Source organism: Corythoichthys intestinalis, chromosome 14, assembly GCF_030265065.1.
Source record: "Corythoichthys intestinalis isolate RoL2023-P3 chromosome 14, ASM3026506v1, whole genome shotgun sequence".
Lineage (NCBI taxonomy): Eukaryota > Metazoa > Chordata > Actinopteri > Syngnathiformes > Syngnathidae > Corythoichthys > Corythoichthys intestinalis.
In genome coordinates this window covers 47,681,528-47,753,616 of record NC_080408.1, presented here as the reverse complement: position 1 = coordinate 47,753,616, position 72,089 = coordinate 47,681,528, and the positions used below count along the sequence as shown (strand labels likewise).

The window sequence follows — 72,089 nt, the reverse complement described above, 5'->3', positions numbered from 1 at the left end:
TAATTGGAATAAAAAATGTCCAAATCCAAATAACAAATATTCTGCTATATTTCTTATTTATTTACAGTGGTATAAAAAGTATCTGAACCTTTTTGAATTTCTCACGTTTCTGCATAAAATCACCATCAAATGTGATCTGATGTTTTTCAAAATCACACAGATAAAAAAAAAAAAAAACAGTGTCTGCTTTAACTAAAACCACCCAAACATTTACAGGTTTTCATATTTTAATGAGGATAGTATGCGAACAATGACAGAAGGGGGAAAAATAAGTAAGTGAAGCATCACATTTAATATGTTGTGGCCCCCTCTTTGGCTGCAAAGAGGAACAAACTTGGAAAACATTGGAACAAACTTCAACCAGACGCTTCCTGTAGCTGCAGATCAGTCTGGCACATGGATCAGGACTAATCTTGGCCCATTCTTCTTGAAAAAACTGCTGTAGTTCAGTCAGATTCCTGAGATGTCTGGCATGAATCGCTGTCTTTAAGTCAGCGGTCTCAAACCGACTCCACAAAGGGCCGCAGTGGGTCCTGGTTTTTGTTCCAACAGATCCAGCACAAACAGTTCAACCAATGAGGTTTCTATTAACATAAGCAGCACCTGATTGCAATCAACTGATTACACTTGTAAGAAACCAGATTGGTGAAAAGGTATTTGTCTCGTTTGGTTGGAATGAAATCCAGTACCCCCTGCGGCCCTTTGAGGACCGGTTTGAGACCACTGCTTTAAGTCATGCCGCAGCATCTCAATGGGGTTCAAGTCTGGACTTTGACTTGGCCACTCCTTTTGTTCTTCTAAAACCATTATGAAGTTGATTTACTTCTGTGTTTTGGATCATTGTCTTGTTGCAGCATCCGTCCTCTTTTAACTTCAACTGCCTGACAGACGGCCTCAGGTTTTCCTGCAAAACATTCTGATAAACTTTTGACTTAATTCTTCCATTAATGATTTTAAGTTGTCCACGCCCTGAGGCAGCCAAACAACCCCAAATCATGATGCTCCCTCCACCATGCTTCACGGTGGGGATGAGGTGTTGATGCTGGTGAGCTGTTCCATTTTTCCTACACACATGACGTTGTGTGCCAGTCCACAAAATACTTTGCCGAAACTTTTTTGGAGTGTCCAAGTGCTTTTTACGAACATTAAACGAGCAACAATCTTTTTTTTTTTTAGACAGAAGTGGCATCCTCCGCGTAGTCCTCCCATGAACACCGTTCTTGGCCATAGTTTTACATATAGTTGATGTGTGTTAGAGATATTAGACTGTACCAGTGATTTCTGTAAGTCTTTAGCAGACACTCTAGGATAGGGAGTATTATGCGCTGAACTCTTGTCGTCATCTATGGTGGACGGCCACACTTTGGGAGAGAATAAACAGTGCCAAAATATCTCCATTTGTAGACAACTTCTTTGACTGTCAATTGATGAACATCCAGATTTTTAGAGATGGTTTTATATCCTTTTCCAGCTTTATACAAATCAACAATCCTTGATCGCAGGTCTTCAGACAGCTGTTTTGACCGAGCCATGATGCATATACGACAATGCTTCTCAAGACATTTCTCACCAGGTGAGTGTTTTATAGTGGGCATGTGGCCTCGGGGAACATACTTTTTTGCCGTACTAGAATAGAGTATGATTGCACATCCACTAAGTGGGTGGCAGTGGTGCTCTCATTTTCAGAGTGTGCGTAGTATTTTTTAACCAAACAAGAGTAAAGAGTACTGGGAATGAAATATGATGAAGGGTATGTCGCATTTGGCTTTTGGATTTGACTTTTAAAACAGTGGGAGACGAGGAAAGAAAAGTCTGTTTACTGTTTCTTAAAATGTTTGCAGCGGACAGCAGGAAGCCAAATCAATTAAGACGTCACTTAAAGACATTAGACCCCTATCACATTGATAAGCCGCTTGATTTTTTTTTTTTTTTTGTCAGCGAAAACGTGCTGAATATCTCCAACAATCGTCCCGCTTTGTTAGTGTTACATCAGTAAACCAGCGAGCACTGTTAGCATCTTATAAGGTGGCATACCAGGTTGCTCAGTGCGAAATAACCTCACACCATAGCTAAGGAACTGATACTGCCTGCAGTAAAATTAAAAACTGTCCCTCTGTCCAATGACTGTCGTTCTTGTTCAATTAATTTTTGTTTTTTCGGCCAAATTGTTTGGTATAATGTCCTCATGAGTTAATGTTGCTAATCACTTTGAATTTATTGTTATTTATTGATTTTATTAAATTTTATTTATCGGTATAAATTGGTCAAACAATGTACCTTAAGTGTAATTTACAGTTTGGATGTGACTTTTTTTATTTATTTTTCTTTTTTTAATTTAGGCAAATTGATGTGTTTAAAGTATTTTCTGTTACAAATAAATCAATATTAGTCAGGTTATACTTTATTGTAAGTTGATCTACAGTATATTACTTTTTTCTTTAATATTAAAAAGAACACAATGTTATGCAAAACTGTAGTTATAATAATGTCATTTTTTATAAATGATACTATTTACAGTGCCTTGCAAAAGTATTCGGCCCCCTTGAACCTTGCAACCTTTCGCCACATTTCAGGCTTCAAACATAAAGACATAAAATTTTAATTTTTTGTCAAGAATCAACAACAAGTGGGACACAAACGTGAAGTGGAACAAAATTTATTGGATAATTCAAACTTTTTTAACAAATAAAAAACTGAAAAGTGGGGCGTGCAATATTATTCGGCCCCCTTGCGTTAATACTTTGTAGCGCCACCTTTTGCTCCAATTACATATGCAAGTCGCTTGGGGTATGTTTCTATCAGTTTTGCACATCGAGAGACTGACATTCTTGCCCATTCTTCCTTGCAAAACAGCTCAAGCTCAGTGAGGTTGGATGGAGAGTGTTTGTGAACAGCAGTCTTCAGCTCTTTCCACAGATTCTCGATTGGATTCAGGTCTGGACTTTGACTTGGCCATTCTAACACCTGGATATGTTTATTTTTGAACCATTCCATTGTAGATTTGGCTTTATGTTTTAAATCATTGTCCTGTTGGAAGATAATTCTCCGTCCCAGTCTCAGGTCTTGTGCAGATACCAACAGGTTTTCTTCCAGAATGTTCCTGTATTTGGCTGCATCCATCTTCCTGTCAATTTTAACCATCTTCCCTGTCCCTGCTGAAGAAAAGCAGGCCCAAACCATGATGCTGCCACCACCATGTTTGACAGCGGGGATGGTGTGTTCAGGGTGATGAGCTGTGTTGCTTTTACGCCAAACATATCGTTTTGCATTGTGGCCAAAAAGTTCAATTTTGGTTTCATCTGACCAGAGCACCTTCTTCCACATGTTTGGTGTGTCTCCCAGGTGGCTTGTGGCAAACTTTAAACGAGACTTTTTATGGATATCTTTGAGAAATGGCTTTCTTCTTGCCACTCTTCCATAAAGGCCAGATTTGTGCAGTGTACGACTGATTGTTGTCCTATGGACAGACTCTCCCGCCTCAGCTGTAGATCTCTGCAGTTCATTCAGAGTGATCATGGGCCTCTTGGCTGCATCTCTGATCAGTTTTCTCCTTGTTTGAGAAGAAAGTTTGGAAGGACGGCCGGGTCTTGGTAGATTTGCAGTGGTCTGATGCTCCTTCCATTTCAATATGATGGCTTGCACAGTGCTTCTTGAGATGTTTAAAGCTTGGGAAATCTTTTTGTATCCAAATCCGGCTTTAAACTTCTCCACAACAGTATCTCGGACCTGCCTGGTGTGTTCCTTGGTTTTCATAATGCTCTCTGCACTTTAAACAGAACCCTGAGACTATCACAGAGCAGGTGCATTTATACGGAGACTTGATTACACACAGGTGGATTCTATTTATCATCATCGGTCATTTAGGACAACATTGGATCATTCAGAGATCCTCACTGAACTTCTGGAGTGAGTTTGCTGCACTGAAAGTAAAGGGGCCGAATAATATTGCACGCCCCACTTTTCAGTTTTTTATTTGTTAAAAAAGTTTCAATTATCCAATAAATGTTGTTCCACTTCACAATTGTGTCCCACTTGTTGTTGATTCTTGACAAAAAAATTAAATGTCATATCTTTATGTTTGAAGCCTGAAATGTGGCGAAAGGTTGCAAGATTCAAGGGGGCCGAATACTTTTGCAAGGCCCTGTACAATGGCGGCAGAGAGTTTGGATGGTGCAGTGTTGTTTTTGGCAGCCCTTTTAATTTTAGTCTTTTGGACAATAATACATACTAGTATTAGTAATATTTTAGTCATTTCAAAATGTCAAGTTTTTGTTGACGAAAACTTGGACCAATTTTGTCTCGTTTTAGTCGATGTTTACACAAAATGTTTTCGCCTGTAAAATTCAAATGTTTTTTCTCCCAAAATGAATAAGAGTTTCCAACAATTTCAAAATAAAGGTTTCCAACAACTTTGAATAAACATTGACAGATAAGTACATATTGCAGCATCTACAAGGACAACACCAAATTGGTGATAATACACACTCAGAAGGAAAACAGTACATTACTTTCAATTAATTATGCCCACCGAAAATGAATGAATTGAATGTAAAAAAGTTGTCCGAGAGTTTAAGAAAACTCTCGCTGTTAGCATTAGCCTAATGCTAACGCGAACGTAAATGCTATGCTAACGCTACAAGTTACATTTTGTGTGTGATGATTACTCAGCACAGACCTTGAAAGGCTAAATCAACATGGCATAGTCTTTCTTGCCAAGATAAGAAAATAAATCTTACCGCGTGTGTTTCAAAACAAGCAAGCCTGGAGAGGACGCTAGTGAGTTGGGGGGATAGCAGCACGTCACATGAGTGACACAACTAGACACTGCTACGATATGGGCTAACACTAAGTACACATAAAAATATCGTACATTGTGAACATGTGACGGAAACTATGGCGCATTTTCGTCTCGTTCTCGTGTCGTCAGATGAAAACTGGCATTCGTTTCGGTATTTTTTAGCTCGTTATCGTCTCGTTATCATCATGAAAAATGTGTTCGTTGACGAAATATTTTCGTTATAGTCCTCGTTGACGGAAACAACACTGGGGGGGGGCGGGAAACGTTTATGTCTTCCTGGGGGGAACGTAACAGAAAATAATTGACAAGCACTACTCTGCGATCAAAGGCACAAATGTGTTAATCATTGTCTAATAAATCTTCTAGGCTGTTCCCGGCAGCGTTAGCGTCAAAGCGTGAGTGAACTTGAAAGGACTCTCAAATGAATAATATGAATGTTATAGAGTGGATATAATTATGGTGTTAAAAGTGATGCAATGAAAAATATTGGTGAGCCTACATTTTGTGCTGGTGCACCTTAAGAAAAAAGTTAGGTGCACCAGTGCAACCAATGAAAAACTAAGTGTGGATCCTTGGCAATACTTATCGCAATGTTGTTATAATTCTTTCCAATATAATTCAGGCCTAATTTATATATATATATATATATATATATATATATATATATATATATATATATATATATATATACATATATATATATATATATATATATATATATATATATATATATATATATATATATATATATATATATATATATATATATATATTTTTTTTTTTTTTTTTTTTTTTAAGGTCTAAAAAGTAACAAAATTATCCAGAAATACAATAGCCTTGCCAAAAGATAAATATACTGTACATATATATATATATATATATATATATATATATATATATATATACAGTGCCTTGCAAAAGTATTCGGCCCCTTTGAATCTTGCAACCTTTCGCCACATTTCAGGCTTCAACATAAAGATATGAAATTTAATTTTTTTGTCAAGAATCAACAACAAGTGGGACACAATCGTGAAGTGGAACAACATTTATTGGATAATTTAAACTTTTTTAACAAATAAAAAACTGAAAAGTGGGGCGTGCAATATTATTCGGCCCCTTTACTTTCAGTGCAGCAAACTCACTCCAGAAGTTCAGTGAGGATCTCTGAATGATCCAATGTTGTCCCAAATGACCGATGATGATAAATAGAATCCACCTGTGTGTAATCAAGTCTCCGTATAAATGCACCTGCTCTGTGATAGTCTCAGGGTTCTGTTTAAAGTGCAGAGAGCATTATGAAAACCAAGGAACACACCAGGCAGGTCCGAGATACTGTTGTGGAGAAGTTTAAAGCCGGATTTGGATACAAAAAGATTTCCCAAGCTTTATACATCTCAAGGAGTACTGTGCAAGCCATCATATTGAAATGGAAGGAGCATCAGACCACTGCAAATCTACCAAGACCCGGCCGTCCTTCCAAACTTTCTTCTCAAACAAGGAGAAAACTGATCAGAGATGCAGCCAAGAGGCCGATGATCACTCTGGATGAACTGCAGATATCTACAGCTGAGGTGGGAGAGTCTGTCAATAGGACAACAATCAGTCGTACACTGCACCAATCTGGCCTTTATGGAAGAGTGGCAAGAAGAAAGCCATTTCTCAAAGATATCCATAAAAAGTCTCGTTTAAAGTTTGCCACAAGCCACCTGGGAGACACACCAAACATGTGGAAGAAGGTGCTCTGGTCAGATGAAACCAAAATTGAACTTTTTGGCCACAATGCAAAACGATATGTTTGGCGTAAAAGCAACACAGCTCATCACCCTGAACACACCATCCCCACTGTCAAACATGGTGGTGGCAGCATCATGGTTTGGGCCTGCTTTTCTTCAGCAGGGACAGGGAAGATGGTTAAAATTGACGGGAAGATGGATGCAGCCAAATACAGGAACATTCTGGAAGAAAACCTGTTGGTATCTGCACAAGACCTGAGACTGGGACGGAGATTTATCTTCCAACAGGACAATGATCCAAAACATAAAGCTAAATCTACAATGGAATGGTTCAAAAATAAACAAATCCAGGTGTTAGAATGGCCAAGTCAAAATCCAGACCTGAATCCAATCGAGAATCTGTGGAAAGAGCTGAAGACTGCTGTTCACAAACACTCTCCATCCAACCTCACTGAGCTCGAGCTGTTTTGCAAGGAAGAATGGGCAAGAATGTCAGTCTCTCAATGTGCAAAACTGATAGAAACGTACCCCAAGCGACTTGCAGCTGTAATTGGAGCAAAAGGTGGCGCTACAAAGTATTAACGCAAGGGGGCCGAATAATATTGCACGCCCCACTTTTCAGTTTTTTATTTGTTAAAAAAGTTTAAATTATCCAATAAATTTTGTTCCACTTCACGATTGTGTCCCACTTGTTGTTGATTCTTGACAAAAAATTAAAATTTTATATCTTTATGTATGAAGCCTGAAATGTGGCGAAAGGTTGCAAGGTTCAAGAGGGCCGAATACTTTTGCAAGGCATTGTATATAATATATCATATAATACCGTATAATCCAGGCTAAGGGGGTTTATTTGTGCATGATGAAGATCGGTGTTTATAAAAGGGATCCAGGAAGCCACGTCTCTGCACAATTTCTTCTTTTATAAATAAAAAAACAAAAAAAAAAACAATTACACATCCTACGATTGTGTCCCACTTGTTGTTGATTCTTGACAAAAAATTAAAATTTTATATCTTTATGTATGAAGCCTGAAATGTGGCGAAAGGTTGCAAGGTTCAAGGGGGCCGAATACTTTTGCAAGGCACTGTATATATATATATATATATATATATATATATATATATGTTCTACACTCTGCAACACTCCCGAAAAAAGCGGGAAGAGGAAGTACTGTCAAAAGCACAGTACGACAACATGTTTGGAATTTTTCTTCGAATGAAAACAAACCTAAAAAACTTTTTGTTTTTCAGTATCGGATCGGGACTATGTATCGACATATTCTCAAAATTAGGTGACTAGGACTCAGGTGCAAAAATATACGATGTGGACATCCCTAGTTTAAAATGCACAACATGTAATTCTTTTAAAACAAGATTCTTACTCATGTTGTTAAAACCCCTCTCCACCATGCATAATTTCCATAAGTTCCAACACGTTCCAGTCCCAGAATGACAAAGTGATTCTGATCCATCCACAAAATATGGCTGCCATTGATCATAAAAAATCACCGTGGGAGGGGCTTGTCGAGCAATCGACCATAAATCAGGGAGTGTATGAGCAATTCTGATTAATTTCATTGGTGACACTTGCACCGTATAAGCTTTGAGCACATAGCAATACGTTTCAGCCATTCCCCCCACTTATATTCATATTCTCATCATTTATCATGCGAATATGTATAAGCATTCAGTTAAACGTCATTTACTTGTATTACATATTTGCAAAGCTTCACATGAGACAAAATTAATACTAAACTGCTTTTAGAAATAACAGTATTATCACAGTAAGTATAATTTGTAATTGTACTCATTATACGGACTCCTTTTTCTAAGTGCATGCTGAACAGTAGTAGAAAACCAATTTCATTGCAGGGATCAATAAGATCTGATTTATGGAAGTGCAGTAATAAATCCCAGAGTGAGGCACTTTTCCGTTTGACAAGAGTAATAAATGAAGTTTCGAATAATGATTATTATCATTATTGCTATCTTTGTCACAGTTATTAATCATGGCATTTATATTCTTAGACGTCACAATGGATTAGATTCTACTTCGGCCCTTTGGCAGGATAGGATTTGATAGGAATATAAAGCTAAGAGTCAGAGCTGTCTTTTTTTCCCTTTGCCATCACAAAGGTCAAAACAGAAGCTATAACCAACATTTCGGGTCATGGCATAGAGTCTTCATTGAGCTATTTGATTCATCTTTGTCATGGACCACATCGTAGTCATGGTTTGCTTCGGATGGTCTGTGTGTCTGTCTTGCGGAAAAACAATGAAATTGCGACGCTATCATAAATCGTCTTATTTAGAGCATGTCGTCATATGTCGAGACAAATAACGAGACACATTTTACGTCGGATGTCGAAATGATCGAATGTCGATGCAATCGTATGTCGAGGTACCACTGTATATATTTATATACAGTATACACTGCTGGCCAAAAGTATTGGCACCCCTGCAATTCTGTCAGATAATGCTCAATTTCTCCCAGAAAATGATTGCAATTACAAATGGTTTGGTCGTAATGTCTTCATTTATTTTGCTTGCAATGAAAAAACACAAAAGAGAATGAAAAAAATTTAAAAATTAAATCATTATCATTTTACACAAAACTCCAAAAATGGGCCAGACAAAAGTATTGGCACACTCAGCCTAATACTTGGTAGCACAACCTTTAGACAAAATAACTGCTAACAACCGCTTCTGGTATCCATCAATAAGTTTCTTACAATGCTCTGCTGCAATTTTAGACTATTCTTCCTTGGTAAACTGCTCCAGGTTTTTGAGATTTGAAGGGTGCCTTCTCCAAACAGCCATTTTCAGATCTGTCCACAGGTGTTCTATGGGATTCAGGTCTGGACTCATTGCTGGCCACTTTAGAAATCTCCAGTGCTTTCTCTCAAAACATTTTCTAGTGCTTTTTGAAGTGTGTTTTGGGTCATTGTCCTGCTGGAAGACCCATGATCTCTGAATGTGACCAAAGAACATTCTTCCAAAACGTTGTTGGTTTTCTCAGGTAAGTTGAGATTTGAAGGGTGCCTTCTCCAAACAGCCATTTTCAGATCTCTCCACAGGTGTTCTATGGGATTCAGGTCTGGACTCATTGCTGGCCACTTTAGAAATCTCCAGTGCCCTCTCTCAAAAAATTTTCTAGTGCTTTTTGAAGTGTGTTTTGAGTCATTGTCCTGCTGGAAGACCCATGATCTCTGAGTGTGACCAGAGAACATTCTTCCAAAACATTTTTGGCTTTCTCAGGTAAGTTTTGCCAAACTCCTGCTGGCTTTTTTATGTCTCTGGGTTCCAAGTGGGGTCTTTCTGAATATCCTACCATAGAGTCCCTTTTCATTCAGACTCTACGGATACTACGGGTCTCACTGTTGTACACTCGGACTGCAGGACAGCTTAAACTTGTCTGGATGTTAGTCGAGGTTCTTTATCCACCATCCGCACATTCTTTTGTTGAAGTCTCTCGTCAGTTTTTCTTATACATCTGCATCGAGAGAGATTTGCCACAGTGCCATGGGCTTTACACTTATTGATGACATTGAGCACTTTAGACACAGGCACATTCAGGTCCTTAGAGAGGGACTTGTAGCCTTGAGATTGCTCATACTTCCTCACAATTTTGCTTCTTAAGTTCTCAGACAGTTCTTTGGTCTTCTTTCTTTTCTCCGTGCTCAATGTGGTACACACAAGGACACAGGACAGAAATTGAGTCAACTTTAATCCATTTTAACTGTCTGCAAGTGTGATTTAGTTATTGCCACCACCTCTTAAGTGCCATAGGTAAGTAACAGGGGCTGTTAATTACACAAATTAGAGAAGCATCACATGATTTTTTAAAGGGTGCCAATCCTTTTGTCCGGCCCAGTTTTGTGTAAAATGATAATGATTTAGTTTTTTTGCCCATTCTCTTATGTGTTTTATCATTGCAAGAAAATAAATGAAGATATTACTACCAAAGCATTTGTAATTGCAATCATTTTCTGGGAGAAATTGAGCATTATCTGACAGAATAGCAGAGTTGCCAATACTTTTGGTCAGCAGTGTATGTCTACTATCTCGATGGTCCTCTTCTGACATCCATTAGCCAGTCTTTCTAAATTAAAGTGAAAATTATTTTTATTGTAACATAAGCAAGGAAGTCGCCAGCTTCGTCAGGTTTTTATTCATTCATTTCAGAACTTGTCCAACACAATACAGCTTTTTCCGCCGTAGTCGATGCCAACAACATGAAAAGAGAAATTAAAAATTCGTCCGCAACTCTGTCGTCAGTCAATGTGTTAAGAAAAAGCATGCAAAACACAACCACCACGTTAGAACCCGATTCGTTACATAATAATAATAATTATTATTATTATTATGATTATTATTCCGATTTGTGTTTATAGTTTATTTGGTTTGCTATATGTATTTGTTATTTTTAATTGTACCAGCAGTAGTCATTAAGGATTTAGCCTCAAGTTTTGGGCTGTGGAACGACTTAATCGAATTATAATGTATTCCTATGGGAAAATCCAGCGTGACATACGACCATTTCGACTTACAAACCAGGTCTGTTCCTGGAACGAATTAAAATGTGTATGCAGAGGTATCACTGTATATATTTTGATTAAAAACTTATTATTTTCCTTCTTTCATATTTTTGTTCCCGAGAAACATAAAGTTAAAGCACATGATTTACATTTGCAGGTTTCACAAAATGACGTGGTGGGCTAGATCTGGCCCCTGGGCCTTGAGTTTGACACCATGGTATAAGCGCAACATACTGTACTACCTGAAAAAATATAATATCAGTTGAAAGTTGTTTGATTTTGACATTTTAACATAAAACATTAATCCAACATATTTTATTGCGCCATTTCACGCAAAATGTGGAAGATCTGACAGAATATTCTAATTTTCTGAGTACTGTATGTAATGTGGCATCTTCACATTGGAGAGCATAGGAGGAAATCTTAATTATTTGAAGACCAGATGACGTTTTCTCTTCAGTCATGAAAAGCAGAATCATTTCAGCCATAGCCTCACGGCTCCAAGGGTTATATTTTCACCACTCTGAAGCATTTAGCTAAATTTGAATGGCTCTCTCACTGAGCCTGACAAGCTGGGACTGTAGAGGAAGCTCGTCATCTAGTGGCCAGATGTAGAAGTCCAGAAAGTACCTGTTGTGTGCAGCATTGACATATTCAATAAAACGTCATGAGCAGCATCAAACACAAAATGATTACATCGCAAATTGTGATGATGGGCGTTACAGATAACCTCACTGTGCCTTAGTCCTCACAAATTCTAGTGGTAATTCCATTGGTCATGCACAGTGGCACCTTGAGATATGAGTTTGGTTTATTTCTTTTAACTAAAAAAAAAAAAAGAGAGAGAGATTTCACCCCCACTGAAATGAATAAAAATGCCATTAATCTAGCCTTCCCTAAGAAATGTAATGTGTTTTTTAATAAGAAAAATGCCACCATGGTATTGAACATTAATAACAAAGTTGTGTTTAATTATAATCTAAAGAACTAAACAGTGTTTGTTGGATAAAATAGGTCTGGGCAATGGTTAAGAATTTTGATCTCCATTATCATTAGTATTAAGCACACTTTTATTTTTAATGTACAGTACTGCCATGTTGATGAAATAATAACCGGATTTAAATTCGCTGTCAACCCTCCCACTTCAAATGAATTGGATGTCTATTAGTGACATAATAGAAATCATTCAGTGGGAGACAATGAGTATATCTGTAGTTAAAATAATTAAGTAAGAGACTAATTGCAATTAATTACATAGCAGGGGTCCTCAAATACAAATCTTGAAGGTCCACAATTTTTTGTTTTTCATACAAGCATGGGTCCATTTATTAGGTTAAGTACAAGGCTGGTCGAAGGTGGTAAAGGCGGTTTTCTTTTGACCAAAAAAAAAATACATTGCACATTCTGATTAAATAAAAATAAATTGGCAAAACATTTTCTTGACTTAAAATAAAAATACAAAAAAACATGCAAGTACAATGTTTACAGATGTACACTAAATAATTGATCCGTCATTTAGGTGCAAACAATAACTGTAGAACAACATTTTGTAACTGTAAAACACTGCTTGACAAAAAAAAAATATGTGCAATTAATACAGTACATGTTCACATGTACAGAACATAAATGACAAGCTCTGTCATTAAGGTGCAAACAAAATAATTATTGACAATAACTTTAACTGTAAATCACTGCTCAATTAGAGAAATGGCATTTGGGAGTCACAAAGCTGTTTACTCACATCATCAGCCAGTACTTCGGTGCATCTTGTGGTTGATGAATCTGGGAGTGAGATTTGTTTGATTTTTGTTGTCATTTCCTCCTTTTCTTTTCCTTTCAACTTTGCTGCCATCATTTCAGTCATACAGTCTTTTATTATTTCTCCATCAGAGAACGGCTTCTTATGTTTGGTCAACACCCACGACACTCTGAGCGAGCACGACGTTGCAATTTGTTGTTATGTCATAGATTTAACAATAACCTTCCTTGACTCTTGATATAACTGCTTTAACCTGTTAATTTTTTTGCCTTCTCAATTCTGATTTAGGAGGAAACTTCTCTTCAAAAGAGCTGTGCTCTTTAACATAATGACGTTTCACATTTTCACTTTAAACAGCGCGATTGTCTTTAAGCATATTAAACACATGGGTTTGGTACTTGCAGTTGGCAAAATGGACACATATTTGTCAGTCCATACCTCATTGAAACAGCGATTTTCATTGTTCACTTTTCTTCTGTTGGTCAACCTTGAGCATGACATTTTTTTAGATTCGGTCTTCCACTGGTGGCATGTAAACAAACAGATTGCAAAGTGCCGGTTGTGAGTCGTGTGTCACACTGCTGCGGTCGGTCAACTCTACAGTGTATCACAAAAGTGAGTACACCCCTCGCATTTCTGCAGATATTTAAGTATATCTTTTCATGGGAAAACACTGACAATATGACACTTTGACACAATGAAAAGTAGTCTGTGTGCAGCTCACATAATAGAGTTAACTTATTTTCCCCTCAAAATACCTCAATATATAGCCATTGATATCAAAACCCCTGGCAAGAAAAGTGAGTGGCTCTCTCAGCCAATCGGTGCATCGTTGTCATCGAGATGACAACAGAAGTGGGAACATGGAAGATATTTGACTAAAAATGAGACAGAATTTAACGATAGAATAGTAGCACATAGCGATAGATGGGCGATTCAAATAATATATGTTAAAAAAAAGTTTGTTTTTTTCTTTTTCTTTTTTTTTTTTTTTTTTTTGAAAAATGCCATTTGCTCTGGGTCTGCAGATAGGCGTGCCGTGGTCCGGTCGTGGACTGCGGTCCGCTAATTGAGGACCCCGGCTGTATTGTAATGTAAGCAAAAGTAGTATTTACCACACTGCACAGGAATGCCATATTATTGAAATATTCGTCTAAATTACGTCACAATGAGATAATGACTTATTGTGCAGTTTAAGTAATTAACTGTTAATTGATATGGGTGTTCACCCTTAATGTCTGAAAGTGTTCAAATAGGTTTTTTTTCTGTTTTTGACATTAATCGCCGTTTCATACTAGTCAAGTGTGAAGGATTCAGCGGCAACCCATTCATTGTGTATGTGGGAGGGGACTTCTCAGCGAAAGTGAGCGGCGGCAATCGTTTTGGACGTAGCAGGATGTCTTGAGTGAATTTTCGAAGAAGCGCGGGGTCCAAAATAAAGACTTGTTCTATTTTCACAGCACCGCCGTACTGCATTAGCAGAGGGCCAGGCTTACTTATATCTGTGCTATCGGCTGTTTTGGCAGACGGATAAATGCAAATCACAACCTTGATAAAACCGTTTTTTTTTCTCTGGGACACTCGAAAAATGACTCTAATACGTCTCCTTGCTAAGCTACATAGTACCTTGATGTGGGGAAATGTTGTTAACGAACAACAACAACAAGAAAAATACTAGGGATGGAGTTACACTTGTACAGCGCCTTTCCACCTTAAAGGCCCTCAAAGTGCTTAACACCATATCCTCATCTATCTATTGGTGACGCAGCACCAGGAGGAACGTGGGGTTAGGAGTCTTACTCAAGACGAGTTCATGAGGGCGGAAAATCGAACCCCCAACTTTTGAGTTGGTGAACGACTACACTACCACTGAGCCACGAATGTACACAAAGCAAAATTCCTGGCAGAAACCGAAAACCGAAAGCCAGAATAATAAACATGTATACAATTCATTTTTTGTTTCATTGAAAATATATATACAGTGCCTTGCAAAAGTATTCGGCCCCCTTGAACCGTGCAACCTTTCGCCACATTTCAGGCTTCAAACATAAAGATATAAAATGTTAATTTTTTGTCAAGAATCAACAACAAGTGGGACACAATCGTGAAGTGGAACAAAATTTATTGGATAATTTACACTTTTTTAACAAATAAAAAACTGAAAAGTGAGGCGTGCAATATTATTCGGCCCCCTTGCGTTAATACTTTGTAGCGCCACCTTTTGCTCCAATTACAGCTGCAAGTCGCTTGGGGTATGTTTCTATCAGTTTTGCACATCGAGAGACTGACATTCTTGCCCATTCTTCCTTGCAAAACAGCTCGAGCTCAGTGAGGTTGGATGGAGAGTGTTTGTGAACAGCAGTCTTCAGCTCTTTCCACAGATTCTCGATTGGATTCAGGTCTGGACTTTGACTTGGCCATTCTAGCACCTGGATACGTTTATTTTTTAACCATTCCAATGTAGATTTGGCTTTATGTTTTGGATTATTGTCCTGTTGGAAGATAAATCTCCTTCCCAGTCTCAGGTCTTGTGCAGATACCAACAGGTTTTCTTCCACAATGTTCCTGTATTTGGCTGCATCCATCTTCCTGTCAATTTTAACCATCTTCCCTGTCCCTGCTGAAGAAAAGCAGGCCCAAACCATGATGCTGCCACCAACATGTTTGACAGTGGGGATGGTGTGTTCAGGGTGATGAGCTGTGTTGCTTTTACGCCAAACATATCGTTTTGCATTGTGGCCAAAAAGTTCAATTTTGGTTTCATCTGACCAGAGCACCTTCTTCCACATGTTTGGTGTGTCTCCCAGGTGGCTTGTGGCAAACTTTAAACGAGACTTTTTATGGATATATTTGAGAAATGGCTTTCTTCTTGCCGCTCTTCCATAAAGGCCAGATTGGTGCAGTGTACGACTGACTGTTGTCCTATGCACAGACTCTCCCACCTCAGCTGTAGATCTCTGCAGTTCATCCAGAGTGATAATGGGCCTCTTGGCTGCATCTCTGATCAGTTTTCTCCTTGTTTGAGAAGAAAGTTTGGAAGGACGGCCGGGTCTTGGTAGATTTGCAGTGGTCTGATGCTCCTTCCATTTCAATATGATGGCTTGCACAGTGCTCCTTGAGATGTTTAAAGCTTGGGAAATCTTTTTGTATCCAAATCCGGCTTTAAACTTCTCCACAACAGTATCTCGGACCTGCCTGGTGTGTTCCTTGGTTTTCATAATGCTCTCTGCACTTTAAACGGAACCCTGAGACTATCACAGAGCAGGTGCATTTATACGGAGACTTGATTACCTACAGGTGGATTCTATTTATCATCATCGGTCATTTAGGACAACATTGGATCATTCAGAGATCCTCACTGAACTTCTGGAGTGAGTTTGCTGCACTGAAAGTAAAGGGGCCGAATAATATTGCACGCCCCACTTTTCAGTTTTTTATTTGTTAAAAAAGTTTAAATTATCCAATAAATGTTGTTCCACTTCACGATTGTGTCCCACTTGTTGTTGATTCTTGACAAAAAAATTAAATTTCATATCTTTATGTTTGAAGCCTGAAATGTGGCGAAAGGTTGCAAGACTCAAGGGGGCCGAATACTTTTGCAAGGCACTGTATACAAGTTTCCAAAGTACTTCCCCTTTCCTTATGTTTGCCTGCAACTTCCGTTTTTAATTTTTTTACCATTGATTTCAATGGCGCTGGAGTGGCATCACTCACTAAAAACCCTGAAAAAACACGATTTGGAAATACCACATCCTTCTGCCATCTCGATATGGATGGCAGAAGTTCCAGCATCATCACCTTGTCAAGAATCAAGAAATTGCATTGGACAAGGTGTCAAGAATCAAGAATCTGCATCTGAAGAAAACATCCAAATTCCCTCAGTCCTCGATGATATGGGGCTGCACTTGATCTATAAAAGTAACATTGACTGACCACCACAATGTTTTTATTCATTTCTTTTAGTGTTTCTGAATGCGAAAGAGTTGCACTTTTGAACTAAGTCATTATTTTTTTCAAGCTTGTTATCTGAGTTTGTTCTACATGACAAAATGTCTGAGTGAGTGCTCGTCCAAGATTGGTGATTCCATACTTTTTGCTAGGGGTTGTAATATCTACTAGTATGTTGTATTGACTCTATGGCAATGGATGTAAACGCCATCGGGAAGCTCTCAGAGGCTGGGACTGGAGGTGGTGGCTCGCCTCAAAGCGGACTCGCAGGAGTAATTCATGTTTTTTTTTTTCTTCTGAACCGGAAGTTCGAGGCAGACATTGTCCAATATGGCGCCGCCCATATTTCGCTCAGGAAACTTGTCTATATTTTATTTAATTATTTTCTGATTAATGGCCTTTTTTAAGGTTGGAATGAAATATGATCGTTTCTCACAAGTACGCAAACATCTTTTACGACCCCCGAGGCTTGAGAAATTTTGTTTGCAACCCCTCGGGAGGGTGCGTTCCTGGTGGCAGTGAGCATTTTGTGTGTGTGGGCGCGCCTTATTCAGATTGATCCAGTAGCAAGCAAGGTGTCAGGTGGTGACCATGTTAACAAAAAAAACTTTTTCAACATATATATTTAACCCCCAAAATTAAATTCTCTATTTTTTTAATGTTTTATTCATTTATTTTTAAAAACAACAAAAAACAGCCAAAACACTTTTTTTTTCTCCCAAACACCAGGGGGTGCTGCAGCACCCTCAGCACCCAACTTCCTGCCTCACTGGAAGCCGTCCCCAGCCGGATTAAATGGACACTGGCAGAGGGCGTATGTTAGTCGCGGAAAAAAATGGGACCAAAAAAGGAAGTGGTCGTATATATATACTAGTTTATTTGTAAACTGCTCGCTTGATTAAACCCCAAACTACTCACACACAGGCGCAAAAGCATTGCACTCGATGTGACGGAGGACAAGAAGTAACATTGCTTCTCGCCGTGTTTTGATTGCGTCATCACAAGAGGACTACGGTTTTTGACAGTATTTCTAATAAACTTTCGGTCTTTTAACTAAAAACCGAAAATGCAATTTTAGCTATTTTCAGTTGAAAGTTTTTGTCATATCGCTATAAAAAAACTATTCACCTTCTCACAGAAATGAGTAAAACTGTTTACATTGCTATAACAATGCTCTCTACTCCTGGAAATAGGAAAGCTAGTCACTGTTTTCTTGTGAAACAGTCACGACGGGGCACACACGGCTGAACTCAAATGCACGAGAAGAGAGGATTGCAATGTCCAAAAAATATTTAATTCACAAAAGAAAATGTAAAAACAGGCTCCAAAGTTCAACACAAAACAGGCAATGGCAAAAACGTATCTTGAATGATGGTGGTGACGTGATGGCCTACTGATCTCCAAAACATTGAAAACGCACTGGCAAAGGGCAACAAACAAGAGGAGTATTTAAGGAGTACAGCTAACGGAGAACAGGTGTCGGCACTCAGGTGATTAGGGGAGGAAGACAAAGCTGACTTAAGTGAACACAAGGTAACCTACCAAAATAAAACAGGATGTGGAAAGTTGTAACAGTACCCCCCCACTAGGTCCGGCTCCTGACGGACCATGCCGAGAAGAGGCAGCACGGTCAAAATCCTTGATGAGGGTCTTGTCCACGATGTAGCTGGTCGGTACCCACGATCTCTCCTCAGGCCCATATCCCTCCCAGTCCACCAAGAACTGACGGCCCCTGCCGCGGTTGCGGGCAGCCAAGAGCTTTCGGACGGTGTAGACCAGGCCGCCGTCCACCATCCTCGGCGGTGGAGGGGGCGCGACAGGCGGCACCAAGGAGCTCTCACACACGGGCTTGAGTCGGCTAACGTGGAAAGTTGGGTGAACGCGGAGAGACCTGGGCAGGCAAAGGCGGACAGAGACAGGGTTAATGACCTTTGAAATGGGGAAGGGTCCCACAAACCTCGGCGCAAGCTTTTACGAATCTACTCGCAAAGGTAGATCCTTGGTGGAGAGCCATACACGCTGCCCTGGTTTGTATCCTGGTGGCAGACGCCGCCGCCGATCCGCTGCAGCCTTCATGCGGGCGACCCCCCGCATCAAGACCTTGGAAGCAGCCACCCACACCCGCCGGCATCTCCTGACCATAGCATGCACAGATGGCACCCTCTTCTCCCTCTCGCAGCTGGGGAACGTGGGAGGCTGGAAGCCCAGGACGCAGTGGAAAGGGGAAAGACCAGTGGCAGCTGTAGGCAGAGAATTGTGGGCGTACTCCACCCACAACAAGTGTTCACTCCAGGAGGTGGGGTTCTGTGACACCAGGCAGCGGAGGCCGGTTTCCAGGTCCTGGTTGATACGTTCTGTCTGACCGTTCGACTCCGGGTGGTAGCCAGATGTTAGACTGACCGAGGCCCCTGACCGAACAGATCTCCTTCCAGAACTTGGATGTGAACTGGGGGCCTCTGTCCGAGACGATGTCCATTGGTATTCCATGGATCCGCACCACATGACTGAGAACCACCTGAGCTGTCTCTTTGGCCGAAGGTAACTTAGACAGGGGGACAAAATGGACCATTTTTGAAAACCGGTCTACGACAGTCATGATTACTGTATTCCTCTTGGAAGGGGGCAAACCTGTGACAAAGTCAACAGAGATGTGTGACCATGGCCTGCTGGGAACTGGAAGAGGTTGGAGTAGTCTGTAGGCTCGCTTTGTCGACGTCTTGTTGCGAGCACACACTGTGCAGGCTGCAACATACTCCTTGACATCACGCTGCAGGCCAGGCCACCAAAAACGCTGCTCCAGAAAATAAGCAGTTCTTTGGGAACCAGGATGACAAGTAAGCAGCGAGGTGTGAGCCCAATGAATGACCTGCAACCTCATACCATTGGGTACATACAGTCGTCCAGGGGGGGCAACCCCTGGGTACCGGGCTCGCACCGAGTTCGCGTTTTACCTGGTCTTCTATAGGCCAAGACACCGCTCCGACCACACAGGAAGGTGGAAGGATGGGTTCGGGGTCTTTGGCCATAGGTGTCGAGTCATGGAGGCGTGAGAGGGCATCCGGCTTCCCATTCTTAGAGCCGGGCCTGTAAGACAGAACAAAGTTGAAACGACTAAAAAACAATGACCACCTGGCCTGCCTGGGATTGAGTCTTTTGGCTGTACGGATGTACTCCAGGTTCTTGTGGTCAGTCCACACGATGAAGGGAACAGGAGCCCCCTCCACCCAGTGCCTCCATTCCTCCAGTGCCACTTTGACCACAAGCAACTCCTTGTCACCGACATTGTAGTTTTGCTCAGCTGGTGTCATTTTCCGAGATAGGAAGGCACACGGGTGGAGGCGGTTGTGCTTCCCGGATCGCTGCGAGAGGATTGCACCAAGACCCACGTTTGAGGCATCAACCTCCACCACGAATTGTCGCTGCGGGTCTGGTATAGTGAGCACTGACGCTGAGACGAATGCCTCTTTCAGACGGCGGAAGGCTTCGGTGGCCGGGGGCATCCATCTGAATGGCATAGTTAGTGGCGTGAGAGCATGCAGTGGGGCTTCTATGGTGCTGAGATTACGGATAAACTTTCCATAAAAATTAGCAAAACCCAGGAATTGCTGCACCTTCCTCCTATTGGTGGGCACGGGCCAATCCTGAACTGCGCTTACTTTAGTGGGGTCCATTTCCATTTTGCCAGGTGAAATTATGTGACCAAGAAAGCTGACTGTGTGCACATGGAACTTGCTCTTTTCTACCTTCACATACAGCTAGTTTTCTAACAGGGTTCGGAGAACTTGCGTGACATGGTGAATGTGTTCGTCGAGAGACTGGGAATATATCAAGATGTCATCCAAATATACGAAAACAAAGCGGTTTAGGTAATCTCGTAATACAGTGTTAATCATGTTCTGAAAAACCGCTGGAGCATTAGAAAGCCCGAATGGCATTACAAGGTATTCGAAATGACCGGATGGTGTGTTGAACCCTGTCTTCCACTCGTCACCCTCTCTGATTCTGACCAGATGGTATGCGTTTCCCAGGTCGAGCTTGTGAAAATTTGCGCCCCCTGAAGGTGTTCAAACGCCGTTGACATTAAAGGGAGAGGGTAGCGGTTCTTAATTGTTATAGCATTCAGTGGACTGTAGTCGATACATGGACGCAGAGAACCATCTTTCTTGTCAACAAGAAAAACCCCGCACCTGCTGGCAAAGATGACGGCCTAATTATCCCGGATTTTAATGAATCTTTAATGTAAGTGTCCATGCCTGTTGTTTCTTTGTGGGGAAGTGAATACATACGCCCCCTTGGTATGGGTGACCGAGGAACAAGGTCAATCGGGCAGTCGAACTCACGGTGAGGCGGAAGCGACATAGCTTTAGCCTTACTAAACACTTCACGCAGGTGATGGTAGCACGAGGGAACATTGTGCAAGCTTTCACATTTACTTCGGCCGTCCAGTGTCTCAGAACTGGATTCAAGACGAACCGCATTGATCAGAAACCCCTTATTACACTCCCTTCCCCATGCAGTAACCTGCCCCGTAGACCAGTTCACAGTTGGGCTGTGTTTTCTTAGCTAGGGGAAGCCGAGGACTAATGGGTGCATTGGTGAACTGATTACATGAAATGCCAATCTTTCCACATGGCTGCCTATGATCATGGTTATGGTCTCTGTTCTAAGGGTGAATCGTACCAGGTCCCTCCCTGTCAGGGCCCGCGTCATGACTGGGGTGGCAAGGGGGACCGTTGTCAGGTGTAAGGTGTTGACTAGTGAACGGTCTATCAAGTTCTCATCTGCTCCCGAATCTATGAGTGCGTTGAATTCGTGTCTGTATGCTCGAAACTTTAATGTGATGACTGTGGGGGTTCGCCGTGGATAATTAGTTGTGTTGTGGGTTAGGACTCTGATTGGAGGAGACCTAAACAAACGTGACATTATTACCGGGCATGACGGACGCTGATGTCCCTCCTGTCCACAATAGAAACAAAGCCTTGCTCGCAGGCGCCGCTGTCTCTCCTCCTGGGTGAGTCTGGTGCGGCCAATCTGCATGGGCTCCTCGGCTGCAGTAGAGGGTGGTTTGGCCTCTAGCGTTTGGGGGCGAGGGTCCTGGCGTGTAAGCGTGGTGTGACGCCTCTCCTTCTCTTGTTCTCGAAGACGAAAGTCCATTCTTGAGGCCAAATCCACCATGGAATTTAGGTATGCTGGGTTCTCATACGGTGCCAGATGGTCCTTTATGGTCTCAGAAAGGCCTCGATGGAACGAATCACGCAACGCTGCGTCGTTCCAATCACTCCCTGCCACGGCAGCCCGAAACTTGATGGCGTAATCAACCACACTGAGCCTACCCTGCCGCAGATTCTCCAGAGCCCACACTGCCTCCCTTGTTGGGGCTGCCCGATCGAACACTCTTCGGAGTGCCAAAGTGAAGTCCTCTACTAAGGAGCATGCTGGTGAATGTCTGTCCCACTCCGTGGTCGCCCATTCGGCTGCTCGGCCCGATAGATGAGAGAACATAAAAGCTAACTTGGCAGCGTCAGTTTCATAAACATGAGGCATGAGTCTAAAGTGAAGGTCACATTGAAAAAGAAAGGTGCGGCAGTCACCCTTTTCCCCCGAGAACTTGTCAGGAGCTGCTAGGTGGGGGAGCGAAGCGTGACTGTTCCCAGGATCCAGCGAAGGATGTACAGGAGGGGCAGGGGGTGAAGCAGCGGCAGATGTGGTGTTGGCCGATGCTGGTTCAAGGCGACTCAGTGTCAGCTGCAGGGATTGAGCCAGCTGCTGGATCTGAAGAGCCACGTTTTCTTGCCCTCCGCACTGTTCCCGGGAAAGCTGCTCAACCGCCTGACTGAGTGCATGAAGGTGTTCCTCTTGCTTTTTAAGTCTGGCTCCTTCGGTGCCAAGAGCGGCCCTTAGCCTCTCGTTCTCAGCTGAGTCCATGTTGGCCAGTGCGTTCTGTCACGACGGGGCGCACACGGCTGAACTCAAATGCACGAGAAGAGAGGATTGCAATGTCCAAAAAGTCACAAAAGGAAATGTAAAAACAGGCTTCAAAGTTCAACACAAAACAGGCAATGGCAAAAACTTATCTTGAATGATGGTGGTGACGTGATGGCCTACTGATCTCCAAAACATTGAAAACGCGCTGGCAAAGGGCAACAAACAAGAGGAGTATTTAAGGAGTACAGCTAATGGAGAACAGGTGTCGGCACTCAGGTGATTAGGGGAGGAAGACAAAGCTGACTTAAGTGAACACAAGGTAACCTACCAAAATAAAACAGGATGTGGAAAGACTAAATCAATGCCGCTGACGGCGGCTTGTAACAGAAACAATGAAAAATAAACGCATTGCTGCTTGGAAATAAAGTAAATATGCTTATCGCTTTTCACTCTCTGACAGCTTTTAGTTCAGGCTGTGTGGCTCCTCCCGTTTAGCACTTGCCGTGGACCGCTCTTCACTAAAGATGCACCGATTCCGATACCAGTATCGGCAGTGGGGGGGGCAATACTGCCCGAAATGGTGGTATCGGTATCGGCGAGTACCAACAAAGAGGCCGCCGATACCATTTACCGGTCTGGTAACACTAAACACAGCCTTTTTTCTCCTCACTCCACTCTATGTTGTGTGATCAAACGTGATTAATTTGCATGCTTTGCAAGGGATCACACAGACCGGCCAAGCTCCTCAACTGGAGCATCCCGAAATCAAAGTAACTTTACTTTTCTTGTCTTTTACTGTACAAATCCCACAGTAATTTGAGACCTGTTTCAAAAGTGCTATAGATGTAAGCTAACTGTAGCGGACCTGCTCAGAATAAGGGTAAGACTTGATTGATGATTTGGTGTCTTTTATTATCAAACCTTGCAAAACGTTTGTTTTAACCATAAGAAAATTAAACCGATCACCTTAGAAAATATTGTAACATTTTAACAATGTAGATAAAAGCGCTATATATGTACTCTCCATTTACCATAAGTGGCTAAGCTATGTGTGCATGCACGCTGTTTGCATTTGTGTGTTGCTATAGATGGAGTTGAGTTATGTTGCTGCTGGTGCACAAAGAGGGAGGCTAATAGGGAGACAGGATGCTGTGGTCAATTATTATTATTATTTATTTATAATTTCATGTTTCAAGGAGCACTAGTTGGCCTTTGAGAATTTTAAAAAATGTTTATACAGGTCATTCAGAGTTTATTATTATGAATGTATTTTTACTTTCTTACTGTTGGGCTATATTATACATGTTTTAATTTCACAAATTTAGCACTATTTTGGCCTTTGAGAGCCAAAGGTTTATTCAAGTATTGTCACCCATACCAGGTAAGCAATAAAAAGTTCTCCTGGATTCACTTTGTATTAGTCTTTTTCCTGTTTTGCAAAGGTAAGCAGCAGCCTGCCTGACAAAGCCCTGATAGCAATGATTTCACATCCAAGTATGTAGCTCTTTAAAAATAAATAAATAAATCTACATTTCTATGGCGGCACGGTGGCTGAGTGGTTAGCACGTCTGCCTCACAGTTCTGAGATCAAGGGTTCAATCCTGCCTTCCTGTGTGGAGTTTGCATGTTCTCCCCGTGCCTGCGTGGGTTTCCTCCGGGAACTCCGGTTTCCTCCCACATCCCAAAAACATGGATGGTAGGCTGATTGAACACTCTAAATTGTCCGTAGGTATGAGTGTGTGCGTGAATGGTTGTATGTCTCCTTGTGCCCTGCGATTGGCTGGCAACCAGTTCAGGGTGTCCCCTGCCTACTGCCCGTAGTTAGCTGGGATAGGCTCCAGCACCTCCACGACCCTCGTGAGGAAAAGCGGCATGGAAAATGAATGAATGAATACATTTCTATATATAAAAACGGAGTGGTATCGGTATGGTATCGGTATCGGCCGATACTGCACAGCCAGGTATCGTATCGGGGCCAAAAAATGGTATCGTTGCAACATTACTCTTCACGCTGGGCTGACGCTAATGTTCAAAGGCATTTACTCATTACCTGTCATTGCCGTATTCACAGAGTATGTGCCTTCGTAGTTCGCAAAAAATGATCCTTCAGTCTCGTTGATGGCCATAGACATCAAATCCATTTGAACGGGGAGGCTGGTCCCGATCAAATTATTTTTTACCACAGATTAGCTCAAAAATCATTTTTGTCGCAACCTCCCTCCGCCTTTGCTTCAAACAATGATAAGTCACGATGGTCTTACAGCAGCACAAAAAAAAGCTCCAGATAGATTCAAAAGTTACCCTCCGCCTCTTACTAATCGGCCCATTTTACCAATCTAAAGAGAGAGGAGGACAATTTGCTGTCTATAATGGCATTGGCAAAAAAGAGACAAGTTACTGAGGCGGTGAAAAGCCAGTGCTTCAGAAATGATCGCGCTGGATCAGCTGTGGCATTGCACGCCACCCAAGCGTGAAGAAGCGCAGGCTGAGCGCCATTATAATTAAAACATATATTGATTAGACTTTAGCGTCCTCTGGACCGTGTGCCAGAGGCGCCGGGCGGGTCGGTCACTCTCACAAGACATCCAAAGCACCTCTCGGCCATCGGAGCAATGTCTATGCTAATGCTTATGCTAATAAAAGCCCCGCTTTCCGTCAATTATTGACGCCTGCCCTAAATGGCAGCTTGAGACACAATTGAAGCTTTGTGTGCCAGGGTCAATAGCGACCGAGTCACAGGGTCAGTTTCATTTCAGCCTCACTGCCATCAGGAAATGACTTTGCTAATTGAAATATTAATTAGAGGGAAAATGACATTTCTCAGGAGGGATTTGTGTTCATCCTCTGATAGTGAGTAAGGCTATATATAAGTGATCTGGACTAAAAAACTGATTGTTATGAAGAATATGCAATGAAACTATAACAAACTACAAATTCAATTTCTCCAGAAATTACATTGGGAGGTTTGACTGTCTCCCATGGGTTGCTTCCTGTAGATTTTCGTTAACTTCCTATTAGTTTTTCTCAATTGCTTTCCCAGATAGCAAAATATAACTGCAGCGGAAATGGGCCAGATGTACTGCAAATTTCAGCCCAACTTCGTAAAAGGGATTCGCTCCAGTGTCTTTTCGAACAATGGCCCAAACTCAGTAAGGAGTCACTTGCCGGATCAGCAACCAGTTTTGGGCCAGAACTGGTCCAAAGTAGCAGACACGACATTAATGTATGGCCCGGGTATGGCACACATGTTACCCAATCTGGGCCAGATTTGTATCAAACCATTCCCTGATTATGTTGGCTTGGTTGAAACTGACATTGTCTCAAACTCTTACAAATTTTGGCAAGTTAAAATAAGGTTCGTAAAATAAGTAATGAAAATGATCAGAAATACGCACACACAAGTCGACATATTCTGACAACATGTTCATCCATTTTGCATGTAAAGGCTTATGCAATGAAGTAATGAGTGGATGTTGTGGGTGGTGTGACTATTCATTAGAGTTTAATAGAGAATCCATTTTGACCATCATGGCAGATGCAACTGCTAATGTAGGTAACAGCAGAGAATTGTACAAAATCATTTGCATGGATGCACAAAAAAATCTGCAACTTGCTCAAAGGAATAAGACACTGCTTTTTCGATGTGCAGCAGTGATGCGATATTGTGAAAATTGAACAAATAGTTTTGAGAATTGCAAGTCTGATCTGAGAAACGTACCTAAGCAATTGAGAAAAACTAATTTCGGGGCATTTTGGGGTTATTTTCCTTGTTTGCTAGCACCGTGAATGGCACTGAAACATGCACATTAACATCTAGTACTTTCAGTTTCAATTAGTTACATCCTTGTCATTTTCAATGACGGGCAATTAGTTAATTTGGGGTCAATTCCTTGATAATTTTGGTGTTCAAATAAACACTTTTTCTAAATCCGTATAATTCTCACGGATTCTGAGTTAAAGTTACATTTTAGAGAATGTTAATATTTTAACTCATTAATAGTCTTATATATCTAACATTGTCAGTGTTGTTTTATGACACATGAAAGTGCATTTTTTAATACTAAATTGTGTTATTTTCCTACAAAAGGAGTGTAAATTCTAAACATACACAAACCATAGACTTCATAACCTATTGACATGACACGGTAAACGAGGCCGATTCGTAGGGGGCCTATTTTCAAAAACTTCAAATTCAAATATTTACAAAACCAAAGCTGCTACCGACCTAAAACCAAAAGAGGCACCTACCTTAGCCATATATGAGTCTCCATGAGCAGCGGCATCAAAAAATTTGAAGTTGTTCCCTTATAAAATCACGATTATTTTTTTTTTATATATAAGTATAACAAAACTTATAAAATATTATAAAATCCTCAGATTTTACACTAGATGCACAAAAATCACCAAATGCAGATATAATCACCTATATTTTCAGGATCAATAGCAATATTTAACATATCATATAAGTTTTTGCCCTAAATACCAACTTATTTTTCTTATATTTACAGCATTTTCAATAGCTAATAAATCACTCAATTTTCACATCAGAAACTTAATACTTGGGAAAAGCAAATATAAATAGATTGCTAATAAATTCTACATACAATCACAACTTTTTATAGAATATAATTGCCCTTTATTGTCATTACACAGTTGTACAATAAAATTGTGGAGCATCTCCCTTTGCAGTGCATGATAAGTGAGTGAAAAGTGACTTGCAAGTATAAAATCTAAACAAACAAATATAAAATGCGTATGAGATAGCCCTTCTTTATAGCTACGGACGTAAAACAGTCTTGATTCTTGGTTAAAAGCAAAATAAACCGTGCAGGTAGTATTTATTTTACGTAAATATGGCGAATGTGTGGCTCGTCTATAAGTTCACTGTGGCGCCGCGTTACCACAAGTCCACAGCAAAGAGCTTTTTACGTTGAAAATTCTTGTGAATAAATGCTTAAGTCACTGAATTCTTTATAGATATGGACATAAAACTGTCTCGATTCTTTGTCAAAAAAGCAAAAACACCGGGCAGTTACGCATCTATTTTACTTATATATGTCGAAGAATGACGCCAATGCGGTAGCGCTTCTCAGTCTCCCGTTGATTTTTTTCACAACGTTTCAAGATGCATGCATGGTACAAAAAATATAATATAACCTTGAATCCTCGAATAAATCACTCCTGAGCAGAGGTTGCGCTAGACTTTTTCGTTGTCTGTCATTTTGACTGACAGGGTCATAAAAATCCGGTCATAATCTATTTTTACCCGTCACTTAAATTTTTAAAATGATGATAATGACATTGTGGTGACCCTTTGTTTGGCATAATTCACCTTCCGTACTTGTGTGTCCATTTTGGCCGAGCGCGTTAGCGGCTACGACACAGTCACGTGACAGAGAAACTTAAGAGCGGCGCGCGTTCCGGCTTGAATAGAGAGTTCACAGAGAGCAGCAGAGCTAAAGCGACTGGACACAGCAATTCGAGCTAACAAGACTCTTAACATTTTAGTTTTCATTCATTTTAAATTAATATTCTGTCCGAACAAGCTTAACAGAGAATCCACACCGTGCCATCACACATCAAGCAGATGAATATGTAACTTTTTCTCCGCAGTGACAAAAAAAACTGACTGTGGCCCCAGTAGGTAGGTAGCCTACCATATGTAGCATATGGAACAATGAAATTAACAGTTCACCTGCTGTGGCCTGAACGTAGTTTCACACCTTCCTCCTGGTACGCATGAACTTGAATTGCGTGCCCGCTTGTGCAGTCCCCGTTTTTTCACCTCTTTTATCAACACCATTGTCGTTTTGGGGCTTTTTGAAGAAACTTCGGACACTCAGTTGCCTTGACATTTTTCAGACTAAGGCAAACGACGTCATGCATCAAGACAGACAATAGCTAATTAATATGCTCACTCACCACCCTGTGGTCTGGGGTGTGAATTGCAACCTGACAGATGGACTTCAGTTTTTTCCATCACCGTTTTAAAAAATTGGTCAACGACGGAAAATATTTGGTTAACGCGACCCCTGCTCCTGAGACAATCCTTCCTGTTTGTATGTGATTCAGCTTTCATAGTTCTTCGAAAATCCAATCTCAAATCCGACATGAGTGTGTGCCGTCTTCCGCTATTACTAAATAAAGCTCGGCCCCCTATGATAAGGCGCGACGCAAATAATGACGAAGTGTCAGGTCAATAGATTATGAAGTCTATGCATAAACATTCATTGTGTTGTTATTAAGGTTGTGGATTAGCGGGGGACCCAAGCGCAAAAAGGGGTGCAAACTAGCAGTGGTAACCAATGTTTATTGAAGGTTTTGAATATTTTTTGGAGGATGTTTTCTGTTTGGCTTTTGGTATATAACAGAGACATCCGGTGGTTGTGTTGAAAACTACATGTAAAATATAATATTTTTCATCTCACCCTGTTTTCTGAGTACTGTTTTGAAGTTTGTAGATTCCTGCTGGGGCGAAATAACATCAGATTAATTATAACTAATAATTACAAGAACGTCCTTGATTTTGTACGCACCTTGGCCACTGGGAGGTAGGTAGTGTGGCCCTGCGTGGAGAAGCACTGACAGAAGTATACTCATAACAGAACATATTACTAGAAGAAAGTTTTGATGACATAACTTGTTTTTTGCTGTGTACGTGAGTGTAGTTTTATTTCGTGTCTATGAATGTTCTTGTAGCATTTTTGTGTAATGCGACTAATTTTTGTTAGCATGTGAATGGTTTCTCCAGTTGTACACTAGCAACAAACTAACAGGAACAGATGGGTGACTGTTTTCTGTATGCAATACAGTACTAGTCAGGTTGCATATTCACTACATTTGATTAATTAATTTGTAATTGTATTTTAAAAACGCCTAGCCATACTATACATTCATAAAGACCAAAATGGGTGAGGTCGAACAGTGTGCTTGTTGGAATTCAGTTGGCAGATTTTTTTCACAATAAGAAAAAATACACCTGGCTATCTGTTGACGCTGAAAATATAATGCGTATGTTTTGGACCTTTTTGTCCGCAGAATACCGTGCTGCTGAAGCTCAGCACATTGATCGACGCCTTCTGTTTCATATCGAATTCATCTGTGCTCTTCCAGAAGGACACACATCTGATGACCTCCAAAACGGCAAAAAAAAGTTTTGTAGCAATTATTTTCCATGACTTGAGATGAACTTATAAAGATAGAAAAAGTTCTGTCTGATGGTGAGGTAAAGGAAAAATATGACACATTTTTATCTTCCTGGATGAATCCTAAACATTCCTCAGAGCGGCGAAAGGATGAAACAAAAACGGAAGAGTCCTCATTAATCAAAGAGAGCCAAATTTATCCATCAAACAGCTTGTATTTTCCGCAGAACTCGTGGGTGTTGTGGGAGTTCTCTGTGAAACCCATTTATATCTGGAAATGATGTGTTTCATTGCCACTGACGGGGATAGACGTCCGATCCTTTTGTCGTACTTATACGTTTCTTTGACGTTTCTCATACCTACAGTATGTAAGGTTGATACCCAACCAGGATATCAGAGTCAATATTAATTGTAATATCCTGCCATTCAACATTCAACTGTCTTGCTTTATTAAGAGGCTAATTTCTATCTGTCATCCTGCCACAAGTCCTTGCTGCTGCTAATGAATTCCAGAGAAATGAATAATCCAGCCAACCACTGATCATCATGAAGTTGGGGTAAATCAGAACTATGTAGAACAATCTCAAAACTCTTTATTTCTTCACATATGTATCAGTACTTTTTCACCATTGCACGATTGATTCCCGCTAGCTTAGCCACTCCAGGACCCTAAAATCAACTCCACCGACAAATTAAACCCCTGCTAACTTGAAGATTAAGCCTTATGTAAAATGTTGTTTATGAAAGTTGTAAAGCAGTAAAACAAACAACAAAAATGAGTGAAATGAACAAGAATCAAACAAAATATTTTACAATTGGTCAAAATTATTTTTCGAACAGATCATGTGACTAGCACCTTACAGATGGTACTTTCCTTTGCTCAGCCAAAACTACACCTGAGGAGACAAGATGGATGTTTAGAATTTCTTTGAACCTAAGCTTCAACAGCAACCGAGCTTGAACCAAGGTTTGAAATATTAAGCTCAGTTAACTTTATTGCCGACACTGCATTTCAGGGTCATCAACATGTTTTGCTTCCCCCTACCACAAAAAGTCTAACTCAGCCAGTAGTAGTAACATATTATATTTACTCCGTATTTACTGGGTAACCTTTTGAGAAAGGTATGCTTCTTAGAGTAGTTTTACTATGCCATAATTTTTAGTTTTACTTGAGTAGATTTGTGAAGAAAAAACACTACTCTTACTCCGTTAATTTTGGCTACACTAGTCGTTACATTTTTCCTCTTTATTTGACACAATATATTTTTTTTAATAGTATGTTTATTGATTATACACACTTTATGATCACAACATACTACTCGGGTGATTGGAACAGTGGGTAGGACTCACTGACACTGTTCTTTTGTGGTTCACATCTTATTTACATGATAGGGATTTCTTTGTGACAATCGGAAACCATCAGTCAGAACCAACCAAATTCACGTGTGGAGTCCCTCAAGGTTCCATTCTTGGACCACTCTTATTTAACATCTATATGCTTCCCCTTGCTCAGATCATGGAACAGTATGAAATCTTCTATCACACCGATGCAGATGACACACAACTCTACATTTCTGTGTCCCCACATAATTATAGTACCTTAGTCTCCCTGAGTAAATGTATTCATCAAATCAATGAATGAATGTGCCAGAATTTTCTCCAGTTAAATGTGGAGAAGACAGACGTGATCCTTTTTGGGCAAAAAAAGGAAAGGTCAAAGATAAGCACACACCTTAGCACAATGTCACTTCCAGCTACAAATCAAGTCTGAAATGTTGGCATAATTATTGACTCAGACCTAAAATTTGATAGCCATCTAAAGTCCGTCACTACATCTGTTTTCTACCACCTAAGAAATATAGCCTCAGTTAATGGGGCTTCTGACTCAAAATGACATGGAAAAACGCATGCATGCATTCATTTTCAGTAGATTGGACTATTGCAACGGTATATTTACATCATCATGATTCCTATGAAACATCTAGACCCCTAAGGTCATCTGGAACTGGTCTCCTGTATGTTCCAAGAACAAGCACCAAGAGGGGTGAGGCAGCATTTAGTTATTATGGTCCTCACCTCTGGAACAAATTACCCGAAGGTCTGAAGTGTGCTAAAATGCTTAGCTCCTTTAAATCAGTGTTATAAACGTGTTTGTTAATCACAGCATATCCATGACTGTCTAAATATTTCAAACTTCAAGCAATTTGCTTTTTGTTCCCTTTCTGCTTTATTTCTATTTCTGATTTCAATTTAATGCGATTTTTATGTCCAATTTTATTCCCTGTTTCGATTGCCTTTGTTTAAAAATTATTTTGATTTTCAATGGCAGAAAAACCTTTTTGGTTGGGATTTTTTACCAAAAACTTTCCATTACAGCCCATTAACATTCAAACTGGCATCCAAGTAAGTCAATGCCGTTGACAGCCATCCAACAGGACGTGTCCCCGAAATGTCCCCAAATAAAAAGGAAGTGACTTTATAAATCTGTATCTCCTACAGCAAAGCCCCATCGTAATTTCTACAGAAATTGTAGTTTCTAGTTTCTTGGTTGTTTTTTTTTTTTTTTTTTGCATTTCTTTGGTTTAATGTGGTTATGTTATATGTTATAGTGCAGTATAATAATAACATTTTAAGCTTTTACTCACAATGTTACTCATTACTTGAGTATTCTTTCCACCAAATACTTTTTTGGTTATACTTTAGTACATTTTTTGGATGACTACTTTTACTTGAGTAATATTATTTTGAAGTAAAGCTACTCTTACTTGAGTAAAACATTTTGGCTACTCTACCCACCACTGATAATCGCAGTATACATCGCAAACCCCCAAACATTCGCAATTTCAGTTTTTTCCAATGTTGTTAAGCCTTAACTAGTACGGAGTCGCTAACCAATGGGGAAACTGCCATATGGCGTTATCCAATGTGCAATGGTTCATTGTTATCACCACAACCTGTGACAGGATGAGTGAGTCAGGTGTTGTGGGCAGTGAAAGTCAAAGTGTGTAGGGGGTAATTCCACTGCATAGTGTACAAAATAACCTTCTGCTCTCAGTTCGGAAGTGTGGTCGAACAGACAACTTCATTAGTGTGTTGGGCGTGCTTTTTATTTCATCCCCCTCCCCTATTTCTTTTACACGGCATTCAAATAAGCATCACAGATATTTGTTGTTCGCGGGTGGTTGCGGTATAATCTACGGCAAATAGTAGGACCTCTGCTTTTTGATGAAAGCGAAACCAAGTGTGACACCACCAAACTCAGTTTAAATGTGTTAAAAGCATATGGGGGGATATGTTAAATATTATTGAACCCTTTATAAGGAAAATGTCCATTGTTGGGAATTAAAAAAAAAAAAACTCATAAAAAGCTGGCATCCATATACGTACATATACATACATCACATTTTGGGTCATGTAGTAGGCCACAATATTAACATGTGGTATAACGAATGTAGTGTCAACAGATCGTTAGGCTAATAGAATCATTGCCTAAGTTATTTTTGGGCCAATACAGTGGGGCAAATAAGTTTTTAGTCAACCACTAATAGTGCAAATTCTCCCACTTGAAAATATTAGAGAGTTCTGTAATTGTCAACATGGGTAAGCCACAACCATGAGAGACAGAATGTGGAAAAAACCCCAGAAAATTTTGTTTGATTTTTAAAGAATTTATTTGCAAATCATGGTGGAAAATAAGTAATTGGTCAATACCAAAAGTTCATCTCAATATTTTATTATGTACCCTTTGTTGGGAATAACAGAGGCCAAACATTTTCTGTAGCTCTTCACAAGCTTTTCACACACTGTTGCTGGTATTTTGGCCCCTTCCTCCATGCAGAGCTCCTCTAGAGCAGTGATGTTTTGGAGCTGTCGTTGAGCAACATGGACTTTCAACTCCCTCCACAGATTTCCTATGGGGTTGAGATCTGGGGACTGGCTAGGCCACTCCAGGACTTTAAAATGCTTCTTACGAAGCCACTCCTTTGTTGCCCTGGCTGTGTGTTTGGGATCATTGTCATGCTGAAGGACCCAGCCACGTCTCATCTTCAATGCCCTTGCTGATGGAAGGACATTTTCACTCAAAATCTCTCGATACATTGCCCCATTCATTCTTTTCTTTACACAGATCAGTCGTCCTGGTCCCTTTGCAGAAAAACAGCCCCAAAGCATGATGTCTGCACCCCCATGCTTCACAGTGGGTATGGTGTTCTTCGGATACAATTCAGTATTTTTTCTCCTCCAAACACGAGAACCTGTGTTTCTACCAAAAAGTTCTATTATGGTTTCATTTGACCATAACACATTCTCCCAGTCCTCTTCTGGATCATCCAAATGCTCTCTAGCGAACCGTAGACAGGCCTGGATGTGTACTGGCTTCAGCAGGGGGACACGTCTGGCAATGCAGGATTTGAGTTCCTGGCTGCGCATTGTGTTACTTTGTTACTGTGGTCCCAGCTCTCTGTAGCTCATTCACTAGGTCCCCCTGTGTGGTTCTGGGATTTTTGCTCACCGTTCTTGTTATCATTTTGACGCCATGGGGTGAGATCTTGCATGGAGCCCCAGATCGAGGGAGATTATCAGTGGTGTTGTATGTCCTCCATTTTCTAATAATTGCTCCCACAGTTGATTTCTTTTACACCAAGCATTTTACCGATTGCAGATTCAGTCTACCCAGCCTGGTGCAGGTCTACAATTAAGTCTCTCGTGTCCTTCGACAGCTCTTTGGTCTTGGCCATAGTGGAGTTTGGAGTGTGACTGACTGAATTTGTGGACAGGTGTCTTTTATACCAATAATGAGTTAAAACAGGTGCCATTAATACAGGTAACGAGTGGAGCCTCGTTAGACCTCGTTAGAAGAAGTCTTTGACAGCCAGAAATCTTGCTTGTTTATAGGTGACCAAATACTTATTTTCCACTATACTTTGGAAATAAATTCTTAAAAAACTCAAACAATGTGATTTTCTGTTTTTTTTTTTTTTTTTCCACATTCTGTCTCTCATGGTTAAGGTTTACCCATTTTGACAATTACAGGCCTCTCTAATCCATTCAAGTAGGAGAACCTGCGCAATTGGTGTTTGACTAAATACTTATTTGCCCCACTGTATGTTTATATGTTTATATGTACATGTGTGTGTGTGTGTGTGTGTGTGTGTGTGTGTGTGTGTGTGTGTATATATATATATATATATATATATATATATATATATATATATATATATATATATACACATACACATATGTATGTATAAATACACGTATACATATATGCATGTAAATATACAGTGCTGCTCACACAATGACATTGTTTCCCACTATGAAGTCAGTGGGTCGATCCAGACTTGTTTAAAGTTTGGTTATTTTATTTGAAAGGTGAAAATTCCTCAAATGCACCATGGTCACTTTCAGTTCCAAAATGAATGCTAAATAACAAATCCTCAAGGCAAGGCAAATTTAGTTGTATAGCACAATTCAACACGATGTAGTTCAATTTGTTTTGCATCATATTAAGATCAGCAAGAAAACGTTGTAGAAGAAAAAGTTGTAACATGAAAACTAAAATATGACGTTGTTTCACTTCAACAAATTCGTCTGTGTAAGATGACTATGGTTGTGGTTATTGTTATTTTTTCACACTGTGTCAGTCTATGATGTTTCTAATATTGTGGTGATGATCAAAATCAGGGGTCTTTATCTCAATTTATCCAGGGACCGCTCGAGCCTGGGTCACATTAGTATTTACCCAAAAAGTTTCAAGTATTAAAAAAATATGAGTACAGTGGTACCCCAAGATACGAAAGCTTCCGCACACGATAAAATAATTTTACAAAAGATATATGAAAATTTTTCGCTTCATTTTACGAAAAATTATTCAGCGTACAAAAGAAAATGCATACTGTAATATACAAGGGCATAGTTGTGGGCCGGATTTGGAAGAAATAAGTAAGGTCGTAATTCCTAAAATAAGTATGGTTTGGTGTCACTACACATGCGCAAACTGTGACTCTACATATTTTACACATACACGAGAAAAATATGTATTGGGTGAAAAATAAGTAGGAATTGGTGACTGCGGTCAAGCCAGCGGATGTTCATGTTCATGTGGTTAAAAGAGCGGACCCTAAAATTACCGTCCCCACGTAATCCAACGGAAAATGCATTCCAACCGAGGGGCGAGCCAGTTGACATCCGTGTGCTTGTGTTGTTCCCAACTCTTGAAAACACTCTCAGCATTCTATAATACACAACACCACCATTGTCATCATTTAACAAAGGAAATAAAGTTGCCTGTGGTAGTGTAAATCCACAATTCAGATAAATTTTGGTTAAGGTTTGTAAATATTAGTAGTGGGCCTCTCTGACTACTCACAAACTCAAAACTATGCATTTTTACTGTACCATGATTTAGAGAAGATGAATTAAAAGTCCTACATGTGTACTTTGATCAGGTTAGAGTTCTCTAATAGAGCCTAGTTCGGGCCTAAAAAATCCAGCCCGACCCGACACGGCCCGCTGGTATTGAGGCCCGACCCGGCCCGAGCTCGATCACTTAACTAGATTTGCAGGCCCGAGCCCGAAAAACCCGATTTTTTTTTTTTTTTTTTTTTTTTTTTTTTTTGAGTGACGCGGAAAAAACGCAGCAGCAGCAATTTATTTTCATTTCTTCGAGTTGGCAGAAAAAAACGCAAGTTTTCTTAATGTTTAAATAATCTACATATTTTTTTTAGAATTATCAAAGCATTCACACAACGAAATAACGCTGGGAAAGTTTGTTAAACATATTTCTGAGTGTGTGGGACATTGTTCTCACATGGACGCACCTCTCTGACAAGGAGAGGGAACAAGAGAGGGCGGCGCCTCGGCTGTGCGCAAACTACAGCCGGAGGACAAGAAGAAAAAGCGGCCGGCGCCACGGCGTTCGTGCACACGCACAAGCAAAAGCGCAATACAGAGAGCCTGCTCTCCATTTTTTAAATGTTTTTTTTTTTTTTTTTTTTTGAGTGACGCGGAAAAAACGCAGCAGCAGCAATTTATTTTCATTTCTTCGAGTTGGCAGAAAAAAACGCAAGTTTTCTTAATGTTTAAATAATCTACATATTTTTTTGAGAATTATCAAAGCATTCACACAACGAAATAACGCTGGGAAAGTTTGTTAAACATATTTCTGAGTGTGTGGGATATTGTTCTCACATGGACGCGCCTCTCTGACAAGGAGAGGGAACAGGAGAGGGCGGCGCCTCGGCCGTGCAGCGGGAGGACAAGAAGAAAAAGCGGCCGGCGCCACGGCGTTCGTGCACACGCACAAGCAAAAGCGCAATACAGAGAGCATGCTCTCCATTTTTTTTTTTTTTTTTTTTTAAATAATTTATTAGTCCGGCATGGCGGCCCGACCCGACCTGACCCGAACGTGAATGCTTAAATTGTGGGCCCGACCCGACCCGAATGTCGGGTCGGGTCGGGTCGGGTTCGGGTTCGGGCACAAAATCTAACCTCTAAAATACAACCACCTCATTAGTACCCGATTCGTTACATTATTATTATTATGTTCATAGACTTCACAACTTATTGACATGACACGGGAGCTATTTCCAAAAACCTCTAATTCAAATATTTTGAAAACCAAAGCTGCTACTGACCTAAAACCAAAACAGGCACCTACCTTAGCCATATACAGTGCTGCTCGAAAGTTTGTGAACCCCACAGCGATGGTCAGATTTTTTGTAAAAAAAACTAAAATAACCTTATTAAATGTTAAGTTATACCCAAATCCACAATACTGACATTCCAAATAATGGACTGAAACAAAAGAAATAGTTCTATTGTCATTCTTTATTTAACAAAAGTGGTTGATTTAAGAAAAACTCAGATATCATGTGTGCAAAAGTATGTGAACCCCTTCAGTTAATAGGATATTGCGCCTCCTTTTGCAGAGATTACCTCAACCAAACGGTTTCTGTAGTGACTAATCCGCCTCTCACATCTACTTTGGGGGATTTTTGCCCATTCTTCCTTGCAGAACGCAGTCAGTTGAGAGAGGTTTGATGGGCGTCTGGCATGAACTGCTCGCTTCAGGTCCCGCCACAGCATTTCAATGGGATTTAGGTCAGGACTTTGACTGGGCCAGTCCAGAACACGAATCTTCTTCTTTTTCAGCCATTCCTTGGTTGTATTGCTGGAATGCTTTGGATCATTATCATGTTGCATGATCCATCTTCTGCCAAGCTTTAACTTCAAAACAGATGGCGTCAGGTTATGTTCTAGGATTTGACAATATTCCTCAGAATTCATGATTCCCTGGACTATGTGGAGTTGTCCAGGTCCTGAGGATGAAAAGCAAGCCCAGATCTTGACATTCCCACCTCCATGCTTCACTGTTGGGAGAAGGTTCTTTTGGTGGTATGCAGTGTTGACTTTTCGCCAGACATGGCGGTTTTGGTTGTGACCAAACAGTTCAATTTTGCACCTACATCAGTTGATGAAAACTCTTTTTAATTTAGTCTCGACAACACAACTGTTAAAAAAACAAAAAAAAAAAAAACTACTGAATTGATTGATTAGGAAATCAGGTTGAAATAATAGAAAATTCCAAAATGTTGAGGGGGTTCACAAACTTTTGAGCAGCACTGTATGTATGTATGTATGTATATATATGGGAAATCTCAAGGCTAAAAGTCTCCAAATATATATATATATATATATATATATATATATATATATATATATATATATATATATATATATATATATATATATATATATATATATATATATATATATATATATATATATATATATATATATAGCCTTGAGATTTTCTTAGGACTTCTTTCTTTTCTCCATGCTCAATGTGGTACACACAATGACACAGGACAGAGTTTGAGTCAACTTTAATCCATTTTAACTGGCTGCACATATGACTTAGTTATTACCACCACCTGTTATGTGCCACAGATAAGTAACAGGTGCTGTCAATTACACAAATTAGAGAAGCATCACATGATTTTTTAAAGGGTGCCAATGCTTTTTTCTGCCCATTTTTAGAGTTTTGTGTAAAATGATAGTGATTTAACTTTTCTTCCCATTCTCTTTTGCAATTATGCTACGAGGCTAACAATACGTGGACACAAGGTCTCAATCATAATTGCATTTTTATTAATGATATTATTATGACTACTATTTTTGTCGTCATTGTATATTTTTTTATCATTTGACATTCATTTATTATTTACATTAATCATTATTTTATGTGTCTTATATTTTTAAGAATAAATTTATAAGAGTTTATAAGACTAAAGGAAGAATATTTAAAGTTTTATTCTGCTTTTTTAAAATTCAGAAATATGTCATTATATTTGGAAAATAAGTGAATAAATATTTCTAATGTAAAAAAAAAACAAAATCAAAAGAATTTTTCTTTTTTTCCAAAACCAAAAAATATATATTTACATTTTTTTTTGCTTTCATTAAAAATTGAAACTATATTTATTATTATTATTATTATTATCATACATATTTTATTTACAAATGGAAAAATGAATTCTAGCCATTGATCTTTTATTGAATCAAAATATTTACTAGAAAATTGTAAAACAATTAAAAGTTGATTTTTTTTTTTTTTTAAATTTCATTTCAGTCTTTTACTTATTGTCAGCCATTGACGGCGCTGGACGCCCAATGCATTTTGACTGGCAAGGTTGAATGGATGAATGTTGCATTGCATATATGTGTTCTGAAAATATATACAATGCAAAAAAAAAAAAAAAAGGCTTACCAAGAATGTGTGTAGCTCTAGTAAAAAAAAAAATTAAATTCTAATCACACTTATAGGATCATTTAAATAACATAATTTTGAATCATATTTACTTATTATTTTTTTAACTTTACAACTTGTTTTAAGGAATTGTTTTTCATTTTGTAGTGGCATTTTTTCCAGTGTAGGTGAGTATAAATTAACAAACAGTGCAATTTTTATTTATTTTTTTTATCACAAGGAAGGTGTTATGTTGTCTAACTATATGAATTATTTCATTGTGGGTAGAGTGGTTGTCGGTGGTCTTCTTGCTCATCAACCCCACCCATACTTTGCGTGAACTACACAGAAAAAGTACTTAATGGAAGAGGTGGGAGTTCTTGATTCTATAAGAGCCGCTTTCATTCATGTGATTGATTTATTGTTCTCACAACTGCCAAGACTGTCTTGTTGCTCACGTGAAGATGAGACTTTACCTCGTTCTTTTCTCCGTTACCCTGTGGATGACCTCGGTCGTCACAAGTGAGTACTGTTAAAACCATCATGTTATGATTGTTTTTGCTGCTGTGAATTGAAATTTGTCACTGGTTTATCACTAGTAGACATCCAGTCTATTTGATGTTGGAGGGATGGCAGCAAATCGATCATTCACTGCCATCCCTCCCGCTTCAAATGGATTGAACGTCTAGCACCGTCAATGGCAGACAATGAGTTAAAACACAGTTGAATAATTAGCATAGATAGATAGATGGACGGACAGACAGATGGACAGACAGATAGATAGATATTTACACCAAAAAATATTAACTGGTAACACTTTATTTGACAGCAGCATCATACCACTGTCATAAGACCAAATGAACCACCATTGCTTCAAGAACCTTCATTTGGCCATCACTGCTCCCTTTGGTGGGAGACAGTTAACCGCTTCTGCCACGTGCTGCCAACACTGGTGTCATCGAACATGCCTCCTACCATGCATTGCAGCGCTACAGATGTAGATAACAACATTCATGTTCTATGCTAATTAATTATCAGTTACTGTTACAGTTGTTCTATTAATTGCTAGAGTTTTGGTAACACTTTAATAGTAGCGCCATCAGACTGTCATTAGACAAACATAATTATGACTTGACATTGTCATGAGCATTAATGAATGCTTATAACAGATTTCATTTATTGTTATTTGGCAAATTATCTCTCTTTTGAATGGATGTAATTGATCCAAGTTGGTTGGAGTTTATGACATCTGTCATAAGTAATCATTAATCCCCATGATTTTGTCATGTCACAATTATGACAGTCTTATGATACCGTTGTCAAATAAAGTATTACCTATTAATCCAAATAAATAAAAAAATAAGCCTAACTGCACTATAAGCCGCAGGATTCAAAATGAAGGAAAAAAAGTAGCAATTTATCGTCCGAAAATTATGGTACTCAAATAAAAGTACAAAAGTACTTGATTTAGAATTTACTATACAAGTAAAAAAGTTAAAGTATGTTCTCCCAATGCTAAAATGGGATATATGAGATTTGTGCCAATGTGCAAAGAAGGAACCATGCAGAGAATTCATTGACTGCTTAATTTTATTTAAAACTGTGCAGAATGGAAAAAAGAAGCAATAAAATTGACTGCACTGTAAACAAAAGCTTAACAAGCTCAAAATGTAGCTTAATGGTGGATTGCAAGCAGCAATAAGGTGCATACTATACCATGAATCGGGATTGGATTTTCACTCCCGTTCCTTCCCGCTCACAGAAAAAAACTCGCATTCCATTCAGTCAAAAAGTGAATCCCATCCCGTCCCACTCCTGTAGAATGACTCGCAATCCCGTCCCACTACCAGTCAAAATTACCACCAATCCCGTTTTTTTTTTTTTTTGTTTTTTTAACACCTTCAAGTTGGTCATTAGGAAAGTCAATGGATTAATTCAGTTTAAAATCAAATTGAGACCACTCACCCCCGAGTCACTACTACTAGACCCACGCATTTTTTTACACGCCACATATTTTGTAGAGGCGCCGTCGCGTTTCACTCTCCAGAAGTTTTCCAAAAACTTGGACCTTCCTAATGAATTAGTTTAAAAATGCAACTCTTTAGCATTCAGAAACACTAAAAGAAATGAATAAAAACATTGTGATGGTCAGTAAATGTTAATTTTATAGAGCAAGTGCAGGGAAATATATATATGGAATCACTCTATTCTGAGGAAAAAATATGGAATCATGAGAAACAAACAAAGAAATAACAATCAAAACACATCTCTAGTATTTGGTAGCACCACCGCTGGCTTTTATGACAGCTTGCAGCCTCTGAGGCATGGACTTGATGAGTATTCTTCATCAACTTGTCAAGAGTCAAGAATCTGCATTGGAAAAGGTGTCAAGAGTCAGGAATCTGCATTGGACAAGGTGATAATGCTGGAACTTTTGTTTGGTACTGTTCCAGTGAGATTTACAAAGATGACTGCCTGAAAAAGACATCAAAATTCCCTCAGTCCTTGATGATATGGGGCTGCATGTCAAGCAAAGGCACTGGGGAGATGGTTGTGGTTAAATCTACAACAGATGCACAAGTTTACATTGACATTTTAAACAACTTTTCCATCCCTTCAATTGAAAACATGTTTGTCATTTTCCAAGATGACAATGCATCATGCCACAGAGCTAAAACTGTTAAAGCATTCCTCGGAGAAAGACTCATCCAGTCAATGTCATGGCCAGCAAATAGCCCAGATCTCAACCATTTTGATAAACTGTGGTGGAAATTGAAAAAAATTGTCCACAGCAAGGCTCCGACCTGCAAGAATGATCTGGCAACTGCAATCAAAGAGAGTTGGCACCAAATTGATGAAGAATACTCATCAAGTCCATGCCTCAGAGACTGCAAGCTGTCATAAAAGCCAGAGGTGGTGCTATTAAATACTAGAGACGATTCCATATTTTTTTCCTTAGAATGAAGTGATTCCATATATATATTTCCCTGCAATTGTTCTATAAAATTAACATTTACCAACCACCACAAATTTTTTAAATTCATTTCTTTTAGTCTTTCTGAATGCTAAAGAGTTGCACTTTTGGACTAATTCATTATTTTTTTCAAGCTTTTTATCTGAGTTTGTTCTACATGATAAAATGTCTGAGTGAGTGTTCGTCCGAAACTGCAAACTATTTAGTTTTTGGACTCTCAATCATTTTTTTTTTTTTTTTTCTAGCACACGGGCCTGCTGCACACTGCTGTGCTGGCTTGTCAACAACCAAGGTGCCGCCTAAAAGAATTAAGAGTTACGCTATCCAGTCTGTGGCCGCCTGCTCCTTCAAAGCTGTCGTGTAAGTGAATATACAATTTAGTTTTTATTCATTTATTTTTATTTAATAATCAAAAAAATAAATAAAAAAGACATATACATAAAGCATAAGTACATAAAAAAGTAATGATATGAAAATACTAATTATAGAAGATTACATTTAAAAATATGGCTAAAAATGAGCAAATCCTCAATGAGCGTTCATTTCCTGTTCAATTGGATTGGACGTCTGCTAGTGATACACAGTGATCCCGAGTTTCACGGTTAATGGTGAATGACTATCAATTTTGCAGGTTTACCACTCAAGCCCACAAAAGGATTTGCGCCGACCCCGACAGTTGTTGGACACGTCAAGCCATGATAAAACTGGATAGACAGAGTGGCAGATCAGCAAGTGGCAGTGCAAGTTTGGCAGGATGCACCAGGACGGGAAAGACGCGTTGGCGAATGAGAAAAGACGAGTAACAAATGTGAACAAATTGAAAGAGTTGTGTGAAATAAAAGTGGTGTAACTTGTTTTTTGTCTGTCTGAAGACGAGAAATACTAAGAACTAAGAAATGCTATATTTGTTTGCATTATATATTTAATAAATGTATATAAATCACATTTTCATTGTATTTTTACGCCACCTTTTTCCTTCTTGCAATTAAAACTCAAATACAGTGTTCATTTATGATGAAATTTTAGTTTGAATTTTTTTTTTTTTTTTATACTTATTATTGTAGTTTTTATATTTTATGGAGAAATAACATTTATTTTATGGAGAAATAACATTTTAAATTAACAAGATATTGAATAAAACTAAATTGATTAAAATAAAAAAAACTATTGTTTAATAACCCTGTTGTTTAATTAAACATTTTCTAATGTATAGAGAAATATAATAGTCAATCTTTTTAATGTAAAAAATAATCCAAATTAAAAATTTAAATTAATGTATTTATAATTTTTTTAATTAATAAAAATTTAATAAAAAAATAAAAATTAAAAATATTTTTAATGTAAGAAATATAGAGAATAAAGAATATTTTCATTCTTTCCGAAAAAAAAAAAAAAAAATATATATATATATATATATATATATATATATATATATATATATATATATATATATATATATATATATAATGAATATTTACTATTTACTTTATATTTTTTTCTTTTATTAAAAATTGGAAAAAATGAAATAAAAGAAATGGAAATTAAAAAAGATGTTGCCCTCATTCTTTTTTTCTTCAATTTTATATCTTTCTGTACTGTTCTTTCTAACAATACAAATTGAAACTAGAAATAAATAATTGACAACAATGGACGTCCAATTCCATTTTGAACTAATAGGACTGGCTGTAAATGCTCATCTTTCAGTGCCAGTGACGGTGCTCGATGTCCAATCCATTTTGACTGGTATGGGTGAATGAACAAACCTTCATTCGCCCATCTAAATGGACTGGATGTCAAGCCCTATCGATGGCAACCAGTAAGTTAACTAACCATTTTTTTAAAAATTGTTTTGCTTTAAACTAAGAACCGAGACTGTTTCACGTCCATATTTATTTATTCACAAGAATTTTCAACGCAAAAAGCACTTTGTGTTACGAAGGGGACGACCACCTTCATTAAACTAGCAGCACATTCGACATATTTACGTATGAATAAAACTCGGACGAATATATACATTCAACATACAGTACGTAAGTACTGTATTTGTTTATGACAATAAATCCTCAAGATGGCATTTACATTATTAACATTCTTTCTATGAGAGGGATCCACGGATAGAAAGACTTGTGACTTTGTATATTGTGACTAAATATTGCCATCTAGTGTATTTGTTGAGCTTTCAGTAAATGATACTGTAGCCATGGCCAAATGCATGATGAGAAGTGGAACCATGACTGTTCGTAGTGCTACCAATTGATATATCTTCTCTGCGTTGGGAAATAACATAAGGTGTTAAGAAAATGATCAATTGCTACCTTGCTTCCCCACATTGCATCCCATGATATCACTAATCGTAGGGAGAGGGATTGTAAGGCTTTAGCCAATTAAATAAAGGCTCCAAATGCTGCCAAAACTCACTCTACTCATTTTACGCAGCCTTATATCTCTCTATATAGGTAAAATGGCGCCATTACAGATTGCGGGCGACAATGCGTGAGTGGGTCATGCAGCGCATGCATTAATTGCGTTAAATATTTAAACGTGATACATTTTTAAAAGAATTAATTACCGCCGTTATCGGGATAAATTTGATAACCCTACCTTAAGCCTAAACTAAAGACTCTGGATGAGTGTAATATATTATGTCTGTAACGTTAAATACAATTAGAAAACGATTTAATTAAAAAATATATATATCTTAAAGAAAGGCATGGCCGATATTTTTTTGCCGATTCTGATACTTTGAAAATGACGTGATCGGACCCGATCGACATCTCTAGTAGCGACTGTTATTTATCTGTTCCGCCACAATGGATAATGGGTAGTTGTGGTAACCATGACTGAGAGTAGTGGTTGCTGGTGTTATCTCATGTGTTCTGCAGTGTTGTTAATCCTACTTTAAAGGGTATTATAATACTAAGGGGCTGTGAGATATCACTAGAACCGTTATGTGGCAAGATAACAAATATTAATAAAGTTAACAAAAAAATAAATCACATTCATGAGCAATTATCGAAAATAGATCGAAAATTACGATAATTTCTGAAAGTGTTCCGCTGCTGTGCCGAGAAATAACTGCCCCGCGTGAAATGTCCCCCCTGACGGGAACGCTTATTTATAACGCTGATTGAGCGTTTATTTTATTTTATTTATTTGTTTATTTATTTTATTATTGAGAGCCCACACGTCACTTGTACAGCTTTTTCTCACCAATTGATGGCCATGGAAACAATTTTCTTGTACCGTGAATATGTTTTATTTTACTCTGCTTGAACTGATAAATGTCATACCATTGGGATATGGTCGTGAAAACCTGTAGACTAATACCTTTCTGTTCAAAGATGGTTATGTGGCCCAGTCCACGATTTGTTACTAAAATACAGTACTAGTATTTTGTGTAATTTATTTATTTAAAACTGATTTTACAGTCGTAAATCCATTACTGTAATGCGTCCATGAAAACATTTGATGTTTTCACCTCAATAAAGCGTTACAAATAAGCGTTCCCGTCTGGGGGGACATTTCACGCAGGGCGGCTATCTTTCGGCACAACACCGGTCGTTTTAACTTGACACTCGATCCAAATTTCTATCATTTTCTTGTTGTTGTGATGTGTGTAATTACACGAAGCAGCATATGAATCCAAAAGGCATGCGTTTATGGATAAATGATGGAATATTAGCATTTCCCCAGGTGTTGTCATACCCTTTAAAAACGGTGGTTACAGTAGTTACAGTTACCAATGTCTTTGAGTAATTGTAATTGGTAATAAAAGTAATTGAGTTAGTAAATCAGTTACCTCATTGTAAGAGTAATGTTACTCAGCAAAGTGACTGACATTACTTTTCATATTCTACACATTATCACGTTATACATTCAACTACATCTTTCACATCAAAGATGTTTTTATATTAACTATGGTAATTGAATTGAGCTCATTCATTCATTCATTCATTTTCCATGCCGCTTATTCCTCACGAGGGTCGCGGAGGTGCTGGAGCCTATCCCAGCTAACTTCGGGCAGTAGGCAGGGGACACCCTGAATTGGTTGCCAGCCAATCGCAGGGCACAAGGAGACACACAACCATTCACGCACACACTCACACCTATGGACAATTTAGAGTGTTCAATCAGCCTACCATGCATGTTTTTGGGATGTGGGAGGAAACCGGAGTTCCCGGAGGAAACCCACGCAGGCACGGGGAGAACATGCAAACTCCACACAGGAAGGCCGAAGCCCGGGATTGAACCCTTGATCTCAGAACTGTGAGGCAGACGTGCTAACCACTCAGCCACCGTGCCTGAATTGAGCTCATTTTTTTTTTTATTAAAAAAACCCCCCAAAAAACGTAGGTCACATTTTTAAAAATTTCACCTATATAAGAGTATAGCGGTATACAGTGGGGCAAATAAGTATTTAGTCAAACATCAATTGTGCAAGTTCTCCTACTTGAAAAGATTAGAGATTGTCAACATGGGTAAACCTCAACCATGAGAGACAGAATGTGGAAAAAACAACAGAAAATCACATTGCTTGATTTTTAAAGAATTTATTTCCAAATTAGAGTGGAAAATAAGTATTTGGTCACCTACAAACAAGCAAGATTTCGGGCTGTCAAAGAGGTCTAACTTCTTCTAACGAGGTCTAACGAGGCTCCACTCATTACCTGTATTAATGGCACCTGTTTTAACTCATTATCGGTATAAAAGACACCTGTCCACAAATTCAGTCAGTCACACTCCAAACTCCACTATGGCCAAGACCAAAGAGCTGTCGAAGGACACCAGAGACAAAATTGTTGACCTGCACGAGGCTGGGAAGACTGAATCTAGAATAGGTAAAACGCTTGGTGTACAGAAATCAACTGTGGGAGCAAATATTAGAAAATGGAAGACATACAAGACATACAAGATTCATTTTACCCAAATTGACACCACGAACTGTATGTAAAAAAAGTTCCCCGAGAGTTTAAGATGACATTCGCCAGGCTAAATACTAATGCTAACAAGAACACGAATGCTATGCTAATGCTCCGAGCCAATCATCATCGCTTTTGAAACGTTGGCACCACCCTCGTCTCTCCTCCCCCTCCCCTTCTGCTCTCTCCCAAGAAGCTGTGCCAAAATCAGATAATTTGCGCTTCATTCAACCAAATTGTAGTCACGTGCCACTTCACAGCTACAGTAACAGTAACGGCATTGCAAAGATGAGAAAAGTAATTGATCAGATTACTCACTACTGAAAAACATAATGCTGTTAGGAACGCCGTTATACTCTAACGCCATTCTTAACGTCACTGGTGTTCTGTCCAATGAATGTTCTATTCAATGTTCTGTTCAACGAATGTTCTGTTTCATGGGGCCTTGTGGTGTGATGGAGCACAAGAACAGCAAGTGTTAAGAGCAAAAGGCAGTTTCTGTCATTCTTCTCTATGTCGCTTGCCACAATATTTACTCACCAAATCGATGTTAAGTAGGTAAAGGTGTAAAGGTAAAGGATCTCTGGTTATACTACTGACTGTTTATTTCACACCAAGCAGCAACAAAAATTAAGCAGCGTGTCAAGAGCCAATGCCACTTGTAAGCATTTTAAAATAAAATTTGATTTCACTGAGTTAATCCATTGAGTCTTCTCCCTTCATTGATTCATAGTGTCGTTACTGTTTGAAAATGTGATATTAATTGAATTAGCATGTGCTGTTTATATTGTAGAATTATTTCAGGTAAAAAAATGAAGTTCACCTGCATATGATGAATGAGCAGCACTAAAGCTAACTAAGGTATCACTTCAGTACTGAAAACTCAAAATAGGTAAGTTACTGTAATTTATTTAATTCAATTAATTTGAGCACCGCAAACCCAAAATAAACAATTTACTATAATCAATTTATTAAGGTTAATTTGAGTTCTTTTAAGTTGAAATAATTAAGTACATTGCTTCTAATGAAGCTTAGTAACATAAATTACATTTTCTAAGGCAGGAAGTTTGCATTTAAAAAAAAAAAAAAAGTCATCTTATAATATTTTACAGTGTAGTAGGCCCTGAACGTTCATTTGCCCCTCTTGGTCAAAATGCCGTCAATGACATCGAAAGAGTTGTGGCATGTGTATGAGTCATTCTGTGAATGATCTCCTCAGCAACATGACCTGAACTTGCCTTAGTGCCCACAAACTTTTTCTGCTGCCGTTGGGTTGGAAATTGCAGTGAAAGTCCCCTAAACTTCCACTGGGGTCATTTGTGGTCATTGTTCAGTATTTGAATCATTCCGCTTGTTGAAATAACTCCACAAAGAAATGTTTGCATGTCACAGTTGACAGCTGGTGACTGTCTTTTATTTATTGTCTTCCTTAAGATGCATTTGGCTTCTTTCCAACTTTCTAAAAGAAATAATATTTCCTTCAGATTTCTTACTTTGGCTATTTGAGCTTTGATTTTGAGCATATTTCCAAATGTTTTCATTTTGTTTACGGTGTGATCAGTTATTGTTTAAATCGCTCCAATTATTTTGTTGTTGAGTTGTAATTGCACTTTGCCAAATTATAAAAGAAAAAAAAAAGCTCCATGATTGATGTGAATCACTTCTGAAATAAAACATTTCAGCAAATTAACTTAAAGAATGTTAACTCAGTGTTAACTCACTTTTTAACCAGAGGCACAGGCCCCATCTATAAATTCAATGGCCCCTGAAGTTCCCCTGTTGTCATGTAGCACAAAGCATGTTAAAGGTGTACAATGTAGGCATAATGGGCAAAAATGGTAGTGCAACTAGATCAAAATATGGACTAGCACAAAATGCAAAAAAGGTATATCTTATTTTTAATCTCCATGCAAGATGTTCTCAATGTATTAATGCCAACATTTAGTAATGACGATTAAAAGAGCCGTGATACGAGGTGAAAGTTAGTTTATGCCACCATGACAGAAAGAAGGGAGGGCTACTTTTCTCAATGTAAAATCACAATGGCAAAGAAATATGTATATAGTTTGGTAATGCATTGACAGCATCCACAAAAACGATTTCATTGCTCCATCTGTTTTAATTTCCATTACCAACTACATACAGTACTTTATCTTTACCCCGGTCAATATAGCCACATGCTACAGTGGTATAAAAAAGTATCTGAACCTTTTGGAATTTCTCACATTTTTGCATAAAATCACCATCAAATGTGATCCGATCTTTGTCAAAATCACACAGATGAAAATACAGTGTCTATTTTAACTAAAACCGCCCAAACATTTAAAGGTTTTCATATTTTAATGAGTATAGCATGCAAACAATGACAGAAGGAGGAAAAATAAGTAAGTGAACCCTCTGCCTAAGGACACTAAAAGAGCAATTAAAACCAATTTTTACCAACCATTTTAAGTCAAGTGTGTGGCCAATCACAGATGTGAGGTTTAAAGCTGCCCTGCCCACTATAAAACACACACCTGGTAACAAAAGGTCTTGATGAGAAGCATTGTCTGATGTGCTCGGTTAAAAGAACTGTCTGAAGACCTGCAATCAAGGATTGTTGATTTGTATAAAGCTGGAAAAGGATACAAAACTATATCTAAAAGTCTGGATGTTCATCAATCAACAGTCAGAGAAGTTGTCTACAAATGGAGAGAGTTTGGCACTGTTGGGTCTCACCCAAGGAGTGGCTGTCCACCAAAATGACGCCAAGAGTTCAGCGCATAATACTCAGAGAGGGAAAAAAAACCTTAGTGTCTGCTCAAGACTTACAGAAATCACTGGCACAGTCCAATATCTCTGTGGACACATCAACTATATGTAAAACTATGGCCATGAATAGTGTTCATGGGAGGACTCCATGGAGGAAGCCACTATATCTATAAAAACTCTATTGTTGCTCATTTAATGTTCGCAAAAAGGCACTTGGACCCTCCACAGAAGTTTTAGCAAAATATTTTGTGGACTGATTAAACCGAAGATAAAATTGTTTAGGAGTAACACAGAAAGTCATGTGTGGAGGAAAAGTGGAACGGCTCACCAACATCAACACCTCATCCCCACCGTGAAGCATGGTGGAGGAGGCATCATGATTTAGGGCTGTTTGCTGCCTGAGGGCCTGGACGACTTACAATCATTAATGGAAGAATGAATTCAAAAGTTTATCAGGATGTTTTGCAGCAAAACCCAAGGCCGTCTGTCAGACAATTGAAGCTAAAAACAGGATGGATGCTGCAACAAGACAATGATCCAAAACACAGAAGTAAATCAACTTCAGAATAGTTTCAGAAGAACAAAATACACATTCTGGAATGGTAAATTCAAAGTCCAGACTTCAACCCCATTGAGATTATGTCGCATGACCTAAAGACAGCAATTCAAACCAGACATCCCAGGGATCAGACTGAACTACAGCAGTTTTGTTGAGAAGAATGGGCCAAGATTAGTCCTGATCAATTTGCCAGACTTATCTGCAGCTACAGGAAGCGTTGGGTTGAAATTATGCTGCCAAAGGGGGGGGCCACAAGATATTAAATGTGATGGTTCACTTTCTTCTTTTTCCCCCTTCTGTCATTGTTTGCATACTGTTCTCATTAAAATATGTAAACCTATAAATGTTTGGGTGGTTTTAGTTAAAGCAGACACTGTTTTTCCATCTGTTTGATTTTGACAAAGATCAGATCATATTTGATGGTGATTTCATGCAGAAATGGAAGAAATTCCAAAAGGATCAGATACTTTTTCATACCACTGTAAACAACAAAGCACTACCAAGCCAAATGAATCCATATTCTTGTTTTGCTTGAGTGGTAAAAATAATCTTGTTAGTCAATGTTGGCGCAGCCTTAGTTTAAGGAGAGTACAAAGCTGTGGCTGTGACTATCTCGTGATTGACTGATGATGATGAACACAGAAGCAGGACAGGAACAAATTTGCTCCGCTTAAATCGTCTTTTAAAATGGAGCAATGTCTGTTTAACCATGAGATCAGTTTTAAAAGTATTTCCAAAAAACATTTTTCTTTAATGTCGATTGAAATATTATGGCCATTACATGAATAATTGAAGTTCAAATCTTACATTGTGCACCTTTAAATATTGATGCTGCTGTTTGTGTTAAAAATGACTTTTCAAAAAGTCATTACAATTATTGTATGTACTGAACACAGTATGATTAAATATGAATTATTACATACTTTACTGATTTTTACTGCCACAAACATCATAATCTGCATATTGCCTTGTTGACTTTTCAAAACAAACACTGAACAAAGATGGCAGCGACACTTGGCCCCTGAGGGTTACATGTGGCACCTTCTTGGCCCCTGTTTCAGACAAATCCTAGAACCACCACTGAATATGAACATATTTGACAAAAATCTACAGAAATGCGTGGCCAAACAGTTGTTTTCTTCAGACTTTAACTGGTACAAATATGAAAAGGGTTGATGAAGGCTTTTGATGTAGAAAATAGAAAAAACGTTACAAAAGTTCGGAAGAAACTCGGCGCTTCTTTTGTTTGCCAAGCTGACAGTTATTTGGACAGCTCTTTCCTTCGAGGTAAGCCTTGCTGGTTTGTGTCCACAACTTGTCAGGTTTGGCGCAGATTCGCTTACCTTGCAATGTGATGAAACTGCGGGATAATAAAGAAATGGAAAGGAAGAAATAGTAAATATTGGGAGCAGTAGAGTTGAATGATCAATTATCCATGCCTTTGAAGGCACTCGACATCCAATCCATTTAAAGTGGGATGATTGGCAGCGAATGAACAAGCGTTCATCACCTGAACGCGATCAAACTAGAGAATGCTTTATATTTGTAGTTGATCTCGGGACATTAACAGGTCAGTTTCTGTACATTTTGGAGCATTCCGGATTACTTCCTATATATTTTGCGTCACTTCCTTATAGGACTGCACAATATATCGTTTAAACATCGCCATCGCAATGTGCGCATGCATGATAGTCCCATCGCAGGACGTGTAATTGTTTTTTTGTTTGTTTTTTTTGTATAAAAGCAGAAATTGTGCAGAGACATGGCTTCCTGGATCCCTTCTATAAACACCGATCTTCATCATGCACAGATAAACCCCCTTAGCCTGGATTAAACGGTATTATATGATATACTGATATACTGTATTATATATACTAGAGATGTCCCAATCACATATTTTTACATATAGAGTCCAAGTCACCTGATTTTGAGAATCTGCTGATTCCGAATCCCGATCTGATACTGGAAAAAAAAAGTTTGTTTTTTTGCTCTGACGCTAACGCTGCCGAGGACAGCCTCTCACTTACTAGGCTGTATTGGCACCATGGAAAAAGTGCTTAGAAAATGGATTTCGTTCCACTGAAATGGATCTACATGACCTCTGCATTGTAATTTACATACGTTGCTAATTACTACCAAAAAAAAAGTTCTACTCACGGTTTCCAGTCATTTTTTAGTAATTAGCGTTTTCGTGTCGGTCTTTTTTTCCCCCGTGGCGCAGTGATATTGATACGGCGGAGTCGTATCGTCAGTGTGTGAAGCTATTTTAGGTCACGTGCACCAATAGGAGACGAGGACTGTTGCTATGCACTTCTAAAACAAACAATATGGCGGCGACCGTGTCAAGCTATGACACGAGCGAAGATGAACCAAAGATAAGAAAACCGCATTCGGAATTTAGTCAAAAGGCATCGAAACGATGCTATATGCATCTCTCAACTGTCCAAGGGCGAAAAAGGGCAGGAATTTGGAAAAAACGTGCAGAGCCCGCGTGGTTGCGTCAGACAATGGCTTTCTCTCCAGGCTCCGTCGAAGGATCTTGCTGAAAATGCGTCGACTGGGATTTTTAACGACATTGACTACAGGTAAGCCACACACACGCCTTTTGTTGTGAATAAATATGGGAGTTCTGGGCTTCTGGTCAGATCACATATGAAGTTAAGACTTGCAATGTGAGTTTTGGGCTGTAGCAGTAATTATTGTGATGTTAGATTGTTAACTTTGAGCAAAAAGTTTAGATTGACAAATAACATAGTATTTAGTCTGTTTAACCGTAGTTCCAAAAACCTATTTGATAATTTTATTCAGGAAAAAATGGCAGAATGGACAAGCCTATATAATTTGGATTGGAAGATTATGTAAATATGATATGGATGAAACAGTTCTCACATGGTTTATGTGTGTGTGCGTGTTTTTCAGAACTGAAACACCCTTCACTGACAGCTACAACTTTTCTGTGAGACCGTCGTCCATTAAAAGATTAGAGTTGACCAGGAAGTGCTGCGAATGGACAAGCTTGTGGAAATATGGCTTTATTGGGACCATGGAAAAAGTGCTTAGAAAATGGATTTTTTCAAAGCCAATACCCTCCTAACTTAATCACCAGCCAGAAATGTATCTTGATGTGAATACACAAAAATACAGATCTAGTGTTGCTGTTTTTGCTTAAGTGTTATATTAATTCTGGCAACGCAAAATCTTTATCAAATGTCATAAACACATCTACCAAACATTTGAAACAAGTATTGGTGCCTTAGTATACACATAGATGAATTCAGAATGAGAAATGTAGCTAATTTCTTGAAGGAAACACTTCAACATTAATGATTTGCACCCAGCACAATGAAATATATATTGAATTAAGCTAAAGGCTTATGTGTCATATTAAAAATATCACAACCTACTATGCAATGAAATATATAAAATAAAAAATGCACGCCGTGATCATAAATAGCTGAAAATCAACCCAATTGCTACCACACCCCCTAAATGTGAATCATGGCAAAAATGGAATAAGACAAACAAATTACAGGGTGATCAAAAATATAATGTGCCAAAATCATAAGGTGATACTTAAAAAATGAAAGACATCACAAAAGAAGTGATGGACACGTGTTGAAGATAACTTCCAAGTTTTATTTCATGTTTCACAAGTGCTCAAATGTGAGCACACCCAGCAGCACGGACAAAATCAAGCCACGATGAGAATTCCTCTCAAACGTGTGCATGTCGCAGTTATTGTCTTGATTGCAACTGTTGTTCGATATTTCACATCATCAGTACTTGCTCGACGTGTTGGTATGTTAAAGACAAAGTTCGTTATCCATCTGTATGGCACATAACGTATGTTATACACTAAGTGTATGTTCCACCACTTCGAGCAAATATTGATGACATGAAAGATTACATAACGGACGCAATCAACGCAGGAGGGAGGAATTCTCATGTCAACTTGATGTTGTCCATGCTGCTGGTGATGGCCATATTTGAGTACTATGAAAACATGAAATTAAACTTAGTTACTTCCGACATCTGTCCAAGCTAGTTTTTTTTTTTTTAATGTTTTTCGTTTTTGACATGGCATTTTGATTTTGGCACAGCCTTTTTTAATCACACTGTATATACACAAAAGTTTGGAATCATTCAAGTATGGTACTGTTGGTACACATTTATTTAAACATGGAAGTGTCTCATACTATAAAAATACACATTATTACACATACAAATATTGAAAAACGAATTAAAAAAAAAAAAATAGAAATAAAAGAATAGTAAAACTGTACATGACAACATTACTCCTCAAAATCGCTTTACTCAAAGTCATCATCCCATCCAAGTGTCTTCTGTTTCTTTGGAAACATTCTCACATGCTTGGCACCGATATAAATCAGGACAAGAAAGTTTTGCAGACATACAGGAACATCTTCCCATGTCACAATTGGTTGCCTTTCAACTACAGTTGACTACTTGAAAAACAGTATCAGGGGCAGGATTTTTAGTCATCCATGTCACTGCCAACTGCCCATCCTCAATGTCCCACCCATTCCCAATGGGTGAAGGGGCACACATTTTAACTGTCAGACAACGTTTCATAATTGCTGCTTTATAGTTTGCTGTCCTGCAATGTTGGTACAGAGCATCAGTTTTGGGGGGAATAGAATGTTCTGGCAAGACTGACGAGGCTATACAGAAAGATCTGCATTTGGCATCATTTTTGGCACATGACTGGCCAAACAGGTGGCACACGTATTTACACAACGTGTTAAATGTTTGTAGGTCAAGTTTAAAACTGCTGCCCAGCTTTGCAAACCCAGTCAGGTATTCTTTTTTTATGACGTGCAAAAGAAAAGGTTTTTTTGCCTTTGCCATGAAAGGCACAAGCAGAGTCACAACCTGTGAATGTATGGATGCCAATGAGTGCTGAACACACACTAGTGCCAGGAGCTGCAGAGACCTTAGAGACATCAGTCCTCGTTCTGTTGCCTCCTCCTGTGAAAAAATGCAATTTACACTGTAAATCTATCTGCAGACTTACAGCAATCACTGCCACGTCAGTATCAGGGCTTTTATTGACTACAGCTTGATGTTCTTGAGCCAAAAGGTTTATTTAACCATTGTCACCCATAACTGGTATGCAATAAAAAGCTATACTGGATTCACTTTCGACACACTGTACCCTATATACATTTTATAACAAAGTGGTATTGATATCTGGGCTAAAAAATGGTATCGTTACAACACTAGTTTAAATAAGAATTTTTTGAGCATAAGTTAATAACAATTAACCTTGTAGTAAAGGCGTGCGTGTGGCTTACCTGTAGTGAATGTCGTTAAAAATCCCAGTCGACGCATTTTCAGCAAGATCCTTCGACGGAGCCTGGGGAGAAAGCCATTGTCTGACGCAACCACGCGGGCTCTGCACGTTTTTTCCAAATTCCTGCCCTTTTTCGCCCTTGGACAGTTGAGAGATGCATATAGCATCGTTTCGATGCCTTTTGACTAAATTCCGAATGCGGTTTTCTTATCTTTGGTTCATCTTTGCTCGTGTCGTAGCTTGACACGGTCGCCGCCATATTGTTTGTTTTAGAAGCGCATAGCAACAGTCCTCGTCTCCTATTGGTGCACGTGACCTAAAATGGCTTCACACACTGACGATACGACTCCGCCGTATCAATATCACTGCGCCACGGGGGAAAAAAAGACCGACACGAAAACGCTAATTACTAAAAAATGGCTGGAAACTGTGAGTAGAACTTTTTTTTTGGTAGTAATTAGCAACGTATGTAAATTACAATGCAGAGGTCATGTAGATCCATTTCAGTGGAACAAACCAACACAATTTTGGCTCAGCCAATACAGCCTATACACAATTAATGAGTTGCCACAGCGCACTTCAAACTGTGTCCAAAGCTTAACGATGATTAACACATTTGTGCTTTTTATCACAGAGCGTAGACTTCATAATGATAACAGGACACATATTCCCCAGACACTGCGCCACGCCTTGAAGTAGGGGACGTTCCACACTCCGCTTCAGTTGTTCGAAGTCGGTCGCAGTTATTCTCAAACACATGCAGTGATCCAACGCCGGCTCTAGGTTGAAAAAGTACAAAACCTGTACCGCATACTAACAGGAAGGATTGTCTCATGAGGTATTTGTTCGGGGATTCAAGGTAATTACCGTAATTTCCCGAATATAGCGCACACTTTTTTCCCCCCAAAATCAACTTGTAAAATCATGGTGTGCATTATAAATGGGTACAGGGATGGAGAAAAAAATATAAATATATTATATACATATATAAAGACCGATTTTTTTTTATTGACACGGCCATGTTGTGTTGAAGAAACTTATGCGGTGATCCGTTGCCGACCATTACGGTACGTGACGTCACCATTTAGTTTCGGTCGTGGTGAGCTAGAAAAGGAGTCAGAGGCGGAGTATCAAACAAGGGAGCTAATCCGCGTTGCTTTATTGACATTTAGGCTGCAAAAATAAAATATGGTAGCAATGTCTGTATCACATGCAACCCGCAGAATATAACTATCTTTCCGGCTGTTCCCTCAACAAAATACCTCCCCCCGGGAACTATACAACGTGCCAACATAAGTTCCGCCGGTGAATTCTGTTATAACTCGTTACATGGTAATACTTCCCTCTGATTGGTCGAATGATTTCGTCCGTGTTAAATTCTGCTTTTTTCACTCTTCATGAAGCACATAATTTAGTTTCTTGAACTCCTTTGAGTCAACGTTTATTGCAGCTCCGCAACTCGGACCGTAACAAATGACTTTCTGTGTCCGTCAACTATATCTGTCCCTCGGGAAACTCAAACCCAAATAACAACTCTTGTTAGTCTACAGCGATGTGCGCTTTCAGTTTTCTGACTTCTAGCCTTACATCTGTTTTGTTTTCTCCTGGATTCTGGTAAGTTGGAGAAGTTGTCAAATCATATTATTACGTACATATTGTTAGTTTACGGTAATGTTTTGAACTACCAATGTGCTATGCTTGTGCTGTGTTTCACCAGTCAGTAAAATGACATTTCTGTATCTGTACACGACCTCTGTTTTCTTGTATTCTTCTATTCATTGGTGCTAAAATTAGGGTGCGCCTTATAAACGGGTACAATAATTTTCCCTACATTTTACAATAAAATGTGGGGTGCGCGTTATACACGGGTGCGCCTTATATTCGGGAAATTACGGTATCATATTTTTCGTACCATGCATGCATTTTGAAACGTGAAAAAAATCAATGGGAGACATTACCCGCTACGGCATTGGCGTCATAATTTGGAATATTTACGTACAATAAATGCTAACTGTCCAATTTATTGTTTTTAACAAGAATTGAGACTGTTTTACGTCCATATTTTTAAAGAATTCAGGGATTTATGCATTTATTCACGAGAATTTTCAACGTAAAATGCTGTTTGTGGTGATAAGGCTGCGCCAGAGTGGATTAAAAAATGCTAACTGTCCGTTTTTTTTTTTTTTTTTTGCTTTTAACCAAGAATCGAGATTGTTTTACGTCCGTATCTATAAAGAATTGAGGTACTTAAGCATTTATTCACATTAATTGTCAACGTAAAATGCTGTTTGTGGTGATAAGGCTGTGCCAGAGTGGATTAAAAAATGCTAACTGTCCGTTTTTTTTTTTTTTTTTTTGCTTTTAACCAAGAATCGAGATTGTTTTACGTCCGTATCTATAGAGAATTGAGGTACTTAAGCATTTATTCACAAGAATTTTCAATGTAAAAAGCTCTTAGTCTGTGTTTCCACTAGGTCAGCTTTGACGGAGAAAGGGCTGTTTTTAATCGGCCCCGTGGCCCATGTCCCATCAATATATTAGTCTATGCGTAGAGCTACTGAGGCATCTCTGGCCGTATCAAAGTTACAAACCTGTCAGTCATCGTTAACTTGAAATGGTGACCAAGAAAATGCTTGGTCGCACTGTTTGGCGTTGGTAAGAGGCTGGATAGGCATAAAGCAGAACAACTTTAAACCACATCCTTATCACCCGATTCCGATCCACTGAAAAATGACACTATCGGGCCGATTTCTGATCACGTGATCGGATCAGAACATCTTTAATGAATACAATGTGGTCATAGTGAGTTAACCAAAATCTTGCCAAACAGAGCTATTCAAGTCATCTGTTGAAAATTCTTCTCGTTATAATTTCTCAATATATATCACAATATATTCAAAATATACATTCAATATATATCCAAAAGTCTCAATGTCAGTTTTTTCCAATCTTCATTGGGGGCCTTAACAGGTCACTTCCTGTTGATTTTTGTCTATTGATTTTAGAGAAATTCTCCGAGACCAAATGGATGGGACGTCTATCATCGTCAATGGAAGCCAATGAGTGGAAAGCAGATATTCTTTTGTTAAAAATTGGACTTTTTTGTTTTTATTTCATTATAATGTATTATTTTATTTTTTTAATTTTATTTCGTAAATAAAAACTGTGCGATACGATATTTCGGAATTTTTTCTGATTCTGATTCTTACCCACAGTTTAGTCGAATGCAGATACAGTCTAGTGATCTGTACCCACAGTTTATTCATATGTAGATACAGTTTAGTGATCTTTACCTATGACAATGACAGTTATGGATGCTTACAAGAAAATTTAAACATTAATCTGTTTTATGCAACATATATAATTTATTATTACTTTTTAATTATATTATTACTCATAAAATACGGTACACAGCAAGAACCAAAAGTGATATTTGCCATGTGGCAAAATGAATTTTGCCATGTGGCATTTTTTTAATATGTGGCAAAATGGATTTTGCCATGTGGCGTTTTTTTTTTTAACATGGCAAAAAATGCCACATGTTAAAAATGTGGCATTTTTACATGTGGCATTTTTTATTTTTTTTTGCCATGCCACATGACAAAATACATTTTGCCATGTAGCAATATGGATTTTGCCATATGGCATGTTTTTTGCCATGGCCAAAACGAATTTTGCCATGTGACATTTTTTTTAACGTGGCATTTTTTTACCATGTTAAAGAAAAAATGCCACATGGCAAAATACATTTTGCCACATATTAAAAAAATGCTACATGGCAAAATCCATTTTGCCACATGGCAAAAAAAGCCACATGTTAAAGAAAAAATGCCACATGGAAAATCCATTTTGCCAACTACCAAAAAATGCCACATGGCAAAATCCATTTTGCCACATGGTAAAGTCCATTTTGCCACATAGCAAAAAAAAAAAAACGCCACATGGCAAAATCATTTTTACCACATGGCATAAAAATGCCATATATTAAAGAAAAAAATGCCACATGGCAAAATCCATTTTGCCACATGGCAAAAAAAATGCCCAATATCAAAGATAAAATGCCACATGGCAAAATACATTTTGCCACATGGCAAAAAAAATGCCACATGGCAAATGCCACTTTTGGTTCTCGGCCCTGCTGTAAAATACAGTGGTACCTTTACTTACGATCGCCTCTACATACAGAATTTTCAGGGTGCAAATGAAATTTCAGGATGGGAGAGGCAAAAAACAGTAGGAGCTGCTACTTGCAGCTCCCAGAGTATACTGAACGCAGAGGTTGCGCTAGACATTTTCGTTGTCTGTCATTTTGACTGACAGGGTCATAAAAATCCGGTCATAGTCTATTTTTACCGGTCACTTAAATTTTTAAAATGATAATGATGACATATTCAATAGTATTTAGTTTTCATTCATTTTTAATTAATATTGTAACGCTTGCTTGGCGGTGAAAAATTAGACACGGGAGTCGTGGTATTTTTCTCCCTTTTTACTCTGCTTACCGCCAACAACTCCACCCCCAAAGAAAAAGAGCCAACGATATAGACCCTAATCACCAACGTCACACAATGATCTTAATTGTGGTTGTCAGCCCAAAATCTTCTAAATATATATTAAATGCATCTTACCAGATATAAAATGACTACTCCATAGTCTGTGGTGATCGTTTGGTGCCCAGATTTCTTGTCGAATTACAGCAGTCCATCTCGCTCTCATCCTCGGGTCCCTCAGAATACGGTAGAACTTCAAGTCTCTCCGTCTATCTTTTCTGTTACAGCAACCAACCGCCACACACGCCTTCACCATTTTGATTATTAATATTAACGAGCAGAAAAACATGCCGTAATAGGAGGCATGTACGTAGCGGTAATGTGTAAACATGAACAGCTGACACACAATATGGTGGCTCCAGTCAGGGGGGCGGAGTTGTGACGTCATGTGATTGGGGTCTATACACAGGCGGCAATCTTGTCCATCAATTGGATGACGCGCTGGCACACCGGGTGCACCAATAAGAACCTCGCGTTGATGTGTCAATCACGGTGCCGCCGCCAGACCCCGGTGACACTACAATATTCTGACAGAAGAGCCAACGACGTCATGCATTAAGAAAGACAATAGCTAATTGATATGCTAACTCGCCACCCTGTGGTCTGGGGTGTGAATTGCAACCTGTCAAAATGACGGACGAACGTCAGTTTTTTCCGTCACCGTTTTAAAAAAACGGTCAACGACAGAAAATATCCGGTTAACGCGACCCCTGACTGAACGTAACATACTTAAAGGTGCTCTGCCATTAGCCATTGTCTAGCATCTTCCTGGCATCCAATTGGCTAAGAGGAACCTCTATTGTATGTGTATTTGTGTATCCCTGCCTCCTCTTCATTCGCCACGAAGTGTTACGACAACTTTATGTGTGTATTAACTTTTATTATTTACTCTATTCTTCGTTTTTCTCATTTTATGTTTATTTTATCTAATTGTAACATGTATTTGTTACATGTTTTGAGGCATTTTTATGCTTTATAAAAGATTTATGTCTGAATTTTGGAGGGTCTTGGAACAAATTAGGGCATTTACATTAAACACATGTCCCTACTTATGTCCCTAATTTTCACTTTACGAAACTACATCCAGAACCAATTAATTTTGTAAGTAGAGGTACCACTGTAGAATAAAACAAATTGAACTTACACCACCACGTGCAATGGACATGAAGGAGGTCTTTGGATGTAGTACTTGGTCAGCAAATCTCGATGGACTTGCGTGTTGGAGATTTTGCGACAACAACTGGGTATTCCGCCTGACAAAGAAAACGAGAAAATAACACATCATATCATGTTTGCACAAAAGTGACATAACACCTACCTTGAGCGATGGCGCCGGGCACCGTGACGGCCAGCAAAAAAAGACAGAGCAATTTAAGTGCTGTCATCGCGCGTGTCGGACGTAATCAGGTGTGAAGTGGATGTTTTCGCCGCGGGCCTTTTAAAGCGGGAATTTGTGTCACTTCTAAGTCAAGCATGATGCACCTGGAAATAATCAAAGCCTTTTCCTCCCACGTAAAAATGCCAACACAGCCTCTTGGCCCCCTTTTTGCTCAATACTGAGGGTGTCAGTGGCCTACTTTGCTCTTGCGGGAGCATCACGTCAGTGCTCTTTTGGTTTCAAATGCAATCTGCAATGTTGAAGTGGCACTAAAGTCATTTCCAGAGGATTGGAATTGGTTAATAAAAAAGATACGGTTCTTGAATTGTATTTTTTAAATATCAACTCATTGGCAGCCACTGATAGCGATAGAAATCCCATCAATTTTGACTGGAAGGGCTGGCAGCGATTGTTCGTTGCTCAAATTGAATGTGTCGTCTATCGCCGTCAATAGCAGTGAAACATTATCATTCACTGCCAGCCTTACCAGTTGAAATGGATTTGATGTCTATTTATGACTGTCAATGGCAGTGAAAGAGAGTTCAGTTTATCACCTTGGATGACAAACTTGTGATAATGTTGTGATAGCTTTTTTTTCAAATTTATTAAGAAAACACATTTGGATGTGCTTTTTTCCCTTCCTCAATCAGGGTTCCCGCGGGTAATTGAAAAGTCTTAAAAACTCTTAAATTTAAAATCCAGATAATCAAGGTTTTAAATTCTCCTAAATTGAATGGAGAGTTGCATTAGGTGTTAAATTTCCTGAAGATGCGTTTAATGCCAGGGTTGCTACCAAAATCTTCCATTAGAATAGTGAGCACTCTTGCCTGCAGCAGGGGAACTAGTCCGACGAGCTGTAACTTGCTCGCCGCCGGGTGGGTTGCCGATCGGCGTAGACAATCAACAACCCCACCGCCGTGTGACATGTCCCTGGGTAGTTTTGTGTGATTTTTTGCTTCAAAAGCCGAGAATAAGACTGAAACAGCACTCGGTTTGGGTTAGCATGTCGGTTAGCTGTCACGCCTGCTGGTTTGTTTACGCTCTCCGAAGCCAGGGCAGGGAAATGACAAAAAACTCCGGTGGCATAAAATATAGTTTGGGAGGTGCTAGAAGAGGACAGTTTTGACCATTTGAAGTAATTTTGCCATGGCATACTGAATAAATGCATTTTTAATATTCCATATTCCATTTAGCAAAGGACTGTTATTTGTCATGACCATACATTTATTTAGGAATTGGGGACAAATACGTCGACAAAAAGAATATCCTGTAAAAACATTGGAGTAGAGAGACTGAAACAATGACATTTTGTGGCTCTCTTCGTCGCATTTTCCTCGTTCTGAATAATTCCCCCCAATGCGCTGAATTTTAAATCAGATGAAACCATGACCATGCTGACGCCATCCTGCAGTTGGGGACGCTAGAGCCCTATAATGGTAGGTGTGGCTAATCAGTGGATTAAAAAACTAATTTCTTGTCATCTGCGCTTTGCCAAATTGTTGTATATCATCGAATCGCTCAAAATATGATTCTAATTCACATAATAATGCGATTTAAGACTTTTTTTTTATCCTGTCGTACTAACTTTAAGATACTATACAGTATAATATTTTGTGGTGAAGTGAGTTTCTCAACCAATCTCAAACCAAATTAGGGATACATGTGGGAACGGAGCTAGCTAGCTAGCATGGATGGAAAAATGACCACACTGTTTTGGTGTTCAATAAATTAATTTAGACTAGGCTCGATTTTGTAATATCTAGCAATTATAGTGCTTGAATTGGAAAAGAAATTTAGTTTGGCTGAACTTCTACTTAGCCAACATCGAAGCTAAGTAGGTCTTCGCTTGAATGCCAATCACAGCGAATGCACCGTTTCTTATAGTTTTGGCAACTTTGTCACATTTGGTCAGGCAAAGGGTTTTATATACAAGTAATAATGACAAAAGCGAGACATCATTGCTGTTAAAGGCTCTGAAGAAGCCCAGCAGGCTTACCTTAAAATATGGCTATCCTTAAATGAGGCATTTCCAGTGGCGTTCGTTTGAGGTCAACCAAGAACACAACTCTTTTTCGACCAGAACTCCCGCTCGTCCATAATTCAATGACTTTCAATCATATTTCCCTGTCAATCATAAACCAACTATTTGTCAACATTAGTTCATCAACTACAAAACAATGTTTCAACGTCACTGTCATGTTTCGTCGGTATTTGCAACATTGGTTCAACATTGTTCATTGTTGAAAAAAATCAACGTTTATTCAATGCTGGTCTGCTATCTGGGTATTTTATTTTTTAAGATCAAGTACTTTTAGACGGACTCCGCTTATCTGCCTTTAACATGTTTTGAATGATGAATTAGGCTCTTGGTTTTTCTTTCTAAGAGAGAAAGTGGCATTGCGGAACTATTTGTGGTATGTAAACGGATATACTTGTTTGAGTTCCCCTAAAACTCCCCCAAGTTTGTGGTCACTTGACTTTTACATGAGAGGAAATGCAGTACATACTGTCACAAAGCTTTGGTAAAAACTTTTTCCTCTGAGGGCTGCATTATTAAAAAAAAAAAAAAAAAAAAAAGATGGAAGGACACAAGGGCTAGTTGAATGCAGGAAATGGTTAAAGATGATAAACTGTAATCCTGTAGACAATCTATATAATAATAATAAATAAACACGTGTGCATATTAGCTCATTAATGGCGATAGTTTGACATGTACATTCACCGAACCCTTCGGAATTAGATAGGAAAGCAATTTTTTTTCCAATTCAAAACTGATATATCTAAGCCAGTAAGCTAGCTAATATCTCTCCTGTTTAAAATTCTTCTCATTTTGGCAGCTGCTGTGCTGTGTAAAAAAAAATATTTAAAATGGCTCAGTATCTAAATAAGTGACACAACTATTAAAAATAAATATTAATAAATGTCAGGGCTTTTGTTTTCTTAAAAGGACTTTTCCACAGCACCCATCCAATGTTGTTTTGTCTCAAATCTTTTTCAATATGAACACCACTTAAACCAAAGTTATTGATCATTTTGACTCTGTTTCATTAGGAGTCAATAATATTCCAATCTACTGTAACTGCAGGGATCTGAAATCCAGTGAGTCATTTCAGAAATGTTAACCATATCGTTAGTCTTATAGCATAGTTTCCTAAATCATGTTTCACAGGTTTTGGAAAACAATAAGAAAACATATTTGTACGAAAACAAATTGGCCTTTTTTATTAATATTGTTTTGGTTTCTAAAATGTGTTGTGATTAGCCAAGGAAATAAGCAGAAAGAAAGAATTATGCAGAATTTAAAGGAGCATGAAGTTAGACACATATCACAGTGTGGCTAACGATACCTAGCAGAGTCTTTAGCTATGCAGCATCTTCACAACATGTCTGCATCTTCCGGCCCTTTAAAATGAAAGTGTCTCAACGCACTCATTCACAAATCTCATGACATGATTTACAGAAGTGTGTCCTGCTTTTTAGTGAACGCTTCCTTCCTCCATATGGGTAACACTTCTGCTTTTCAAGGAATTGTAACTTGTCATTCAGAAACAAAACAATCCAGTACAGTCTTGCATGTGTGCAGTTTTTCCAATTTTGCTGCCGCCCTATGTATTGACAAATGACTTAAGACTGACGTCAGATCAAACTGAATCAGTGGTAAATTTGTCACTGTGGCAGGAAACTTGATGGAGCATTGTGTGAATGTGTGTGAATAGTTGTCTTTATTGTGACCTATGTTTTCATTGTGGCAGGTTTTATAGTGGTTTGTTTTAGTACTAAACTAATGGAGTACTAACTATATAATGGAGAGTTAACTCTATACAGCACAGTACCTATAGAGAGGATACAGAAGATTGTGGTCATGTTGCCATACAGCCAATAAGCCTTTCAAAACCCGGTTTTTAGCAATAATCCAGTTATGTGAGGTCATGTTAAAAGAAAAAACAGTAATATGTCTGGTTTGGCCTCTGAATGGCGCAAAGACCTGTGAGCAGGGATTAAAGTGGCTAGAAAAAACAGTTGGAACAGTTAGACTTATAACACACAAAAAAATGCAACAGGTTTTACACATGCACTAGGCCTTGGGTCGGCAACCCGTGTTTTGAGAGCCGCATGTTGCTCTATAGCGCTGCCCTAGTTGCTCCCTGGGGCGTTTCAAAAATGTTTGAAAATGGAAAAAGATGGGGGAGGTATATATATTTTTTGTTTTAACATAGTTTCTGTAGGACAACAAACATGACACAAAAAAATCAGCGTTTTTCAATGCTGTAAAAATGTCTTAGATAATTATTACATTTCAACATTTTGACGAAGATTTGCATCATAGCCTGCGACGCACATTTCTATCAGCAGGGCGGCTGTTGAAACAAACCGACGCTATATGAAGGGACATGGATTCCAAAGCGGAAACGAGAAAAAGAAACTGAGGAGAACAGTGGATTCAAGGTTTTCTGGGCCGAATCAATTCCATACGTTCCCAACGCGGAAGGATTTTCAGAATGTTTGCTCTGTAGCGAGAAGTTGTCAAATCACAAAAGGAGTAATGTGGAAAGACATTTGCAGGGAAGGCATACTACTTTTGCAGCCGAGTACCCAGTAAATGCGATTGCATTACTTCTGGAGAAATTACAGGAGTGCAAAAATATATTTAAAAATTACGTTGCATCTCCAAACTCCACTACTGCTGCGAGTTTTGTTGCAACACGGGGGAAAACCGTTCACAGATGGTGACTGGTAAATGAAGGAGTCATTCATCAACATATCAAAACACCTATTTGACTTCAAAAACAAAACCGAGGTAATACAGAAAAATCAAATACCATATTTTTTGGACTACAAGTCGCTCCTGAGTATGAGTCGATCCAGCCATAAAATGCCGAACAAAGAGAAAAAAAACATATACAAGTCGCACCGGAGTATAAGTCGAATTTTGGGGGGAAATTTACTTGATAAAATCCAACACATAGACCAGACATGTCATCTTGAAAGGCAATTTAATATAAAAATACAATAGAGAACAACATGCTAAATAAATGTAGTGTACAGTGCATGAACAACGAAATGTGAATATACTGTCCTACGCTACGGCTCGGTCCTGGCTATACAGCGAACTCCCAAACGACAATGCTGGATGTCCGTATAATTTGCTGAATCAATTTGGTCCTCGATAGAAAACAGGTTCGCATCAACGTAAATAAATGATAATTGGGTACTATTAGTAATAAGTAACAGGTTAGCATGCGTTCGCTATCATTAGCACATCGTTCAAACAACCACACAACTGGTTCTAAGTGTCCGATCGCGGGTGGAAAACACACAACAACAACAGAAAAGATGATACACGCAGGCGTTGCCTCTGTAGAGATAATTTAAAAAGCATAAACAATGAAAGTAGGTTCGCAGCCGTCTATTCTCTCTCGCTAACTCGCCCACTCACTCATTCAGAGCTACATAGCTGTCCATCTTCTTCTGGCGTGTGAGCACTCTTCTTCACGTAAACAAGTGCGAGTGCGCCCTCACGTGTGCGTGAAAGCGCCACAAACTAAATGCATCCATTTCAAGATAAAAAAGTCAATAATACAATTGAACATACACTGCCAAAGGCAGAACGCGAACGTGGCCATAGCTATAGAGTTATTCAGATAACTATAGCATAAGAACATGCTAACAACTTTACAAAACCATCAGTGTCACTGCAAAACACCAAAATAACATGTGAAATTATATCATAATGTGTTAATAATTCCACACATAAGTGGCTCCTGAGTATAAGTCGCACCCCAGCCAAAATATGAAAAAAAAAACGCGACTTATAGTCCGAAAAATACGGTACATGCCTCTTGCATTAAGATAGTGAAGGAAAGGGCCACAAAAATGGCAGGCAACTTCACCAATCAGCAAATCAAGGACATTAATTTAGCGGCAGCATGCTCTGTGATGAGTTGTGTGATGTGATCGATATTGAACATCCATTGCATATAGGCAGGTACGTGAACTCCGATTATATACTTTACCCTTTCAAAACAGCGCTGTTTTATTTTTTATTAATGCAGGCTGCGTTTTGTTGCACTATGTTTGTTGCCCGGATAAGGGGCACGTTATGCACATTCTTTTTTGTTGTTGTTGGGTTTTTTTTTTCGAATCTTCAGAACACATATGACATCAAAATTCTGATTTCTTTATTGCATTTCTTTAATTTTATCAAAGCAATTAAGCATAATTCATTAATATTGTAATGAAGTTAAACTTGAGGCAGTGTCGAACAACAACAAGTTGTCACGTGGTGGGTCATTCTCAATAGAATGCACTGCAAGGAAAATAAACATTTAGTCATGAAGGCTCATTATGTATTTATAGCCAACTTAGTCATTTTGATAGTAGACTAATATAGCTAATTTAAGATACATACAACGCGTGTTGCCTTTATTATAATGCTTATACAAGGCTTTTAATTTTTTTGCGGCTTGAGACATATTTTTATTTTATGTTATTTTGGCTTAATATGGCTCTTTCAACATTTTGGGTTGCCGACCCCTGCACTAGGCTATTAAATTGCTTACTTTAACAAGGCATACACGAGAAACTGATTTGCATTCAAAATTGTACTTTTTAATTAATGTGCAAAATAATAGTTGAGAAAAACACACAGTAACTCCAACCTCCTACTCCTAATTTTTATTGTCCCTCATTTCCTCACATCTAAATGCAAAACCTCAATTTTAACTATCCTACTTTCCACACTATAAGGCGCATATGAGTATAAGGCACACCGTCAATGAATGGCCTATTTTACAACTGATTTCATACATAGGCCACACCGCATGATAAGGCGCAGTAGTAGTAGTCATGGTTGGGGTTGCGTTATACATCCACTAGATGGTGCTGTGATAAAGGGAATGTCATGCCATGATTAACCAATGTTGATCCATATATATCGTATAAGGCACATTGGATTATAAAGCGGGCTGTCTGCTTTTGAGAAAATTGAAGGCTTTTAGGTGCGCATTATAGTGCAGAAAATACTGTACTATAGAGACTAAATTAAGAACATAGGATGTCCTTTAAAATTGAACGTAATTTAAACATTGACTATTTTTTTAATTAATAGTTATTAGTGTAAGTAACATACATTAAGAAAAATAGGGTTAAGTCGGGAGGTCCAGTTATTAAGTTATTAAGTCCAACTGACATTAACATGGAAGGTCTTGTGAACCTCAGAGCAAATAAAATAAAACAAAATAAAATCAGCCTCTTGAACACGTCTGGCTTGTTCTTTTTTTGTTGTTCCAGAAAACGTGCTTTGGAAAAAAATCAGAGCTAACTATCCATGCTGATCACATGCAGTGGCGCGGGAAGTGGGGTGCTGCAGCACCCCCTGGTGTTGGGGAGTAAAAAGTTTTAGTAGATTATTTTTTTGTTATTGTTGCATAGACTTTATAATGAAATTGACGGGGCGTGGGGCCGATTAATAGGTGGGCCTATCTCCGTCAAAGCTGACCGAGTGGAAACACAGACAAAGAGATTTTTACGTTGAAAATCCTTGTTAATAAATGCTTAAATCCTTCAATTCTTTATAGATATGGACGGCATTGCCGTAGCGGCTAATTTCTCCCATTGATTATTTTCACAACGTTTCAAAATGCATGGATGGTATGAAAAATAATAATAATTACCTTGAATCCTCGAACAAATCACTCCTTCCTGTTTGTATGCCATACAGCTTTTGTACTTTTTCAACCCAAATCCGGCATTGGATCGCTGCGTACCTGCGTTTGACAATAACTCCTCCATGTGGGCAGGCCACCTACTTCAAGGCGAGGCGCAGTGTATGATGAATGTGATCCGATCATCCGACCAATATCATTATGAAATCTGTGGTTGTTGTTGTTGAAAATTGACCAATATATAAAATATTGAAACAATAGCGTATCTAACTTTGAGGATATAATGTATATGTTGAAAAAGTTTGTTTTTTTAATAACATGGTCACCACCTGATACCTTGCTTGCTATCAGGTCACGTCAGATAAGGCCCTTTTGGAACAGAAAAGTTAACTGTTGACCCATGAGGCGTTAACGTGGCGCAAAAATTAATTAGCGATTTTTTTCTTTACAAAAACAGTGAAAACTTTTCTAAAATTCAACTTGAGGTCGAAAATGAATATGATTGTGATAGTTTATAAAAGTGCCCAGCGAGGAAAAGAAATGTTTGCGTTGTAACCATATTATTGTTTGTTGTTGCTGTTGAGCTGCTGCCGTGCAGAGCGCTATTGGTGTTGGACCTTTTAGTTTTCAAATGTGTTCGTGTGTCACTGCGCCATCTAGCATTTGCATGATAATACACAGGGGCTTTTATTTCCAATACAAAAACTCCAACACACACTGTAGATAAAATAGAACGCTGTCTTTGTAGTAGCCTAATAGTAGTACGTAAACTATCCAGCATGCATGTGGACTGCCATTGTGCACGCCTTATATGGAGAAAAAGCGAATCATGATAAATTTGGACCGAAACAGCTGTTTTTGGATGGGAAAAACAAAATAAGATCCTCAGCACCCCCTGCTGTGAGTGACTTCTAGCGCCCCTGATCACATGTCAGTCTGTCAGCCAATTCAACGGACAACTGAGTCCAGGGGGGGGTTGCTGTATGCATGTGCACATCGACGCGACTCATCAGACTTGGATACACTGAGACGGAGCCCATGGGCAGAACTGTGTGGAATAAATAAATAATAAATATCAGTGGAAACGCTACACAACCCTTCATTAGGCTTGTTGTTAACATTAATTAATGTAAATCGGACGCATGAAGATAATTTTCTTCTTGGAGATGCTTGTGTGGCAGCCTGGCAGTTTTTGTTTTTTTTAATAAGCGGTTTTGACAGTTGCGGTCATATTTTTGTGATCAAAGTACTATTTCAGCCCGTTTCGGCCCCGAATCTCTTAACGGAATGCCCTACCGGACTGTTCCGGCCCAATTTCGCCTCTGCTTCTGGGTACACCTTCTAAGTAGCAAATGTGACTTTACATAGTTGGTGAATTTATGACTTCAATGAGTGAACTAGATGAAGTCACAGTTGCTACTTGTGAGGTTTACCCGCAAGTCTTTGTGCCTGTGAATAGCTCAAAGACTTGTGGGTACACCTTCCAAGTGGCAGCCATGACTTTACATACAGTAGTTAGTGAATTAATGACCTGCCCGAGTGTTCTTTTAACAAACACACAAACTTAAACTGCATACTAAAGTCAAGTTAAACTTCTTTGTTAAATCTTGCAAGCACGAGAACACATTTTAATGTTGTAGCTTCTGTGTGTGATCCATTATCAAGGAATTGTGGTCTTTTGAGTACAACAAGTAGTTGTTGGTGTCTAAAACATGACAAATGGATTGGACAGACTAATTCAAATGCACAGCAGAAGGATTAGTAGATGCCAAATGATTGGATGTCTATCACCATCAACGGCATAATAATAGTTCATTAAAAAATATATTTTAATGTTAGGGTAATCTCCAATTCATCCACAGTCACTCAGTGATATAGAAAATGAAATACTAAATTCAATCCCCATGCAAGTTTGAGGTAAGTTTTGTCTGACTAATGAGTTAAATGTGTGGCGGATATTTGTGGTAGCAGCCACGGGATCTCCTTCCTTCCCCTTTTGTTTTTGATTCAAAGGAATACAGTATGACACACTGACACGTGACCAGCTTGTGCGTGTATTTTTGCTGGAATCATCAAGATATCAACTGATTTCTATGGCACAATTTGTATTTCACAATGACATTGTTTCCCACTATGAAGTCAGTGGGTCGATCCAGACATGACAGGACTTGTTTAGAGTTTGGTCATTTTACTTGAAAGGTGAAAATTTCTCAAATGCACCGTGGTCACTTTCAGTTCCAAAATGAATGCTAAATAACAAATCCTCAAGGCAAGGCAAATTTAGTTGTATAGCACAATTCAACACGATGTAGTTCAATTTGTTTTGCATCATATTAAGATCAGCAAGAAAACGTTGTAGAAGAAAAAGTTGTAACATGAAAACTAAA

General features: G+C 38.8%; 2 protein-coding genes across 2 annotated transcripts; one reads left to right on the top strand and one right to left on the bottom strand.

Moving 5' to 3' along the window:
• The first annotated feature begins 40,034 nt into the window (after positions 1–40,034).
• On the top strand, positions 40,035–43,371 carry LOC130929600 (C-C motif chemokine 8-like). The gene is made up of 3 exons (XM_057856885.1): positions 40,035–40,115; positions 42,813–42,927; positions 43,199–43,371. The coding sequence occupies exons 1-3, from the start codon at positions 40,058–40,060 to the stop codon at positions 43,368–43,370; spliced, it is 345 nt and encodes a 114-aa protein (XP_057712868.1). The 5' UTR covers positions 40,035–40,057; the 3' UTR covers position 43,371.
• Positions 43,372–52,005: 8,634 nt separating this feature from the next.
• On the bottom strand, positions 52,006–62,045 carry LOC130929415 (monocyte chemotactic protein 1B-like). The gene is made up of 3 exons (XM_057856521.1): positions 61,979–62,045; positions 61,805–61,913; positions 52,006–52,156 (listed from the first exon to the last, which is right to left on the bottom strand). Exons 1-3 carry the CDS (start codon positions 62,043–62,045, stop codon positions 52,006–52,008), a joined length of 327 nt encoding a protein of 108 aa, XP_057712504.1.
• Between the last annotated feature and the right edge of the window lie 10,044 nt (positions 62,046–72,089).

Excerpts from the sequence above, each read along its gene's own strand:
- LOC130929415 (XM_057856521.1), bottom strand. The coding sequence starts at position 62,045 with ATGACAGCACTTAAATTGCTCTGTCTTTTTTTGCTGGCCGTCACGGTG. Across the intron at positions 61,914-61,978 it reads GCCCGGCGCCATCGCTCAAG|GCGGAATACCCAGTTGTTGT; the intron begins GTAGGTGTTATG and ends TTTCTTTGTCAG. Across the intron at positions 52,157-61,804 it reads TGTCCATTGCACGTGGTGGT|TTTCATCACATTGCAAGGTA; the intron begins GTAAGTTCAATT and ends ATTATCCCGCAG.
- LOC130929600 (XM_057856885.1), top strand. The coding sequence starts at position 40,058 with ATGAGACTTTACCTCGTTCTTTTCTCCGTTACCCTGTGGATGACCTCG. Across the intron at positions 40,116-42,812 it reads GATGACCTCGGTCGTCACAA|CACACGGGCCTGCTGCACAC; the intron begins GTGAGTACTGTT and ends TTTTTTTTCTAG. Across the intron at positions 42,928-43,198 it reads TGCTCCTTCAAAGCTGTCGT|GTTTACCACTCAAGCCCACA; the intron begins GTAAGTGAATAT and ends TCAATTTTGCAG.